Source organism: Saccopteryx leptura, chromosome 3 (assembly GCF_036850995.1).
Source record: "Saccopteryx leptura isolate mSacLep1 chromosome 3, mSacLep1_pri_phased_curated, whole genome shotgun sequence".
NCBI classification, from domain to species: Eukaryota; Metazoa; Chordata; class Mammalia; order Chiroptera; family Emballonuridae; genus Saccopteryx; species Saccopteryx leptura.
In genome coordinates, this window is record NC_089505.1 from 121,061,033 (window position 1) to 121,133,121 (window position 72,089).

General features: G+C 40.9%; 1 protein-coding gene across 1 annotated transcript; it reads right to left on the reverse strand.

Annotated features, from left to right (window-relative positions):
* Positions 1 to 21,454: 21,454 nt before the first annotated feature.
* On the reverse strand, positions 21,455 to 48,721 carry LOC136400108 (cytochrome P450 4A11-like). The gene is made up of 12 exons (XM_066376205.1): positions 48,425 to 48,721; positions 43,584 to 43,725; positions 42,723 to 42,767; positions 29,480 to 29,607; positions 28,394 to 28,518; positions 27,869 to 28,023; positions 27,312 to 27,418; positions 27,036 to 27,226; positions 26,799 to 26,932; positions 25,461 to 25,525; positions 25,248 to 25,324; positions 21,455 to 21,721 (listed from the first exon to the last, which is right to left on the reverse strand). Exons 1-12 carry the CDS (start codon positions 48,617 to 48,619, stop codon positions 21,553 to 21,555), a joined length of 1,533 nt encoding a protein of 510 aa, XP_066232302.1. The 5' UTR covers positions 48,620 to 48,721; the 3' UTR covers positions 21,455 to 21,552.
* Between the last annotated feature and the right edge of the window lie 23,368 nt (positions 48,722 to 72,089).

Here is a 72,089-nt window from a genome sequence, read left to right on the forward strand (position 1 = left end):
ACGGCGCCATTTCCGTGACGTCACTCCCTCTATCACCTTCTATCTAGTTTTCTTTGTGCCCTTCCCCCTCCCCCTTCTCCTCTCCTTTCCTCCCCCCCCCAGTAACCACCACACTCTTATCCATGTCTCTTAGTCTCGTTTTTATGTCCCACCTATGTATAGAATCATGCAGTTCTTGTTTTTTTTTCTGATTTACTTATTTCACTCCGTATAATGTTATCAAGATCCAACCATTTTGTTGTAAATGATCCAATGTCATCATTTCTTATGTCTGAGTAGTATTCCATAGTGTATATGTGCCACATCTTCTTTATCTGGTCATCTATTGAAGAGCTTTTTGGTTGTTTGCATGTCTTGGCCACTGTAAACAATGCTGCAATGAACATGGGGCTACATGTGTCTTTACGTATTAAATTAATATCTTATTTGAGGAAATGAGTGAGGAAATAAAATGAAGTCACTATAGTTAAGCTACTAAATTAACTAAAATCAGGTTGTTATAAGGTATGAAGAAGTGATTCTACTCCTGCTTTAGCTTTCCTGGGAACTTAAAATGTTAAATTCTGTATATCTATACATATCTACGTCTATGTCTATGTCTATGTCTATGTCTAGATCTAGGTCTATGTCAACCTCTACATCTGTGGCTGTGGCTGTATCTATCTATCTATCTATCTATCTATCTATCTATCTATCTATCTATCTATCTATCATCTATTTCTCCTATTGATAACCCTCTGATTACCCTCAGAAGGACTAAGGAAAGAATGTTCATATATCCAGACCACCTGCAATCCATTACTCAGACCATTGGACATCTGAAAAAGTATCATCTCAGAACAATCCAGAGGCTAAGAATGAAGGATGTTTCTTCCCCCAAAATGTACTTTTTACTATAAGAATGCTTATATTTTCTTTCTTCTTTGAGACACTCTGTGTATAGCCTAGTTACTGTCCTGATTTGCAAGCCCTAAGACCCTTGAATAAATCTTTGTCATTTATTTCTAATCAAAGCCTCCTAATTCATTTATGCTCCATCAACAATGTATATTCTTTTTTTTTTTTTTCTTTTCATTTTTCTGAAGCTGGAAACGGGGAGAGACAGTCAGACAGACTCCCGCATGCGCCCGACCGGGATCCACCCGGCACGCCCACCAGGGGCGACGCTCTGCCCACCAGGGGGCGATGCTCTGCCCATCCTGGGGGTCGCCATGTTGCGACCAGAGCCACTCCAGCGCCTGAGGCAGAGGCCACAGAGCCATCCCCAGCGCCCGGGCCATCTTTGCTCCAATGGAGCCTTGGCTGCGGGAGGGGAAGAGAGAGACAGAGAGGAAAGCGCGGCGGAGGGGTGGAGAAGCAAATGGGCGCTTCTCCTATGTGCCCTGGCCCGGAATTGAACCTGGGTCCTCCGCACGCTAGGCCGACGCTCTACTGCTGAGCCAACCGGCCAGGGCAATGTATATTCTTGATCAGATGACTTCATTATACTCTTAAATTCAACTATTTTGAGTTGGTACATTTCTATTAAAAAGAGAAAGACAAGTTATAAAATTGAGTTAATATTATTTACAACTGTCTATGAAAGAAAGATTTTTAATAGAATTTATATTTTATACTATTCTCTGTTGTGGTATGAAATACCACAAATGTGAAACTCTACATATGCCCCAACATTTCCTTCTTCCTTTTACTTTAAGGCTAGTGACTGCACTGCTGGTGCCAACCTCTCTCACCCTTTAAGAAATGGGAGGGAAAGAAAGAGACCTTAACTTCTTTCACTCTCAAGTACCCATGTGAGTAACATCCTAGCTCCCCTCTATTTTATAGCCGAAATTTTTCAGAGTGGTTAGTACTTTCTCCAAATTCTTAGTTAACTGCCATCACACTCATTTCTCAACCCACTTTATTTTGGCTTCTATAGCTGTCATTTCCACAGCGCCTCTTACGGTTACAACTGACTTTGAAAACACTGATTCCAATGAGCACATTTTAAACTTGATCTTTGTCTTAGGAGCCCCTGACAGTTATGCTTTTTTTTTTTTTTTCCTTCATTTTTTCGAAGCTGGAAACGGGGAGGCAGTCAGACAGACTCCCGCATGCGCCCGACCGGGATCCACCCAGCATGCCCACCAGGGGGCGATGTTCTGCCCCTCTGGGGTGTCGCTCTGTTGCATCCAGAGCCATTCTGGCGCCTGGGGCAGAGGCCACAGAGCCATCCCCAGCGCCTGGGCCATCTTTGCTCCAATGGAGCCTCAGCTGCGGAGGGGAAGAGAGAGACAGAGAGGAAGGAGAGGGGGAGGGGTGGAGAAGCAGATGGGCGCTTCTCCTGTGTGCCCTGGCCGGGAATCGAACCCGGGACTCCTGCACACCAGGCCAACGCTCTACCGCTGAGCTAACCGGCCAGGGCGACAGTCATGTTTTACTTTGAGTGTTTCAGTGTTCTTCGCTTGTATTCCACCACACTTGGTGCTCCTGGTTTCTCTCATACTTCTCTGCTTATTTCTTTTCCTCTCTATCCAGTTTTTAAAAATGGGAATTACTCAAAGTAATAGAGCAACACAATAAGACACAGTCAGAGGTTTCTATGATTCAGTGGTTGTGTCATCCAAAGAACTAAGGAGATCAGTACTTCTGGGGTGACTCACAGGTGACAAGGAGGAAAGGAGAAAGGACCTTGGAATTCTCAGTCTGAAGAGAGGGGCTAGGGCAAGCTACTTTTCTTATTTGGATTTAATTTCCATATTCATATGACAGAACAAGTTCTAGGTAATTCATACGGATCATTTCGACTGTAGCATTTATATCTGTAGTACTGTAGTACTATATCTTTTAGCTTCTCTGTCTTCACCAGATTGTGAACTGTCCCAGGGCAAGGCTTACCCTCAGTCTTTCTTTGTTCCTGGCATCACCCTGCACTGTACAGGAGGCAGCAGTGAGAGGGGGGCCTGGCTCTGTGCCTCCTTCCTGCACATTTCCATTCTTTTACCTCCAGGTAGTTGAGGAAGAAAATGAAGGAACCATGTGTTCTTGGATGTTTGCATGGAACCTGCTATGTAAACTTCACTTGTCCTTCAACATACTACAACTTTCTTGCCAAATACCCTCATCACTAATTGTATAAACTGTAAGAGTCTGAGAAACTGTCAAATCACTTCTAGCTGAGGAATGGAGGTAAGCAAGAGGTGGGAAGGTCTAGGGAGAAAGGACTGAAAACTGTAGCACAAAATGGAACATTTGAGAGGCCAGTAGTTGGTCCAGATGTCATCATCACTGGATTCTGTCTGAACCATTAACCTGCCAAATAAAACCTGGCATCAGACCTAGGGTAGGTACTTGAGAAGTGGGGGTCCTCGACAGGGAGGAAAATAGGAAGTTGTAACAGAGATTGGGTTTACTGTTCACGGCTATAAATCTAACACCGAACATGTGCTTATCTTAGCATAAATAAATAAATGAATAAGTAAATGGTGGACGAGGCCTTTAAACAAGGCTGGAAGTGGTAGATAGCAGCTTGGGAAGCTGGGTCTGTTGGATCCTACTTCACCACCTAATAGGTGTTAAAAAAACTCATTGCTATCTAACTACTTGACTACATTTACTATTATCTATGCTTCTGAGTTTATTATGTCTCTTGAGTCCAGAGCTGGCTGGTCATGGTAAGCACAGAGGCAATGAGTGGGAAGTTCTATGGCAGGGGTCCCCAAACTTTTTACACTGGGGGCCAGTTCACTGTCCCTCAGACAGTTGGAGGGCTGGACTATAAAAAAAAACTATGAACAAATCCCTATGCACACTGCACATATCTTATTTTAAAGTAAAAAAACAAAACAGGAACAAATACAATATTTAAAATAAAGAACAAGTAAATTTAAATCAACAAACTGACTAGTATTTCAATGGGAACTATGCTCCTCTCACTGACCATCAATGAAAGAGGTGCCCCATCCAGAAGTGTGGCGGGGGCCGGATAAATGGCCTCAGGGGGCCGCATGCGGCCCGCGGGCCGTAGTTTGGGGACCCCTGTTCTATGGGGAGATTACAGGGGACTGTGCAGGGAGCCTGGGAGGAGGAGAAGAGCCTAGAGAAGGCAAATGATTTGTGTCTGGAAACCAAAGTAACCAGGCCCAGTGCCCAGGGCCCTTGGGGAAAGTGGCTTGGGTCAGACAAGAATCTGGGGCTACATTACCAGATACTCAATGTCTTTCTTCAAGACTGTTTCCTGGAAGATACATGGATTAATTGAATGGATGAGGACAATGAAAGGGAACTTTGCAAAAAGGAAAAACAGGGCCCCCACTTGCACAGACTTCAGCATGACTGGCAGACCGTACAATTCTGCAATGCACAATTTATGCAACTAAATGCAGCATACCTCACAATCTTCAATGTGTAGAAGAGAATGTGGGATTTCTCATGTGAGGTAGAGCAGTACCTATCTACAAGCAAGAAGCAAGTCAGTTCACATCTCTGAGCCTCAGTAATTGCCCACTCTGCATGAGGCATCTATGAATTTATTCACATAATACCTGATATATAGGAGATATACAATATATATCACTCCCTTTCCATTTTCTTTAATAATAAATAGAATGTAGAAACAAGCATCAAATCTGGACATTAGCCAGACAGGCAGGTTAAGACCAGCTGGGAAAAACAAATAAAATTGTCCAATATTGTTTGCCAGACTTGACTCCCTAAATTGAGCAAGATTTGGGGCTGGTTCTTCATGAGATGCTTTGTATGTTCTCTCCCCTCTTTTCTTGTCTTTCTTTTTTTTAAAAATTTTCTTTATGCACACCATTCATTCAACTCACACTTTATTAAGTATGTACTATTTCCAAGGCCCTGTGCTAAGCTGAGCTCCACGGTGGCCTGGAGATACCACAGATGTGATCCGTGCACTTGTAAACCCACAGCCCAGAGTGAGTCAGGAGTCCTGGGTGTGAATCCTAATTCCATTGCTAACTAACCATGTGATGGAGCTGCCTTTTTTCAGCTATAGAGTGGGATTTATGATAGTGTTCATCTTGTAGAATTTTATGAGGATTAAATGAAATGAAATAATTTTTATGTCAGGAAATGCCCTGTGCCCTGATGATAGTGCTGGGCACACACTGTATGGATTTATCAAAATTCATAGAACTGTACACCTGGAAAGGGTGGATTTTGTTGTATGTACAACACACCTCAGTAAAGCTGATTAAAAAAGTTGTTTGTGTTAAAAATCCAAACAAACCTTAATTTCCCTGGAGGGTTCCCCCCTTTTAAAAACATTTTTAAAATTAAATTTACCCTGGCTCATTATCTCAGTTGGTTATGAGCGTTGTCCTGAAACAAGGTTGTAGGTTCTATCCCTGGTCAGGGCACACACGGGAAGCAGCCAATGAATGCACAGCTGAGTGGAACAAACAACAGGTTAATGCCAGGACATTAGCCAGACAGGCAGGTTAAGGCCAGCTGGGAAAAACAAATAAAATGGTGCATTTATTTTCCCCCTCCCCTCTCTCTCCTTTCCTCTCTCTGTTTTTCTAAAAAAGTCAATAAATAAGTTAAAAAAAATTTAAACCTTGACCAGATAGCTTGGTTGGTTAGAACGTCAGCCCGAAGCACAGAAGTTACCTGTTTGATTCCCAGATCACGGCACATAGAGGAGCAGCTCGATGTTCCTCTCTCTCTCTCCCTGCCTCTCTCTCAAAACAAACAAACAAACAAACAAACAAACAAACAAACAAGAAAATTAAATTTAATGGAGTGAGATTTATCAATAGGAGTACATAGATTTCAGGTGAGCATTTCTATAGCATTTGAACTGTTGATTTTGTTGTGTGTCCATCACCCAAAGTCAAATTATTTTTCTTCATTGGATATTTGTGTCTTTTTACTTTCTTCCCCACATCTTCCTCCCCCTGGTAACCACTTCATTGTGTGTGTGTGTGTGTGTGTGTGTGTGTGTGTGTGTGTGATAGAAACAGAGAGGGACAGAGAGAGGGACAGATAGGGACAGACAGAAAGGGAGAGAGATGAGAAGCATCAATTCTTCGTTATGGCACCTTAGTTGTTCACTGATTGCTTTTTCATATGTGCTTTGACCAGGGAGAGGGTTGCACAGCAGACCAAATCACCCCTTGCTCAAGCCAGCAACCTTGGGCTCAAACTGGTGAGCCTTGCTCAAACCAGATGAACCCACGCTCAAACCAGCAACCTCAGGGTTTCAAACCTGGGTCCTCCGCGTCTCAGTCCAATGCTTTAGCCACTGCACCACAGCCGGGTCAGGAAACCACTTCATTTTTATCTATGTCCATGAGTCTCATTTTTATATCCTACCTATGTATGAAATCATATAGTTCTTAATTTATTCTTTTTAAAAAAATTATTCTGATTTACTCATTTCACTTAGTATAATGTTCTCAAGGCTAATCCATGTTGTCATAAATGGCAACCTGTCATTATTTCTTATGGCTGAGTAGTATTTTATTGTATATAGGTATTAGATCTTCTTGATCCAATCCTCTATCTAGGGACCCTTTGGTTCTTTCCATGTCTTGGCCACTGTGAATAATGCTGCAATGAACATGGGGGTGCATGTGTCTTTTCATACAAGTGTTTTCGAGTTTTGGAGTAGATAACACACTAGAGGGATTGCTGGGTCATATGGTAGTTCTATTCTTAATTTTTTAAGGAACTACTATATTTTCCATAATGGTGTACCAGTTTACATTCCCACCAGCAGTGAATGAGGGTTCCTTATCCTCCACAGCCTCTCTAATACTTGTTATTACCTGTCTTGTTGATTATAGCCAATCTAACAGGTGTGAGGTGGTCTCTCATTGTGGTTTTGATTTGCATTCCTCTAATAGCCTGTGAAGATGAACATCTTTTCATATATAAAAAAAGAATTTTTATGTCAGGATTAGTGCAATGCCAGACCACATTAAATCCTCAGAGAATGCCAATTTCAACATTGCTAATTTTTTTTTGTCATGGATACAAGCAAGTATAACACAAAGCAGACCATGGGTAAGGTACTACAGGGCTGCACAGGCAGAGGAGACAAATTTCTGTCCATGGAGGATGGAGAGGTTCCTGGGGTGAGGTATTCAGAATGGCCAGATGTCAAGGAACAGTCACTACCGGCTAGAGGGTGTACATGGAGCAAGGAATGATGTAAGTAAGACACCAAGATGATGCCACACCCCAGGAGGTCATCTAATTTTAAATGTTCAGACACACAAGTTGCCACAGGCACAGTTAGCATCAATCTAGGCTGAGGATATGGGCAGCTTGCCATCCATTGGCTCCTAAGGGGCTGCGAGGGGCCAGGAAATGTAAACCACATTGGGGGTGTGGGTCCTCCTTGTGTAAGAATTCCCAATCCCCATGGACTCCAGTGTTCACTGACTGCCAGTGTCCTGCGAGGGCCATGCACTCACACTCAGGAAAGCCCAAAGCATGTGTCCCCATCAGGTGCTTATAGTTCATTCATGCGTCTTCCCAGTACACATGTTATTTATCAACCAAAGTTCATTTTGCCACAGTCATGTTGTCTAGTAACACAGTGACACCCTTCAGATATCAGTTGTCCAGAGAACAGAGTTGGAGCTGGTAGACCAAGGTTTGTTCCCCATGTGACAGAGGATAAGGTGTGGTTAGTCCTTTACCCATAGGAGGAAGTATCTTAGGGCTTGTTCAGAGCACATTCTTCAATGTAGTTGGAGTATTTGGGAGTAGGATGTGTCAGGAGATGCAGGGTGGAGGCTTGGTGGAGGCTTGGTGGCCAATGTTGGAGAAAAGTAGGCTTGAAGGGGACAGAACTACTTGTGGAGGGCTCACCTGGTACAGATTTTATCAATTTTATTTCACACATTTTATCAATTAAGGGCCTTAAATCCCACAAAACCTCAACTAATAACACGCATGCTTTGCATGAGTTTACTAAAGTAGAGGCAATGCTAAATATTATCATCCCCATTTTGTAGATGAGCAGAGTAAGATTCAGAGAGCCTAAAGAACTTGTCCAAATTCATATATCTAAAAAATAAGAGAATTCATATTCAAACTCAGGTCTGTCAATTTCTGAAGATTGCTGCAGGCCGTGAAGTCAACTTCCCTGATTTACACCCACCTCCTTACAAGCTGTGCGGTCTTTCGCAAGCCAACTCAATCTGTGTACCTCAGGCTTCTCTTTCTTATAAAGGGGCTTCATAGAGCTGTTGTAAGACTGGATAAGTAAGATGTAGGGTGCTCAGAAGAAGGCCTGGTGCTTAATAAGTGCTTAATAAAGATGGCCTACCCTTGCTTACAAATGACAAAGCTCAGATCTTATTCTGAATCCCATGGGAATGTCACAAAGCTCTCATAAAATAGGAAAAAATGGATAAATACATGTTACATCCCTATACCAAAATCTATGCCATTGCTAAAAATAATGTGAGATGTTAAATGGATTAGTTTGAAAACAAAGGCAAGATACGTTAAATGAAAAAAGACAAAAAAACAAAGTTGGAAAAGTACAATACTTATCATATAGTCTCTTTTAACATACACACCTCTGAGTGAGTAGGTGTGGTTAGAAAACCCCTCCAAGAGCACACACACCCTCCGAATGATCTCTCCAACCTCATCTCAGGCCTCTGTCCCACCAGGGGGCAGCTCTTGGAGACAGCACACTTTTTCTTACCCAGGGCTTGCTGTTCCCTATACCTGAATGCTCTTTCCTTACTTTTCACACAGCCAGCTCCTTATCATCCTTCAGATTTCACCTTCAAAATTGTATCCAACGAGAGGCCATCAGGATCACTCTTATCCAAGCAGGTCCTCCCTGCTTTTATAGCAACACAGTGTTTATTTCCTTCTTAGCACTCACTGTTGTCTGAAGCATTTTACTTAATGTTTACTTGTTTCTTGTTAGTCTTCCCCATAGAATGAAAGGGGAAGACTATATCTGTTTCATTCCCTTGCGACTTCTAGACAATGCCAGGTACATTGTAATTCCTCAATGAAAATATGTCAAATGACTTAACAGAAATTGAAGTGGTTTCTTTCTTGGACATCAAGCTGGTATCATCTTTGTAATGAAAAGGTTTAAATGGTGAAAAGAAAACTCTTTTTGGATGCAGTGTAGTAGAGGGTGGTGGCCAGCATGAGATGAAAGTAGGTTGTCCAGTTTGAGGTTGTTGAGCTAACCTAGGTGCAGTAACAGAGTGACTTGGACTTAAAGCCATGGCTCTGGGGCTGGAGAGAGGACTGAGCTCAGAGACGAATAGGGCTAGTTTACGAGCTGGGAGGGAGTCTGGGAGGAGTGAGGGATGCTCCTGGAACCTGTCTGTGCAGGCTCAGAGACATAGGTATGGCTGGTAATGTTGGGGTCCTGAGTGGCCTGGCCTTCTGTCATTATTACAGATGCAGCAGACAGGGAGCCTGGATACATGGTGTCCTGAGCCCACCACTTCCCCTAGGTTCAGCCACTCTGTTTCAGACAGTTCTTTGGTGTCCTGATCATATATGAGCCTGAAAATGCCGAGAGGGGTGAGCATTCTTGGGAGAAGGTGAGACTTCCTGAGAGCAAAGAGTTCAGGGCATCAGGTGGGGAGGAGTGCTGGGGCTGCACCTTATGTCAGGGCAGCTGAGGTTCACATTGTTTATCAACAAGCCTCCTTTGGGAATTAATCTGGATTGCTTGACCCAATCTTTCCATCTCCTACAGAGTCTAAGGCCTCAGATGTGTATGACTGTTTCCTCCAGTGGACTGACAAGTGGTTACCTTCTTTGCCCTTGGTGCTGGGTGACCAGGACCCTTCCCTGTGCTGTGCCCACTTAGTCAGTTACCAATCCACCAGATCATGTTGTCCCATGTGCCATTCCTGAGCTCATACGGTTAGTGAAGAGACAGGGGAGGCGGCAGAAGACCTCCTAGGTGGCCAGGGAAGTGGGGATCGGGTACTTTCTCCTGCTTTGTATGCCCCCCCCCACTCCCCACCTATGGCAAACAGGGTAAGAGATCTGGAAAATCTATGAATATGAGAAGCAGTCTCTTGGAAGAAGGGGCACTAGAGTTGGTCCTGGGAGATACTCTAGGTGGTATTGGCCAAGGCAAAGACTTGAGGAAAGGTATGGTGGTGGGTGGAAGGCTGGTGTCACCAGAGGCTGTGTGGTTGGAAGGCAGAGCAGGTTTGGGATATGGGTTGGGTAGGGAGAACATGGTGGGTTTGGTGGGATGGGGACTGCTTGGCTCCAGGCTGCAAGATGGGGCAGGATAGTATGCGCTGAGTAGTCCTCCCTCTCTCATTCCTTCCCTAGGGAAAGGGCTGCTGGTTCTCAGGGACCCAAGTGGTTTCAGCAGTCCTAACTGCTCATACCTGGCTTCCATTATGATGTGCTGAAGCTCTATGTGACTGTGTTTGCTTACACCACACATGCCATGCTGGTAAGCTCCCCACATCAAGCTCTTGGAGGCTGTGACTGCTGGCCAGCCCTTCCCCACTCCAATTTTCCCTATGGTAGGCTATTGAGGAGAATTGATGTTTCCCAGAGGTCCTTCTTGCCTACAGCAGTGCCAAGTCCTGCTCTGCGTGACACCTGTTGCGTGCTGGATGCTGCCTAAGTGTGGGGCTCCAAGTGGTCAGCATCCTTGGCCCTTATGTCCACCAGGAGTGCCAGCTGTTCTTCTCAGACCTTTGGGGCACCCAGTGAGGCTCTACTGTTGTAGATTTGAGAATAAGAGGAAAGCCATTTGTGTCTAAAATGTACACGTATTACTTTCTGTCAACTACAACTGCCTAAGACGCCACTATTAACTCATCTCTCAAAGGGAGCCAGGGGTCAGGGTCAGTCTCGGCATTCAGGGCTGAATAATCTTTAGAGGTTGTTCAGGAAAGCTTTGCTCTTGCAAGAAACTCCTCCCCCAGCATTACTGCAGGCTTGACTTACACCCAGACTGTACTGAAGAACTCACCACTCTCGGCCCTTCTCTTCCCTTATGTGTAGGTGGTGAAAGGGAGAAAGTGTGTGTGTGCTATTCGTGGCCTGCTTCCTGGTTCGGCTCTCTGTGCTAAAGCCCTACCTAATCTCCTCACCCACATTTTAGCAGGATGGAGGGCAGGCCAGGGACAGCGTGCCTAGTGGGAACAACAGGATGTGGGTCCTGAAGGACAGAGATGGGCCAAGCACCCTGCTGGTCCCTCCCATTACTTACCTTATCAGGACCACAGGACAAGTGGAAAGAAAAGGCTTGTGAGGAAAAGAGCTTTGACATCTTTTGTGATGTAGGTAACATGGTGCTGGACACACACATGAAGTACGCCTTTGCAAAGGACACAGAGGCCTGGGCCACAGATCAGAGGGCACTTGGGTCTGACCATAGTCTCCACCTAGGCTAGCTCAGAGGGGAGAGCTGGCAGGACTCCTAGGCCCTGGTCTGAGAGGAGACAGAGTCTTGCCCTGACAGAGTCTTGCCCCAAGGAACTACTGCATGGAGGGAGCAGGCCTTGCCCTTGCTGGGAAAACAGATTCTGGTTTTGGTGGGGAGGCTTACTGGCAGAGAGAGGAGGGGAGATATAGCACTGCTGTGAGGGTTGGATTTCTTCCCCCCTTCTGCTCTGCAGGGACAGCAGCTACTACCTGAAGGTCAGGCTCTCACTCTGCTGATGCAGCAGTGCCTTCAGTCCTTCCAGCACCAAGACTTCATCTACTGGCTTAACCTGCATGGCTGCCACTTCCTGCAGCCTGTCAGGTGGCCCACAACCACACAGCTGGGCCTTTCCCACATGGCCCACCCACAGGAAATCCAGCTTCTAATCTAGCTCCTCTCAGACCCTGTGGGAACCTCCCATTGCAGGACTTCTGTTCTCCTGTGGGCAGATGTGGGACGACACGCTATACTCTCGGCTCAGACCAAGTCATCACCAGTGACAAAAGGCAGCCCTGCAAGACAAGAAAGAGCAGAACAAGATGCAGAACGGAGGGTCCTGGATTCCCTGGACATCCTCCTGAAAGCCCGGGTGAGAGCACTGTTGCCTGTCCCCTTCCTGAGAACTGGTTCCACAGGGGTCTTCAGACTATTCTCCTGGAGCAGGGATCATTGCACAGCAGCAAGGCCTGTTAAACATTTTCCTCTTCTTTCCTCAGCAAATATGACCTGTTCCTTGCCCCATGACACATGTCAGCAAGGCTCAGAGGCGGGAAGGTGTAGGGTGTGGCTGGCTGTGGCAATGGAGAGAGATGCAGTGGCGGGGTTCTGGGAAACATGGATAGGAGGCCTGAAGACCAATTCTAGTCTTCTGAGACTCTGAAGAACCTACACACTCTAGACTTTTAGAATCTTAGGTTTTATTCATTCAATCATTTATTTAATCTCTCTATAAACTCACGGAGCCCTACCCTGGGTTAGTTCCTGTGATAAGGATGCAGAAGATGAGGAAGACCTGGCACTGCCCTCCAGATGCTTACAGTCTAGTGGAGAAGACAGGAAGTGGTTGTTGACATCGTTCTCTTCCTCTGTCAGGGGCATTTTGTGTGTGTCAAATGAGCAGAATCAATAGCCCAGGCTGGGTACTGTCACAGGTCACTTGGCCAGAGACATCAGAGAAGGATTCCTGGAGCAGGAGGTTTCCAGGCTGAGTTTGGGAGCTCAGATAGAAATCTGGGGGAAGGTCTTAACCTCCAGTCTGAAACCCCACTTTCATTATTTCCCTTTAGACATTCCTGTAACAGCTACCAATATGAGTACTTCTTGGTCCCTATCTCAAGTGTTTTTGCTGGTTCCATTACGACTACCCTACCCAGGATGAAAATGAGATCAAACAGCCATCTGGGCTGAGGTGTACAAAGTCTATGACACTACCACCAGTGACATCTTGGCTGCATGTCCCCACATCTGGAGCACCAGCATCATTGTCGGGAGGAGGTCTTTTGGATCACTGGGTACATTGTCTTCTTCCAGTGGTGAGTGAGGCTGATGGTGAGCCTGGTATGTCCTGTGCAGCTTCAGGAAAGACTGTGCACATGCTGTCTGGTGTCATCACAGATGACGAAGAACATCCTGGGAACCAGGTGAGGGTAGAGGTAGCTGTGCTGTTACCTCCAGTGTGAGGATGCACCTCTGAGCCCAGTCTCGACAACAGAGCCTTTTCAGATGTGAGTAATGTAGAGAAGGTTGTCAACAGGAAGCTGATTTCTTGTATGTAGATGTTGTGACAGAATTTGACTATCCTTCTGAGTTCCTGGATAGAGCAGGGAATGCTGGGACAGAAAGGTAGAAATTAAAGATGAACAGAGTTGAAAAAGCCAAAGGAACTGATCCATTCCCACCTGCCTTTTAGATGGTCATGTGCAGCCTCCAGACCCCACCAATGAAGGAAAAAATGCTGTTTCCAAACTTCCTTCAGGAACTTGGAAATATGTCTCTTATTTCCAACTGAACTCATTAACACACACCATTGACGCTGCCTTTTCTTTGCAGCAGGCTCTCTGGGATCCTCGCATATGACCGCCCGCTCTTCCCATTCCTCCTGCCTTCTTCCCTCTTGTCAGTACCTGGGCTGGGCACAGGGCAGGGGTGAAGAGAATGCTCCTTTGATGGGAGGAAGTTTGGATTCATTTGAGGCAGATACACATAATTCCAGTACCTACAATTTGGAGGATGAAGTCTCTATTACTTATTGTTATTGGATAAATGTTGGAAATTGTCCAGGGTGTCCAGCCATATGTCAGATGCTGTCAGGGATGTGTGTGGGAAGAGTAAAAGGAGGAGCCAATCTTCTGCTTTTGGAAGTTAGAGGGACTAACTCATATAACTAAAAAGCTAGAGAAAACAGAAAATGAAAAACTCCACATTGCAAGCAGAGAAATCAGAAGGAGCTTAAGGTAGCTTTCTAAGGAGAGGTGGATCTATAGCAAAGGAGAGAGCTCTGGGCATTCTAGGATGGGTAACAACTTGAACATACCTTGGAGGCAGAGAGTTCAAATATTTATTTTATTTTCACTTCATTCTATCTAGATCTTGATGCAACTTAAAGATACTTGATCAATAAAATAGTAAAACAAACAAAATACATGATATGGGGGAAAAGAAACTTAGGAGCTATTTAATAAAGTGTATCACAGTAGTTATAGGTGGACCTCACATTAGGATCTGAGCTTCCTAGCGGCAACAGGAAAAAGAGAAATATACCTAAGCTTGTTAGTGTTCATGCATGTATTAATTCATTCAACCAATGCATATTAACTCCTGTTCCTTTCCATTGCAGCTCCATAGGGGAACCCAAGCAGAACCTAAAGATGGATGTCTTTGTGTGGCTTCTGAGTGCCTCTGAGAGACATAGGAGTAAATTTGCCTTGGATGGCTGGGCACACACACAGCTCTCTAGGGTCCTGTGCCTTTCCTTCCTAGCAGAGAAGATGAGGGAGGGGTGGAGAAAAATGGAGTCAGAACCTCTGGGTCTGAGTGGCCACCCCACATCCAGGCAGACTGAACACTTGGAACACTGTGTTCCTCTGACTCTTCAGTGTGTAGTGGTGGCGATGGTGGTGGGGGAAGGAGGGGCTGGAGCCTGCCTTCCCGCAGGACCCCATTGCTCCATCTCCAGGAAAGACTGGTTGTGTTGCTGGCAGGGATGATCTGGGCAAGATGACCTACTTGACCATGTGCATCAAGGAGAGCCTCCGCCTCTACCCACCTGTGCCCCAGGTGTACCGTGAGCTCAGCAAGCCTGTCACCTTTGTGGATGGCCGCTCTCTACCTGCAGGTGAGAGAGGATGGATTTGAGGTGGAACTGATTTCCTGAGGATGCTTCTCTGACACTCTCTGTGCCTTTGGCTGAATCTTGGACCAATGGCAAAGAACTCAGACTTCATGTTTGCTCGGGGTCCAATCCTGGCTCTATAACATGAGTAAATCTTTCTGCCTCTGAGCCTCTTGTTCCTCTTCTGTAAAATGGGGCCGAGGAGAGTTCCCACATTACAAGGGTTCAGTTGTCAGGGCTGTCGTGTATCACTATGCAGGTGGTGCCCGGAACATGATCACAAAGCCTCATTCACTTAAACTTTAATGCTGTGCATTGCACAGCCTGCACAACTGTGTGTGCGGCTCTGTAAAGGGTGTTCCCCTGTGTATCTGGCACATGGCATGCATCCAGTGAGAGAAAGGCAGCTGTTATTGTCGATAGCATAATTCAGTGGTTCTCAAACTTTTTGAAGTTGGGGCACATTTAAAATCTTACAAATAATTGTAGGTGCACTATATAGAAATTTCTAAGAAATGTGTTATAATAAGTCAAATATTAAAGAAAAAATATAAAGTCCAAATGTGCTTTTATGGTAATTAAACAAAATAAATATGACAAAATTAAATTTATTCTGACATTAAAAACATTTTTATGTTACATTTTTTGAGTTATGCTTTTTAGAATTTATAAAAAAGAGGGGTTAAAAATAAAAGAAAATGACAAAAAAGTTATCTTTATATATATAGATACATTCTTAGTAAGATTTAGTAAATTTGGCAGGTCCTGGCATGAATGTGTTAAGTTTTTTCATTCTTGTGTTTATGAAAAACATGAGCCTGATGTGTCCTAGTGATTTCTTCAGTGTTTGGGCATGTATTTGAAAGGCAACCTCTCATTTTCTTGTCAATACATTGAAGAATTTCTCTTTTTATTCTTAATTGTGTTGAGTGCAGAAAACCCCCATCATACATATTATCTTAACTTTACACCAAACAAAGGATAGAAGAAACTTGCCTCCAGTCTTTCCAGGGAACATGGGGGGTAGTGTAAACAATCCAGCACCACAGCTTAACAGCCTATTGCAACCTAATCAGGCAAGTGAGGTGGGGGATTGGGCAGACTGTTAGCTTACAGCCAATTCCCTACACCTCTGTCCCTCAAAAATCTAAACTCCAAAAACCCTGTTGGTTTTTTGGTCCCCAACAGGCACATATTTCTCTGGAATGCCATAGGGCACACTTGAATATCTTCTAGGGTGCACCAGTGCGCCCTGGCACACACTTTGAGAACCACTGGCATAATGTACGAATAAACTGCTTTGAGAGTCTGTCAATTATTAATAAAAGCAGAATGTGTGTGATGGTCTTTGCCCGTCCTACCTGGTGGTGGGGTGGGGCTGATCTCTTTTGTCCCATTCCATAAATGACTGTGTTGGTGCTGTGCCCAGTGTTGGGGATATAGGAATAGGTGTGAAGATGATCAAAAGCACTTTGATGTGTTGAGAACTTTCTGATGTGTTGAACTTTCTGTTGCTAGCCATGCTGAGGCAGAGGTATTTGAGCAAGGCTTGTTTCTTCAGGTTTTTGAGCCCCTGTGTTTCTCTCCTGAGAATGGGGCAAGATGCCACCCCTTTGCAGTCATGCCCTTCTCTGCCGGGCTCAGGTAAGGAGAAGCCCAACACTTCCAGGTCCTCAGGACTTGGTAAGTGAGGGTGGAGGAAGTCACGGACGATACATCACTTTGTGCAACCCTGTGAAGAGGGGGACCTTGCTGGGTTTTTGGTGACCCTTATGCAGGGAAAGTTTCAGGAACCTACTTGCCTTTAGCATATTCATCTCCCTTTCAGATGGTGGGGTGGGTGAGTCATTCCAAGAGAGACCCCAAGCCAGAACCTTCAATGTGAATCTACTTAGTGTAAGACCCTACCATGCTTCCAAGATCTGATTCTTTTTTATTTTTTTATTTTTTATTAAATTTAATACAGTGACATTGATAAATCAGGGTACATATGTTGAGAGAAAATATCTCTAGATTATTTTGACATTTGATTGTGCTGTATACCCCTCCCGCAAAGTTAAATTGTCTTCTGTCACCTTCTATCTGGTTTTCTTTGTGCCCCTCCCCTTCCCTAACCCCTCTCTCCTTCTTCACCCCATCCCCCCTCCCCCAACCACCTGCCCCTGTTGCCATCACATTCTTGTTCATGTCTCTGAGTCTCATTTTTATGTCCCTTCTATGTATGGATTCATCTTAGTTTTTTTTCTGATTTACTTATTTCACTCCGTATAATGTTGTCAAGGTCCATCCATGTTATTGTAAATGATCCGATGTCATCATTTCTTATGGCTGAGTAGTATTCCATAGTATATATGTACCAAAGTTTTTTAATCCACTCGTCATCTGACGGACACTTGGGCTGTTTCCAGATCTTCGCTATTGTGAACAATGCTGCCACAAACATGCGGGTGCATTTCTCCTTTTCGAGCCGTTCTATGGTGTCTTTGGGGTATATTCCTAAAAGTGGGATAGCTGGGTCAAAAGGCAGTTCGATTTTCAGTTTTTTGAGGAATCTCCATACTGTTTTCCACAGTGTCTGCACCAGTCTGCATTCCCACCAGCAGTGCAGGAGGGTTCCCTTTTCTCCACATCCTCGCCAGCACTTATTCTGTGTTGTTTAGTTGATGAGCGCCATTCTGACTGGTGTGAGGTGATATCTCATTGTGGTTTTAATTTGCATTTCTCTAATGATTAGTGATGTTGAGCATTTTTTCATATGCTGGTTGGCCATCTGTATGTCCTCTTTGGAGAAGTGTCTATTCATCTCTTTTGCCCATTTTTGGATTGGGTTGTTTGTCTTTCTGGTGTTGAGTTTTACAAGTTCTTTATAAATTTTGGTTATTAACCCCTTATCAGACGTATTGTCAAATATGTTCTCCCATTGTGTAGTTTGTCTTTTTATTCTGTTCTTGTTGTCTTTAGCTGTGCAAAAGCTTTTTAGTTTGATATAGTCCCATTTGTTTATCCTGTCTTTTATTTCACTTCCCCGTGGAGATAAATCAGCAAATATATTGCTCCGAGAGATGTCGGAGAGCTTACTGCCTATGTTTTCTTCTAAGATGCTTATGGTTTCACGGCCTACATTCAAGTCTTTTATCCATTTTGAGTTTATTTTTGTGAGTGGTGTAAGCTGGTGATCTAGTTTCATTTTTTTGCAGGTAGCTGTCCAATTTTCCCAACACCATTTGTTAAAGAGGCTGTCTTTACTCCATTGTATTTCCTTACCTCCTTTGTCAAATATCAGTTGTCCATAGAACTGTGGGTTTATTTCTGGGTTCTCTGTTCTGTTCCATTGATCTATATGCCTGTTCTTATGCCAGTACCAGGCTGTTTTGAGTACAATGGCCTTGTAGTATAACTTGATATTTGGAAGTGTGATACCTCCCACTTTATTCTTCTTTTTTAAGATTGCTGAGGCTATTCGTGTCCTTTTTTGGTTCCATATAAATTTTTGGAATATGTGTTCTATATCTTTGAAGTATGTCATTGGTATTTTAATTGGTATTGCATTGAATTTATAAATTGCTTTGGGTAATATAGACATTTTAATGATGTTTATTCTTCCTAACCATGAGCATGGTATATGCTTCCACTTGTTTGTATCTTCCTTGATTTCTTTTATCAATGTTTTGTAATTTTCTGAGTACAAGTCTTTAGTCTCCTTGGTTAAGTTTACTCCTAGGTACTTTATTTTTTTGGTTGTAATTGTGAAGGGGATTGTTTCCTTAATTTCTCTTTCTGACTGTTCATTGTTGGTGTATAAAAATGCTTCTGATTTCTGAGTGTTGATTTTATATCCTGCCACTTTGCTGAATTTATTTATCAGGTCCAGTAGTTTTTTGACTGAGACTTTAGGGTTTTCTATATACAATATCATATCATCTGCAAATAATGATAGTTTTAATTCTTCTTTTCCAACTTGAATGCCTTTTATTTCTTCTTCTTGTCTGATTGCTGTGGCTAGGACTTCCAGGACTATGTTAAATAAGAGTGGTGAAAGGGGCACCCCTGCCTTGTTCCTGATCTTAAGGGTATTGCTTTTAATTTTTTCCCATTGAGTATGATGTTGGCTGTGGGTTTCTCATAGATGGCTTTTATCATGTTGAGGTATGTTCCCTGTATTCCCACAAGATCTGATTCTTAAGCCCAGTTTGATCAATCATTCAGCCAAATATTCATTCAAAAATAGTACTTGATTTTTGTTGGCCAATGAAAGCACTGGATTTCATCACTTTAGACACCCCATAGCCTGGTGCCTCTTCATGCTGTGAACTGCAGGAACTACATAGGGCAGCAGTGTGCCATGAACAAGATGAAGGTAATCATGCCTTCTGCTTGCTCCACTTTGAATCCTTGCTGGACCCTTAGTGACCACCCATCCAGTTGCTCCTGTAGGTCCTGCACTCCAAGAATGGCATCTACCTTCACCTGAAGCCACTGGGCCCGGATTTTGAGAAGTAGCTCTGCCAAGTGTAGTGCCCCAGGAGGCCCAGGCTATGGCTCCTCCCTGGATACCACCCCTTCCAGGCTTGATTGTGAAGCAGCTGTGACTTCCCATCTTTGGGAGGCTTATACTAGAGAAGGGGTGTAGGTACCCTCATAGACATTCACTTTGAGGATGGTGCCATGGAAACATGATGTCTATAAATGCTTACTATGCATGTATTCTAGAGCTGACTTATTCATTTAACAAACATATGGTGAGCAACTCCTTACTTCTAGAATCTCCCTTTTCCTCTTATAATTTTCAGTTTGTCTAAAGTATAGCAGAATCTTACATCCCAGACTGAGTGATATGGTGAGTGCAATGGAAGCTGTGCTTGGAATTCATGGTTGTGAACAAGCCCTCACTCACGACACATGGTGGAGGAAGGACTTCCAGGCCTTATCACTTCACTAAGATAGGTCTTTGTTTGACTTTGTGTACATGTGTTTGAAAAATACACAAAGAAAATTTGCCTAAAGCAAAAATGTACAGAACAATGAATTTCTAAAGGAAATACCCAGGTGCACTGCCAAAGTCAAGGAATATAGAATACAATTTCACAGATATGTCCTCTGTCCTCCTGAGATGGATTTCTGTGGCACTCTTGCCATTATCATCATCTGTGTCACAATGACTTGGTGCTCTGGGTATGTGGGCTTTGGGTGGGGAAGGTGATAGAATGACATTAGAGGGAAACTTTTTGGAAGAGACTGTGCTTGTATCAGGCCTTGAGGTAGGGTGAGGTATGAGTTGCAAAGAAAGATTTTTGGGGAGGACTTCATGCTGGGGCCACATAATGATTCAGAGCTTCTTTCCCAGTATCTGCATCAGAGCATATACCTCAGGAGTTCAAGGTCTAAGCCCATTATGAGCTCCAATCTGGAAATTAGAAATGCATAGAAGGAGGACTCCTGACATTGTTGGAGAGAAAGAGAGGAGAATTCTAGTCCTGGGATGTGGGAGTGTTTTCATGTTGCCCAGGGGATGGACCATTTGGAGATACATCCTTCTTGCTATGGATGCTTCCCCTCTCAGAAGAAGGTCGTGGCCCTGAAGGTTGGCCATGGGCAGCTGATCACTCCTGCAAAGCTCTGTTAAATTCTTGAGCTCCTTGCCCACCTAAGGCTGTAATGTAGAAATGTTAGCCAGACTGTTCAGCATGCCACCAATGTCTACCGCTGTCCTGGCCCTGGACAGACTGCACAAGTGAAGATATGTGGTTTCAATAGCTGTCACCTGGGAGCTGAGCCCCATTATCATACCTACTATGGCCTATGGATGGTGAACAAGGTTAAGAAATGTCTTCTTTTGTGTCTTTGGACTGTTAGGACCACTTAACTGTTAAGGGAAGGAGCCTGCCAAGATACTCATCAGGGAGGAACTTGAGCTGAGCTCTGATTCTGGGCTTTTATGACCAAGATTCCATAGGCAGCATTGAATCTTCTGAGGACATGTGTTGGTGACAAACAGAGCTGAGAGCTCTGGAGCCAGAGGGAAAATGGAGGTTCCATGTGGGAGGGGAGGACAGAGGCTGGGGACCCAAGGACACCAGAGATAATTCCACTTCATCCTTCCAGTTCTGACACACTAGTTGCTTCCCTTTCTTATCCTAGGCACTGGTGTGCACATGTGTGCACACATGTGTGGCTAGAGTGTGGTGTGTGAGGGTACATATGGGTGTGGCTGCACAAAGTATCTTTATGCATGTGTCCTCTAAGGTGACAAGTTCTGGCACCACAGAGCAGATATTATCTCTCTTCCTTTTCTCTTATGTCTTCCTTCTTCTCTCTCTTTTCTCTCCATCAGTACTCTCCCAGAGGAAGACAGATGTTTCATGTGATATTGTGAACTTTATTCCAGGGAGGAAAAGAGGAGATTGTGGAAATGACAAATAGGCAAACATTTAACACACCAAAGGGATGCTGGAGAGACAATTACAGAGATTCTTTCCTAGAGCCCAGGGAGTGGGGGCCCTGTCAACACCTCAGTTGCGGTGCAGTGAAACCCATTTCAGACTTCTGATTCCAGAACCCCAAGAGAAAACATTTATAGTGTTTTAAGTTACTGAGGCTGTGGCAAATTATATAGCAGATAAAGGAAACCAATACAGGGAAAGACAAGCAGGCAGAAAGTGAAGAAAAGGACGAAGGGCAGATAAGTGGAGGAGATCAAATAGAATGGCAGATGGGAAGATGGAAGGCAGGAATTGATAAGAGAGACAGGGGATGGGAGTGGGTAACAGGAAGGCAGGAAGGAGTTCCTCAGAGCTTGTCCTTGTGTCATCAAGGGTTAGAGGAGCTTCCTGAGCTGCAGGTGAATCCCATTCTTAGACTTCAACACAATTTCTGGTATAGGGATGGGGACTCTGAAAGGATCCGCTACCAGCTCAAAGCGAAGCAGGGTCAAGGCCACGGCCACCTTCAGCTCGTTCATGGCAAATTGCTTCCCGATGCAGTTCCTGGACCAGGGATGGAAAACAACATGAGAAATGGTCTCAAAACCTGTATTGAGCTGGCCAGGCATTACCACTTCTATCCCACAAGATTTGCTTCACATTCTACCCATGAACTGTAACAAAGACTATCTCTTCCTGAACTAGCTTCTAACTCCTACTTCTGTTGTCAGGATGCATAAAACCCTATTAAGGGATGGTCAGTACTCTAAGCAACCAAGTCAAGTGAATCACTAAAATGTTAATTATTAGTGTGCTCACTCCTTTCACAAGCAGTTTTTGGTTTCACAATGTGGAGGCCAGGTCATGGCATGATATGGAGGGGGGTTCACACTGTCAGATCCTCACTATCTAGAACAGGGGTCTCAAACTCGCGGCCCGCGGGCTGCATGTGGCCCGCCGAACAATTTTGTGCAGCCCGCAGACTAATCCACGAAGTTCAAAATATTTTGGATAAAATTAAGTAAGCCTAGGGGCCTACTTGTATTTTTCATTTCTCTAACATCCTAGCTAGATATTAGCTTAGTTAACAGCAGTTGTGATGCGAACTACAGTTTCTGGTCGTTTTGTGACACTGAGTAAACTGCATGTACGATTGTGCTTGTTGTACTGATTTTTTTTTTGTTTTCAACTGCAGTGAGAAAAGTGTTGCATAACAGTTGCCTTTTGTAGACCTAGTGCGGCCCACCGAACGGCTGTGATCTTGCTCTGCGGCCCACAGTCTTTGAGACCCCTGATCTAGAAGGAGGCACTAGGCACTCGATCTTCAACATGTAGACAAGGTTCACAGAGAAGGAGAGATGGGATTGTGTAAGGAAAACAGAATAACAACAGGGAGTATCCTGGAACAACCAGGGGTTAGTGACCTTCAACCAGTTGTACCACTTGCCTCCCAATGAATGGTTCAGACTCCTGCTTCTTCCTCGCCCCTCAGTCTACCAGCTTCTACCGGAGCCCTCTTATTCTACAGAAGAAACATTCTCTCTGACATTCATCAGTCCCCTCATCTGGACTTTTCTGTCTCCCTGCTTCCCCTCCTTCTACACTGAAGCCATGGCCCAACTCAGTCTCTCCTATGCCCTAAATTACAGGTAGATCACGTCCAAATCAAAGACCTCTATGGATCGTTGCTTCACTCACATCTTACCTGTCCAGCTCCACTTCCTAACTCAGATCCTGTTGTTGAGATCACAGAGAATGCCCTCCCTCCATCTCTGCCTGCCACGTGTTCAAGGCTAAGTCCAATGACAGTCCGTCTTCACCCCCTCAGCTCTCTGTATCTATTTCTCACCAGACCTCTGAAAAGCCAAAGCCATTAGTGTTTTATTCAAGGATGCATCACCATCCAGTGCCCAGGACAGTGCAGAGCAGGACATCTTCAACAATCTGCTCAATGAGTGAATGGGTGAGTAAAAGAAAGAATAAATAATGTTTGTCTTGAGTAGAGGTATTTTTTTTTAATAATTTTATTTTTTTAATGGGGCGACATCAATAAATCAGGATACATATATTCAAAGATCAACAAGTCCAGGTTATCTTGTCTTTCAATTATGTTGCATACCCATCACCCAAAGTCAGATTGTCCTCTGTCACCTTCTATCTAGTTTTCTTTGTGCCCCTCCCCCTCCCCCTTTCCCTCTGCCTTTCCCCCCTCCCCCTGTAACCACCACACTCTTATCAATGTGAGTAGAGGTATTTTTGTTTGTTTGTTTTTTTACAGGGACAGAGAGAGATTCAGAGAGAGGGACAGATAGAGACAGACAGACAGGAACAGATGAGAAGCATCAATCATCAGTTTTTTGTTGCGACACCTTAGTTGTTCATTGATAGCTTTCCCATATGTGCCTTGACCGTGGGCCTTCAGCAGACCGAGAAACTCCTTGCTTGAGCCAGCGACCTTGGGTCCAAGCTGGTGAGCTTTTTGCTCAAGCCAGATGAGCCGGTGCTCAAGCTGGTGACCTCAGGGTCTCGAACCTGGGTCCTCCGCATCCCAACCCGATGCTCTGTCCACTGTGCCACCGCCTGGTCAGTCTGGTATTGTTTTTTTTTTATAATGTGAATTCCAGGGGACAAAGACAGTATCTTTTCCCATCTTGTAACGCAAGACTTGGCACATAGAGATAGCCTTAAGAAATACTTTTATGCTTGAATGAAATTAATTGAATTGAAAAAGTAAATTAAAATAAAAAAAATAAAAGTAAACATGATTTCTGACCTAGGAATTAAACTGCCTAGTGCTCTCCTCCCCTCTAGTGGCAGCCACATGACTTGCAGCCGAGGTCTATGAGGAAGAACTCAATCCTGGGAGAAACCAAATTTTAGAGTCAATCAGTCTCTGGAAGAACATTTTGTTTATGGCCTGTTCTGTGAAACCTGATTCACTGTTTAAAGAACTCACAACGTATGAATATGGAAAAAGCTTGTTCTAGTAAGCAAGTTCAAAGTTTATGGAAGTTACTATTTCATAAGAGGATTTCTGTAGCGTTTGTAGATTTTTAAACAGCACCTATTCAGTAGTATATACTTAACAGCTATTTTAAGTGTGCTATTGAGTTTAGACCCTGGGATGTTCAAATGTATGTGTCATATACAAAATCATGGGTCTTCTCTCAAAAACAGTGATTATCTTTCTTTTTATGCTGTTTGCCAATGTTGGACTATGTAGACTATGGGACTATGGTATATAAGTCCCACTTTGTACAGAGAATTCTGTATACTGGAAAAGTTGTCATGCTTATGTGGATATTTACATGTAGTCAAAGTTTAGTTGGGATAGATTGCAAACCTAGAAAGGCGCACATTAAAGTGAAAGTCTCTTAAAACGGCTACTGCACCGTTTATGCACTGTGCTTGAACAGTTAACACAAGGAAGGTGGCTGGAAATCCAAACAGATGTAAATATCACAGACACCATGAGCGGCAGATCAGTGAAGGAGAAAAGGCAGTGGCTGGACTGTCCTGAAGGAAGATGGAAGAACCTCCTTTTAATGTTACTGATAATTGAGGAAATCAATCTGAAGTTTAATTCTTATGACAAACTTTAACTCCGAGAAGTTGTATTTCTGAAGAGAAAAAAAAAAACACCAGAAAACTGAACTTCAGAACAAGGACTGACACTGAATTATAGCTGGCCATTAAAAAAGCTGCCATTGAAGGATTTTTCAAACCAATGTGTGTCTCTGTTTCTACAGTTTATCCCAATAAAAGTTGGACTACATATTAATATTCACATAATCATGAGAACCTTTCCAGTTGGAAAAATTCTTTACCTGAAGTGGGATTTATATACCACAGTCTAACTATCTACATACTACAATGTTAGAAAAAGACAGAAAAATAAGGACAATTAATTGCTTTAGAGAGAAAATCAGTGTGTAAAATGTCTGTGCTGTGCTCTGAAACACCATCTTTCTCTTGTATATATAAGCCTCCTCCCTAACACATCAACATACAAGGACATAACAGCAGACACCACAAATAAATTTAGGCTAGGCACCCAGTGGTGCCCCAACCCAAGTACAGGATGCCTCACCTTGACCCTGCTGAGAAGGGCAGGAAAGCATGGCTGTGTGTATCAGAACCCGGTGCAAAACGGGATGGGTTGAATACCTACAGAGAGAACCCCAGGGTCTAAACAGGTAGGTCACAGCCCTCTTTCCAATCCACCAGGACACAAGACTCCTGGGGGTTGAAGCAGGAGAAGGAGTAAGAGATCCACCCATCCTGCCTCCCACAGCCAACATACCTCTGGATCTGGCCACACCTTTGGATTGTGGTGAAGGGCATAAATGGAAAGTGTGACTATGACTCCTGTAGGGCAGGGAGAAGAGAGAAGAGCAATCACACACATGCCAGGAAGGGACAGGTGCATGCACACAAACCTAGGGAGCCACAAAGAGTCACTCCCAGTGGAATAATCTTACATGAGTAGGGATGAGTGGAAATGGTAAAGCACATGTTCACACAATACAAGTAGATAATCATGTCCCAGAACTGAGAAGCAAACAAGAATTGAAGACTTACTTTTTGAAGCAACTCAAGTTAAATCCACATTTATCAAGTGCCATCCATGAGCCCTTGATGATTGTGCATTAAGTAATTCAATATTCACAACAACCTTCCAAGGGGGCCCTCATATTCCCATTGTTCAGATGAGGCACCTGAGCTTCAGAGAGGTTGAGCAACTTGTCTATGATCACACAGCTAGGATGTGACAAGGTTGAGATTCAGACCAAATGTGAGGCAAGAAGTGGCCTCTAACCATGGCAGGGGTCTCAGATCTGGTCATCAGCTCTATCATCAGCCTGAGGGATCCACAGAGACTGGGCCATCTGACCCATGACAATGGATTTCCTGAGTTCCCTTATTTGCCTAGACATCAAATGATTTATGCACAGATAACCACAAATATGCAGGATGTTCAAATACATGGGGCAGTGTAGATAGATTTGCAGCTAGAGTCCTACAATCTGCAGTTGGGATTGGAGCATGAAGTGTTAGAATCAAAAGAAAGGGATGAGGAGAGGTAGAAGAAGATAAAAGGGGAATAAATGGTGATGGAAAAAGACTTGACTTGGAGTGATGAACACACAATACAATATAAAAGTGACATATTATAGAATTGTACAGCTGAAAGTCATATAACTTTGTTAACCAATGTCACCCCAGTTAATTCAATAAGAATTTTTTTAAAAAGAAAAAGACAATGGTAGGGAATTATCCTCCTAATCCAATTGTTACTTTTGTAGCTGTATTTTCATGGTAGAATTTTTTCATACTTAAAAAAAAATCATAGAACATCATGACATTGAATGAAACTACAGTAAAGGCAAAAAAAAAAAAAAAAAAAAAAAAAGAATTTTAAGTACATTGGAATGGTAATCCCGGAGAATGAGAGAAGTTTAGGATTCTATTCATGTGAGATATTAGAATTGAGATGAACCCTATTCAAGTGAATGTACAAAAAATGATTTATTCTCTGCACATTAAAGGAACTAATATTTAGTGACATTTTCTGTGGTCCAACTCTTTGCCATGTGTTTCTGCAGAGTGCCTAGGTTAGTGAGTGTGCTGAAATTCAGACCTCTAGGTAAGGAGCGCCCATCAGGGAAGGTGATGGGCTTGCTGAGCTCTCTGCTGAGACGTGGTGCAGGTGGATAGAGTCGCAGTGCTTCCTTGATGCACATGGTGGTGTAGGGCATCTGATTCAGGTGATCCCTGAAATGGACGAAGCACAACCTGAGTGTAGGCAGGGCCCAGGCAGACCAGGGCTTCTTGTCTAGCTGAGCGGGTGGGGCTCTCCCATCTCCTGAGCACTCACCAGGTGATGGAGGCGCCATCCCCCAGGAGGCTCTGGACCTCCTTGCGGCACCTCTCCTGATGCTCAGGGTGCATAGCCAGAGCATAGAGGATCCAGGAGATGCCAGTGGCAGTGGTGTCATGGCCTCCAAACATGAACGTGTCCACTTCAGCACGGAGGTCCTTGTTACACAAGGGGCTCCCATCCTTCATCTGGGGAAGACATAGTGAGAGTGCAGGGTTTGCCCCTTTCTCTGGATTTCTGGACAAAGCCTCAGGCCCTCCTACACCCACTCACTCTGGCAAAGAGGAGGATGTCCAGGAAATCCAAGTGCTTCTTTCTCCTGACCTTCTCCAGCTCTTCCTGCTCCTGCAGATGTGCCTTCCTCAGCTTGATCACTTGGTCTGTAAAGAACAGTGGCTCCCTGGCAGAGCTCAGAGCGCTGGGGGCCCAGAAACAGGAACCCAGAGTGGCCACACCTGCTCCCCAACCCTGCTCCAGTCTGGGTGCCAGTGAATCAGGATGAGAATGGCAGTAGGTGTGCACATCAGGGTTGAGAGTTCTAGCACCCTCTGATTGCAGGTCAGGCCTCCCCTCAATAGCACATCCATGGAGTAGGTTCTGCTTGAATGCTGCTTGGAGGGGTTGACATCACCAATGTGATAACACATGTAAACCCACAATGCCTTTTGCATTCTAATTCTCAGCTCCCAAGTTGTGCAGCAAGGAGTACCCAGTGTGGGTGTGTCAGCTCCTGAAGGTATCCAAGGCCAGGCTTATCCTGAAGGTCAGGACCATTCCTTTTGATATGAGCCTGATGACAGAGGGGAGTAGCCCAGGAGGTGGGGTCCAACCTGTGTGTTGATGGGCAACCTGGCAGGCCCGGTGGTTACGGCGGCCCTCAGGGGTCAACCAGTAGATGATGTCATTCTGGTAGAAGAAATTCCTCCATCGAGAACAAACCAGAGTTTTTATATCACCAATGGCTTGCATGTAGGGTTGGCAGCTCCTGAAAGGAGACGATAAAGAAAAGACTATGTTACTGGGAGGCCTGACATGGAGGTGGAGTAGGGCTCTATGTGGGAGTGTCCACATACATCAGGCACATGTGACACTGTGTCATCCATTGCTTTTCTCTTACAGCCCCTGAACCCTCAGTCCTTTATAAGTGATATGAACAATGAGGCTTCTCCTTGTGCCAGGATCAGGGATATGTGACTGAGTCAAGGTTGGTCTAGAATGGAATTTCTCCATGGTCAGGAGGTCTCAACAGACTTGCTTTTAGTTTAGTGAATATCCTAGCTGCCTGACCTGCCTCTTCAGGTAGTTTATATCAGATAGAAAACCAAAAGCCATGTAGCAGAAGGATTATTGCTGACCTGTCTGTCTGGATGCTGCTCTGCTGACTGAACGCACACTTCATGATGATGTCCAGGGTCATCGTGGAGATGTGTTCAAAGATCTCCAGAGGTGAGTCCTGGCTGATGAGCTTCTCCCATCTGTCCTGTGGTGGAAGGAGGACATTGACCCTGCTCTACTCCCTCAGAGGGCCTCTGTTGGCACAGCTAAGCTCTCTCTCTGTCTCTCCAAATAACCTACTTGGCATCCCTCACTTTCCAGAACAGAGATTATAGTATATTAAAAGTATAAAGCAAATGTTTGTAAAATGAAAATTAGTTTCTGAGAAACTTTGATTATATAATTAAACAAGTTCTCTCATAATGGTCTGAATTAATTTTGAATATTAAGAATAAGTTATTATAGTAACTATCTGTTGATAGACCAGGAAACAGTGTTACAATGGGGACAAAGAGGGTATCTGCTCTCTACTGAAGTTGTGCTAGACCTGAGGAAAAGGTGCACTCTACCTCTTGGTAGCTAATGTATGAATGCAAGAGGAATTCTAAATGACCAATACTGGGACTCTGAGGAAGGGACATCAAATGGTATCTGAGAATAACTGGTGAGGTCAGAGACCAGATGGAAGGATCTGGCTCTATGATTGCAGACATAATCTCCTCTTCCTTCTATGGAGTGGCTCAATTTCATGCTGAAGCCCTGAGCCCCAGGCCCGAGCCCATCTGAATGACATCCTGGGATGTCCACACTGCTAGTGAAGCTGGCACTGCCTAAGTATGCTAGTGGCAGTTTGTCTTGTTGTCCAGAGAAATTACCACTGCTCTAGTCCACTCTGTTGTAGATGTGGAGGTGAGAGGAGAGTGAATTGTGTTTTTTCATGGCCTTCCTTTCTCTTGGCAATGAGCAAAGTTGTGTGGATCCAGTCTGGTGCCTAATTACTTCCTCTCTCACCCACTTTTGGGAAGCTCTTTCACATTATAAGTCCTGCCACTTTATTCTGGTTGGTTGTGTCTGATGGGTGTCTGAAGGACACATGTGTTTTAGAGTGGACTATGTGAGTTCTGCAGGTCAGCATATGTGTGCAGGTGAGAGAGTGGGGGACTTACCAGCATCACTTGTACAGAGTCAGACATGATTTCCACGTAGGGCTTCAGGATATCAGAGTGGAAGGCTGGGGTCAGCATCTGTCGGTGCTGTGACCATGTCTGCCCATTCAACAGGAGCAAACCATATCCTGGACCACAGTTAAGTGTGTGTGGGACAAAGGGAGATAGAATCAGAAGGATGGCAATTTAGGGAGCTCAGAAAACAACCTAACAAACACAAAGAATATATTACCAAGGAAATTGAAAACTATAAAAACAAATCAAACAGAGATGAAAAACTCAATGCATGAACTGAAAAATGAGGTAACAAGCTTAGCTAATAGAGCAGGCCAGATAGAAGGTAGGATTAGTGAAATAGAAGATAAGCAACTTGCACAACAGAGAGAACAAGAGAGAGACTCAAAAATTAAAAAAAAATGAGTAAGCCCTACAGGAATTGTCTGACTCTATCAAAAAGACTAATATAAAAAATTATAGGTATATCAGAGGGAGAAGAGAGAGAAAATGAAATGGAGAACATATTCAATCAAATAATAGATGAGAACTTCCCAAGCCTGTGGAAAGAACTAAAGCCTCAAATTCAAGAAGCAAACAGAACAACGAGTTTTCTTAACCACAACGAACCTACTCCAAGGCACATCATAATGAAATTGGCACAAACCAACGACAAAGAAAAAATTCTCAAGGCAGCCAGGGAAAAAAAGAATACAACATATAAAAGAAGGCTTATTAGATTATCATTGGATTTCTCAGCAGAAACTCTACAAGCTAGAAGAGAGGGGACCCCAATATTTAAAGTCCTGAGAGAGAGGAACTTTCAGCCAAGAATACTATACCTATCAAAGCTATCCTTCAAGGGAGATGACGTCAGAATAATGGCGGGGTAGGAAGCGATTCCGATAAATCTCCCCCAAAACTCAACAAGATCTTCAACCAGAAACAGAAAAACCTATACTTGGAGCCTCCAGATGCTTCGCAATACACCCAAAGGTATGGTCGAGTGAAAAATTGGCTAAATATATAACCAAACCCCGAAGGAAATAGGGAGTAAGAAATGCTCCACCTTCCTCACTAACCTAAACAGGGCGGCTTTCTCTGGTAACTGTGAATATAGAAACTGAGGCGGGCAAAGGGGGTGAATAGATTCAGGCCACGGCACAAACGGCTGAACCAGGCTGTGGCACGGAGATCCAAGCCGAGGAAAAACTGATCCTGTGGCAACCTGGGCAATACAAGCTAACACTCGCGCCAAACCCAAACAAAGAAAGACAAGCGGGGCGGCCATTTTACCCGGTCTCCTGGTTGGTGCGCAGTTAGTGGGCGAGAGATTTCTTCCTAGGCCCCGAGAGTGGGTGCCCGTGTTGCCCCACGGAGAGGCAGGGTCAGAGGCCTTTCTGTGGGCCGAGGGCAGAGTCTCTGGGCAGCCCCAGCGCCCTGGGAAAGCCACGCACGGGAGGGAGTGAGAACTAATTCCAACGGTGGAAATTTTCCGTGCTGGAGCCGGTTTCACTCAGAGGGAAACGCGGCCGGCCTCATATCCGGGTTTGCGCGCGCAGATAGTGAATGAGAGATTCCTCCAAGTGCCTCGGCAGTGCGCGCCCGTGTTATCGCACAGAGGGGCAGAGTCAGGGGCCTTTGAGTGGGCCAAAGCGGAATCTTGGGCTGCCCCAGCGCCTTGCAAAAGCCGCACACGGGGACGGAGCAAGACTCAATTCCAACGCTGCAACTTTTCCCTGTGGTTGGGGGTTTCACTCAGAGCGTGAGACTGCTGGCCGGATATACTGGTCTGCGTGCGCAGCCAGTGAGTGAGAGTTTCCTCCAAGCGCCCCGGAAGTGGGCGCCCGCCTGTGTTACCAGACAGAGTGGCAGACAGAGCCAGAGGTCTTTGAGTGGGCGGAAAGCCCGCCTGATTATGCTAGCAGCTCTGACTGACTGAGCCTTACCCAGAGCCCTGTGCTGAGTGGAAATAGAGTGGGGAGTTGCCAGCTCTTTGAGCCTCTTACTATCCAGGCAGAGGCAGCAGCAACCCCATAGCTGGATTATCAGGCTACTAATTGAGGAAGGAAAGACTAGGAGAAAGGCTCCAGGAACACGGACTCTCTCACTGTTGGAGCCTATAAATGCTAATAGCCTTGACTGCCAACGAGACTAAAGCACAATACATGACGTTGCCATAGAGACTTATCAACTGCAAACCTCTACCTGAGCGTGCCAAAGGGGCAGAACCCGGGGTACAGAGTCACCGACCAGGAAGAGGGAGAGAAAAGAAAAAGCAAGAAGATAACCTCTCAAAATCAAGAATAATCTGCAGACTTTATAACCTATCCCATTTTATTATATTTGTTCGTTTGTTTCTCTTATCTTCATTCTTGATACTTTTTTTCCTCCTCCAATTTGGCCGATTAACTCTCTGCCGGTCTTACTCTCTCCTCTCCTTGAACTACACTACCCATAAGTGTTATATCTCCCATTATCTTTTCTCTTCTCTTCCTTTCTCTCTATGAGGGTTGCACTCCAAAACCCTTAACTCTCTCTCTCTCTCTCCTTTCTTTTTTCTTCTATTAGTGGTTCCCTCTTTTTTTCTCTCTCTCTCTTTCTTTTCTCCCTCTATATTAGTTTCTTCCTTTCTCCTTTACATCTCCTCTCATTCAAACCTCAATAACAAACAAATTATCTTATCTGGGACTCAAACTTATGTTTGTGGCATTTTGGGGGGGTTTTACTTCACCTTTTTAACTCACTAGCAGTGCTCCCATCCCTGGCTCTCCATTTTATCTAGTTCTTGTTCCACTAAATACAATAGTAATTTTTTAATTTGTCTCCCCATTTTTCCGTTTTCCTCTTATTCCTCTCATCATAACTCTTAGACAACCAACACCAAAAGCAAATCATTTTATTCTTGACCCAAATTTTTTCCTTATTTGCTTTTTGTGGGTCCATACGCTCTTTTTTTTTTCTTTTTCTCGTTTTTCCTTTTTTTTTTTCTTTTCTTTTTTTTTTTTTTTTTTTTGCCCCTTTATTACTTTTCCCCAATTCAGGCCCTCCATCACAGGCATTGTTTGTTATAATTCACAGTTCACCACAAGATTTTCTCAAGAAAGAGGGGAGAGGAGAGGAGAGGAAAAAAGGAGGGGGGGAATAATTTCCTTTTTTAAAAAATTTTTATTTTATTTTATTTTTCTTTATTTCATTATTAATTTTTTTTAAAAAAAACTATTTTCGATTTTTTATTTTTTTTATTATTTTTTTAACTTTTTATTCTTTATTAAATCTCATTAATACTATCAACAAAACCACCCTCAGATGCCATTAAGGAAGAGAAAATCGAATATCATGGATACAAAAGAAAGAGAGGTAACACAGCTAGATGAGGAAAAATCTATGGAGAAAAAATTTTATATATTGGAAACCTTGGAGCTAAATGACAGAGAATTCAAGATAGAAATCCTAAAAATCCTCCGAGATATACAAGAAAACACAGAAAGACAATTTAGGGAGCTCAGAAAACAACTCAATGAACACAAAGAATATATGTCCAAGGAAATTGAAACTATAAAAACAAATCAAACAGAGATGAAAAACTCAATTCACGAGCTGAAAAACGAAGTAACAAGCTTAGCTAATAGAACAGGTCAGATAGAAGAGAGGATTAGTGAAATAGAAGACAAGCAACTTGAGGCACAGCAGAGAGAAGAAGAAAGAGACTCAAAAATTAAAAATAATGAGATAGCCCTACAAGAATTATCTGACTCCATCAAAAAGAATAACATAAGAACAATAGGTATAACAGAGGGAGAAGAGAGAGAAAATGAAATGGAGAACATACTCAAACAAATAATAGATGAGAACTTCCCAAGCCTGTGGAAAGAACTAAAGCCTCAAGTTCAAGAAGCAAACAGAACTCCGAGTTTTCTTAACCCCAACAAACCTACTCCAAGGCATATCATAATGAAATTGACACAAACCAACAGCAAAGAAAAAATTCTCAAGGCAGCCAGGGAAAAGAAGAATACAACATATAAAGGAAGGCCCATTAGATTATCATCAGATTTCTCAGCAGAAACTCTACAAGCTAGAAGAGAGTGGACCCCAATATTTAAAGTCCTGAAAGAGAGGAACTTTCAGCCACAAATACTATACCCATCAAAGCTATCCTTCAAATATGAAGGAGAAATAAAAACATTCACAGATACAGAAAAGATGAGGGAATTTATCATCAGAAAACCCCCACTCCAGGAATTACTAAAGGGGGTTCTCCAATCAGATACAAAGAACAAAAAAAAACAGAGCCACAAGTAAAAGCTCCAAGAAGAACACAATAAAACCAAATTTAAACTGTGACAACAACAAAAAGAAAGAGGGGGAGAAGATGGAGATTAACAGTAGCAAAGGACGATGGAGTGCAAAAGTACTCACAAAATAGTTCGCTACAATGAACAGGGTAGGGACCCTTTTCATTACTCAAAGGTAACCACCATTGAAAAAACCACCACAGAAGCACATGAGATAAAAAAGATAGCAACAGAGGAAAGATGTATGGAATACAACCAAATAAAAACAAAAGATAGAAAAACGAAAGAGAAGGATCAAACAAGACACAAAACTAACAGAAAGCAAGATATAAAATGGCAATAGGGAACTCACAAGAATCAATAATTACACTAAATGTAAATGGATTAAACTCACCAATAAAAAGGCACAGAGTAGCAGAATGGATTAAAAAAGAAAATCCAACTCTATGCTGCCTACAGGAAACTCATCTAAGTAACAAGGATAAAAACAAATTCAAAGTGAAAGGCTGGAAAACAATACTCCAAGCAAATAATATCCAAAAAAAAGCAGGTGTAGCAATATTCATATCGGATAATGCTGATTACAAGACAGGAAAAGTACTCAGAGACAAAAATGGCCATTTCATAATGGCTAAGGGGACACTGAATCAAGAAGACATAACAATTCTTAATATATATGCACCAAACCAAGGAGCACCAAAATATATAAGACAGCCACTTATTGATCTTAAAACAAAAACTGACAAAAACACAATCATACTTGGAGACCTCAATACACCGCTGATGGCTCTAGATCGGTCATCCAAACAGAGAATCAACAAAGACATAGTGGCCTTAAACAAAACACTAGAGAACCTGGATATGATAGACATCTACAGGACATTTCATCCCAAAGTGACTGAGTATACATTTTTCTCCCGTGTACATGGATCATTCTCAAGAATTGACCATATGTTGGGCCACAAAAACAACATCAGCAAATTCAGAAAAATTGAAGTTATACCAAGCATATTTTCTGATCATAAAGCCTTGAAACTAGAATTCAACTGCAAAAAAGAGGAAAAAAATCCCACAAAAATGTGGAAACTAAACAACATACTTTTAAAAAATGAATGGGTCAAAGAAGAAATAAGTGCAGAGATCAAAAGATATATACAAACTAATGAAAATGACAATACGACATATCAGAATCTATGGGATGCAGCAAAAGCAGTAATAAGAGGGAAGTTCATATCACTTCAGGCATATATGAACAAACAAGAGAGAGCCCAAGTGAACCACTTAACTTCCCACCTTAAGGAACTAGAAAAAGAAGAACAAAGACAACCCAAAACTAGCCGAAGAAAGGAGATACTAAAAATCAGAGCAAAAATAAATGAATTAGAGAACAGAAAAACTATAGAAAAAATTAATAGAACAAGGAGCTGGTTCTTTGAAAAGATCAACAAAATTGACAAATCCTTGGCAAGACTTACCAAGGAAAAAAGAGAAAGAACTCATATAAACAAAATCCAAAATGAAAGAGGAGAAATCACCACAGATATCATAGATATACAAAGAATTATTGTAGAATACTATGCAAAACTTTATGCCACTAAATTCAACAACCTAGAAGAAATGGATAAATTCCTAGAACAATACAACCTTCCTAAACTGAGTCAAGAAGAAGCAGAAAGCCTAAACAGACCTATCAGTAAAGAAGAAATAGAAAAAACCATTAAAAACCTCCCCAAAAATAAAAGTCCAGGCCCTGACGGCTATACCAGCGAATTTTATCAAACATTCAAAGAAGACTTGGTTTCTATTCTACTCAAAGTCTTCCAAAAAATTGAAGACGAAGCAATACTTCCAAACACATTTTATGAGGCCAACATAACCCTCATACCAAAACCAGGCAAGGATGGCACAAAAAAAGAAAACTATAGACCAATATCTCTAATGAATACAGATGCTAAAATACTAAACAAAATACTAGAAAATCGAATACAACAACATATTAAAAAAATAATACATCATGATCAAGTGGGATTCATCCCAGAATCTCAAGGATGGTTCAACATACGTAAAACGGTTAACGTAATACACCATATCAACAAAACAAAGAACAAAAACCACATGATCTTATCAATAGATGCAGAATAGGCTTTCGATAAAATACAACACAATTTTATGTTTAAGACTCTCAACAAAATGGGTATAGAAGGAAAATATCTCAACATGATAAAGGCCATATATGATAAACCATCAGCTAACATCATATTAAATGGCACTAAACTGAAGGCTTTCCCCCTTAAATCAGGAACAAGAAAGGGTTGTCCACTCTCTCCACTCTTATTTAATGTGGTACTAGAAGTTCTAGCCAGAGCAATCAGACAAGACAAAGAAATAAAAGGCATCCATATCGGAAAAGAAGAAGTAAAGGTATCACTTTTTGCAGATGATATGATCCTATACATCGAAAACCCCAAAGAATCCACAAAAAGACTACTAGAAACAATAAGCCAATACAGTAAGGTCGCAGGATACAAAATTAACATACAGAAGTCAATAGCCTTTCTATATGCCAACAATGAAACAACTGAGAAGGAACTCAAAAGAATAATCCCCTTCACGATTGCAACAAAAAAAATAAAATACTTAGGAATAAACATAACAAAGAATGTAAAGGACTTATATAATGAAAACTATAAACCATTGTTAAGGGAAATCGAAAAAGATATAATGAGATGGAAGAATATACCTTGTTCTTGGCTAGGAAGAATAAATATAATCAAGATGGCTATATTACCCAAAGCAATATACAAATTTAATGCAATTCCCATCAAACTTCCAATGACGTTTTTTAAAGAAATAGAGCAAAAAATCATCAGATTTATATGTAACTATAAAAAACCCCGAATAGCCAAAGCAATCCTAAAGAAAAAGAATGAAGCTGGGGGCATTACAATACCTGACTTCAAACTATATTATAGGGCCACAACAATCCAAACAGCATGGTATTGGCAGAAAAATAGACACTCAGACCAATGGAACAGAATAGAAAGTCCAGAAATAAAACCACATATATATAGTCAAATACTTTTTGATAAAGGGGCCAACAACACACAATGGAGAAAAGAAAGCCTCTTCAGTAAATGGTGCTGGGAAAACTGGAAAGCCACATGCAAAAGAATGAAACTGGACTACAGTCTCTCCCCCTGTACAAAAATTAACTCAAAATGGATCAAAGATCTAAACATAAGACCTGAAACAATTAAGTACATAGAAGAAGACATAGGTACTCAACTCATGGACCTGGGTTTTAAAGAGCATTTTATGAATTTGACTCCACAGGCAAGAGAAGTGAAGGCAAAAATTAATGAATGGGACTACATCAGACTAAGAAGTTTTTGCTCAGCAAGAGAAACTGATAACAAAATAAACAGAAAGCCAACTAAATGGGAAATGATATTTTCAAACACAGCTCAGATAAGGGCCTAATATCCAAAATATACAAAGAACTCATAAAACTCAACAACAAACAAACAACCAATCCAATAAAAAAATGGGAAGAGGATATGAACAGACACTTCTCCCAGGAAGAAATACAAATGGCCAACAGATATATGAAAAGATGCTCATCTTCTTTAGCTATTAGAGAAATGCAAATCAAAACGGCAATGAGATACCACCTCACACCTGTTCGATTAGCTATTATTAGCAAGACAGGTAATAGCAAATGTTGGAGAGGCTGTGGAGAAAAAGGAACCCTCATACACTGTTGGTGGGAATGTAAAGTAGTACAACCATTATGGAAGAAAGTATGGTGGTTCCTCAAAAAACTGAAAATAGAACTACCTTATGACCCAGCAATCCCTCTACTGGGTATATACCCCAAAAACTCAGAAACATTGATACGTAAAGACACACGCAGCCCCATGTTTATTGCAGCATTGTTCACAGTGGCCAGGACATGGAAACAACCAAAAAGCCCATCAATAGATGACTGGATAAAGAAGATGTGGCACATATACACTATGGAATACTACTCAGCCCTAAGAAATGATGACATCGGAACATTTACAACAAAATGGTGGGATCTTGATAACATGATACGAAGAGAAATAAGTACATCAGAAAAAACCAGGAACTGTATTATTCCATATGTAGGTGGGACATAATAGTGAAACTAAGAGACATTGATAAGAGTGTGGTGGTTACAGGGGGGGAGGGGGGAATGGGAGAGGGAAAGGGGGTGGGGAGGGGCACAAAGAAAACAAGATAGAAGGCGACAGAGGACAATCTGACTTTGGGTGGTGGGTATGCAACATAATTGAACGACAAGATAACCTGGACTTGTTATCTTTGAATATATGTATCCTGATTTATTGATGTCACCCCATTAAAAAAAATAAAATTATTATAAAAAAAAAAAAAAAAGCTATCCTTCAAATACGAAGGAGAAATAAAAACATTCACAGATACAGAAAAGATGAGGGAATTTACCATCAGAAAACCCCCACTCCAGGAATTACTAAAGGTGATTTTCGAATCAGATTAAAAGAACAAAACAAAACAAAACCACAAGTAAAAGCTCCACCAAGAACACAATAAAACCAAATTTAAACTGTGACAAAAAAAACCAAAAAAAAAAAAAAAGGGGGGGGGAGAGGACAGAGATAAACAGTAGTAAAGGACGATGGAGTGCAGAGGCACTCATAAGATAGTGTACTACAATGAACATGGTAGGTACCCTTTTCATTACTTAATGGTAACCACCCTTGAGAAAACCACCACAGAAGCACATGACTTAAAAAAGATAGCAACAGAGGAAAGAAGTATGGAATACAACCAAATAAAAACAAATGATAGAAAAACAAAAGAGAATAATCAAACAAGAGACAAAACTAACAGAAAGCAATTTATAAAATGGCAATAGGGAACCCACAAGTGTCAATAATTACACTAAATGTAAATGGATTAAACTCACCAATAAAAAGACAGAGTAGCAGAATGGATTAAAAAAGAAAATCCAACTGTATGCTGCCTACAAGAAACATATCTAAGCAACAAGGATAAAAACAAATTCAAAGTGAAAGGCTGGAAAACAATACTCCAAGCAAATAACATCCAAAAAAAAAGCAGGAGTAACAATACTCATATCTAATAATGCTGACTATAAGACAGAAAAAGTACTCAGAGACAAAAATGGTCATTTCATAATGATTAAGGGGACACTGAATCAAGAAGACATAACAATTCTTAACATATATGCACCAAACCAAGGAGCACCAAAATATATAAGACAGCTACTTATTGACCTTAAAACAAAAACTGACAAAAATACAATCATACTTGGAGACCTCAATACATCGCTGATGGCTCTAGATCAGGGGTTTCCAAACTTTTTACACAGAGGGCCAGTTCACTGTCCCTCAGACCATTGGAAGGCCGTCACATTTACAGTACTCCTCTCACTGACCACCAATGAAAGAGGTGGCCCTTCCGGAAGTGCAGTGGGGGGCCGGATAAATGGCCTCAGGGGGCTGCATGCGGCCCGTGGGCCATAGTTTGGGGACGCCTGCTCTAGATCATTCATCAAACAGAAAATCAATAAAGATATATTGGCCTTAAACAAGACACTAGAGCACCTGGATATGATACACATCTACAGGATTCTTCATCCCAAAGCGCCAGAGTAAACATTTTTCTCTAGTGTACATGGAACATTTTCAAGAATTGACCATATGTTGGGCCACAAAAAAAAATCAGCAAATTCAGAAAAATTGAAATTGTACCAAGCATATTCTCTGATCATAAAGCCTTGAAACTAGAATTCAACTGCAAAAAAGAGAAGGAAAAAACCTCACAAAAATGTGAAAACTAAACAACATACATTTTTTTTTTTGTATTTTTCTGAAGCTGGAAACGGGGAGAGACAGTAAGACAGACTCCCGCATGCGCCCGACCAGGATCCATCCGGCACGCCCAGCAGGGGGCGACGCTCTGCCCACCAGGGGGCGATGCTCTGGCCCTCTGGGAGGTCACTCTGTTGCGACCAGAGCCACTCTAGCACCTGGGGCAGAGGCCAAGGAGCCATCCCCAGTGCCCGAACCATCTTTGCTCCAATGGAGCCTCACTGCGGGAGGGGAAGAGAGAGACAGAGAGGAAGGAGAGGGGGAGGGGTTGAGAAGCAGATGGGCACTTCTCCTGTGTGCCCTGGCCAGGAATCGAACCCGGGACTTCTGCACGCCAGGCCGATGCTCTACCACTGAGCCAACCGGCCAGGGCCAACAACATATTTTTTTAAAATGAATGAGTCAGGCCCTGGTCGGTTGGCTCAGCGGTAGAGCGTCGGCCTGGCGTGCGGGGGACCCGGGTTCGATTTCCGGCCAGGGCACATAGGAGAAGCGCCCATTTGCTTCTCCACCCCCCACCCCCTCCTTCCTCTCTGTCTCTCTCTTCCCCTCCTGCAGCCGAGGCTCCATTGGAGCAAAGATGGCCCGGGCACTGGGGATGGCTCCTTGGCCTCTGCCCCAGGTGCTAGAGTGGTTCTGGTCGTGGCAGAGCGATCCCCCGGAGGGGCAGAGCATCGCCCCCTGGTGGGCAGAGCGTCCACCCCTGGTGGGTGTGCTGGGTGGATCCCGGTCGGGCGCATGCGGGAGTCTATCTGACTGTCTCTTCCTGTTTCCAGCTTCAGAAGAATACAAAAAAAAAAAAAAAAAATGAATGGGTCAAAGAAGAAATAAGCACAGAGATCAAAAGATATATACAGACAAATGAAAATGGCAATACAACATATCAGAATCTTTGGGATGTGGCAGAAGCAGTAATAAAAGGGAAGTTCATATCACTTCAGGCCTATATGACCAAACAAGAGAGAGCCCAAGTAAACCACTTAACTTCACACCTTAAGGAACTAGAAAAAGAAGAACAAAGACAACCCAAAACCAGTCGAAGAAAGGAGATAATAAAAATCGGAGTAGAAATAAATGAAATAGAGATCAGAAAAACTATAGAAAACATTAATAAAACAAGGAGCTTGTTCTTTGAAAAGATCAACAAAATTGACAAACCCTTGGCAAGACTCACCAAGAAAAAAAGAGAAAGGACTCATATAAACAAAATACAAAATGAAAGAGGAGAAATCACCACAGATATCATAGATATACAAAGAATTATTGTAGAATACTATGAAAAAGTATATGCCACTAAATTCAACAATCTAGAAGAAATGGATAAATTCATAGAACAATACAACCTTCTCAGACTGAGTCAAGAAGAAGCAGAAAGCCTAAACAGACCAATTAACAGGGAAGAAATAGAAAAAACTATTAAAAACCTCCCCAAAAATAAAAGTCCGGGCCCAGATGGTTATACTAGTGAATTCTATCAAACATTCAAAGAAGACTTGGTTCCTATTCTACTCAAAGCCTTCCAAAAATGGAAAAAGCAATACTTTCAAACACATTTTATGAGGCCAACATAACCCTCATACTGAAACCTGACAAGGACGGCACAAATAAAACTACAGACCAATATCTCTAATAAATACAGATGCTAAAATACTAAACAAAATACTAGAAAATCGAAAACAACAACATATTAAAAAAATAATACATTATGATCAAGTGGGATTCATCCCAGAATCTCAAGGATGGTTCAACATACATAAAACCGTTAACGTAATACACCATATCAACAAAACAAAGAACAAAAACCACATGATCTTATCAATAGATGCAGAAAAGGCATTTGATAAAATACAACACAACTTTATGTTTAAGACACTCAACAATATGAATATAGCAAATGTTGGAGAGGCTGTGGAGGAAAAGAAACCCTCATTCACTGTTGGTGGGAATGTAAAGTAGTACAACCATTATGGAAGAAAGTATGGTGGTTCCTCAAAAAACTGAAAATAGAACTACCTTATGACCCGGCAATCCCTCTACTGGGTATATACCCCCAAAACTCAGAAATATTGATACTCAGAAACATAAGATACATGTAGCCCCATGTTCATTGCAGCATTGTTCACAGTGGCCAAGACATGGAAACAACCAAAAAGCCCTTCAATTGAAGACTGGATTAAGAAGATGTGGCACATATACACTATGGAATCCTACTCAGCCATAAGAAATGATGACATTGGATCATTTACAACAAAATGGTGGGATCTTGATAACATTATATGGAGTGAAATAAGTAAATCAGAAAAAACTAAGAACTGCATGATTTCATACACAGATGAGACATAAAAACGAGACTAAGAGACATGGACAAGAGTGTGGTGGTTACGGTGGGGAGGAGGGAGAGGGAAAGGGGGAGGGGAAGGGGCACAAAGAAAACTAGATAGAATGTGACGGAGGACAATCTGACTTTTGGTGATGGGTACGCAACATAATTGAATGACAAGATAACCTGGACATGTTTTCTTTGAACATATGTACCCTGATTTATTGATGTCACCCTATTAAAATTAATAAAAATTAAAAAATGATATATAAATTAAATAAAATATTATTCAGTCTTAAAAAAAGAATCAGAAGGATGACTAGGAACAATTAGAGAGGAACCAAGGGTATTTAGAAGAAGGCACTTCTTAGGCCAAGCAGGGGAAAGGTCAGTATATTTCAAGAATGTGAATTTCCAAAAGTGGCAGGTATATAGGATGTCATTATGACAGCTGTGGGATGAAGGCTGAAATAGAGGTGGGGGGCAGGTCATATAAGAACATAAATAAATGTCACTGTGGAAACATTGGAGAGCATGGGAAGTGATAGGAAGAAGCTGCCTACAAGGGGGCTCTCACCACCACCTGGATGATTTGGAGGTTTTATTAGAAGAGAAATGAGGTTTAATTCATAAATGAGGGTGGTGATATGGTGCTGGTTACCTGTAAGCCAATAAAATAGCTCTTGGTAAATCTACCTGGCCAGTGGATTTCAGTCCTTGTTAGATATACTCACCAATCCAGGGAGCCAGGAGTCTGTTCTCATTATAATCTTTAGGTTCTAAAAGGTAAGAAAGGACATTACAGAAACCTGGGGGGGAACAAAAAGCAGACAGCCTGCAGAAGGCAGCTGTGGTCCAAAGCATAGGCTGCCATCCCTTCCTGATGACTGTCAGCTGGCAGTTTGTCTCAAGTGACCTTTCACATGCCTTCCATCCCCAAGTCTCTCTGTCTCAATTGTCACTGTGAGCTCAGCAACGCAGACTCTATCTCAACAGCAGAACACCCACAGCACTGGGATGGTGAATCATCCAGAAATAGAGGCTCTATCCTCAGGGCAGAGAAAACACAGAACTCTGTGGTCTTCCTACAATTTTGGGTGCTTAGTCATCCCATGGTGCAGGGTAGGCAACATTTAGAGGTGCCAAACCTAAGTCAGGGTAAAAATTAAATTATCTGTCAGATCTTGGGAAATATCCAAAACAATTAATCAAAATCCAATTAAAAGAGAAAAGAAAGGAAGGAAGGAAGGTAAGAAAGAAGGAAGGAAAGAAAGAAGGAAGGAAGAAATGAAGGAAGGAAGGAAGAAAGTAAAGAAGAAAGGAAGGAAGGAAGGAAGGAAGGAAGGAAGGAAGGAAGGAAGGAAAGAAAAAGAAAGAAAAAGAAAGAAAAGGTGAAAATTTGCTATAGAGAACTGTTTAAGCATTCAATTTAAATAAATATTGTTGGCCTTAAGCTGGCTTGTGGGATGGGTGGGTTGGTAGAGGTTTCAGGTAATGATGGCTGAACTAAAAGTCTCTTCTGGAATTTCACAACCTAAAATCACATACCCGAGTGGGAAGAGCTGTTCTAGCCACAATGCAGATATCACTCTCACCTGATCTTCCCAGGATGACCTTCATGTAGTCAGGATCATAAACTATGACATTGACCTTGCTCCCCCATAGCCAGCGAGGACAGGCACATGGAAATTTCTCTACCCATTTCTGAAACTGTTGTAGTTCTTGGCCAGTTTGGAACTGTAAGCAAGGGAAAGACAAATCAATGAAACCTTTCTCTTTGGGTCTAGTGCTTGGAGTGGTGGTGAAGGGTAGGATGGCTGTGGGGAGATACTGCTGGATCTCTCAGCAGTGATTAGAAACTTGGGACTGCTTCTGATGAGCCCGGCTTGGATCTGATTTTTGCTCTTCTTCAAGACTTGATCTAAAGTCAGATTCTGGCTTCTGGTTGGGCCCTTATGTTGTGGACTGGTAATGGCAAAAAGCCATTATAGATTCGAGGCTTGGCAGGGGGCTAAGTTCTACCCCCTCCATCTCCATATTTGGCTTTGATGCTGAGTGTTTGCACCCACTCCACTTCCTTCCTTGGGTTGCAGGAAGCAATATACATGCCCTTCTTCTGACTCTTTGTTTCAGATGTTTGTAAATTTCACTAATGTATCCTGTGTAAATTTCACTAATGTATCCTGTTTTTGCCTTGGGAGAGTTCCTGTCTTAGCCTTTGATGTGCAACTTTGTATCAGGGTCCTTGATTTGCATAGGTCCATATAATAAAGCGAACTGGGGCTGTGAGGCACTCAGATACTGCCAGGCAGTTTGAAGAGTCCTCCCGGTCCCATCGGTTTTGTTTTGACAAGTGTGTTTCCTTAATTCCGCACCGTTATTTGGAGCTGCGCTGGTCCGCGGCACCCTTACTCAGAACTGCCTTTAGAATCTTACACATAATATGTGTTTAATAAATGTTCAGTTATGGACCAAATGGTGTACAGCCTTTTTCACAGACTTATATTACTTATTGGCTGAATTGTGTTTGTTTCAATTTGTATGTTGAAGAATTAAACCCTGTACCTCAGAATGTGACTTTTTTTTGAAGTCAGGGTTTGTATGGAAATAATTAACTTAGAATGAGGTCATTAGAATGGTCCCTAATGCAATACAACTGTCTTATAAAATGGAAGAAGTTTGGACACAGAAACAGCCAATCATAGAGGAAAGATGTTATAAAGACACGTATGGAGAAGACAGTGATTTACTAGCCAAGGAGAGAGGCCTGGGGCTGATGGTTCCTTCACAGCCTGTAGACAGAGCCAACCCTGACAACATCTTGATGGGTAATAATATGGTCACAGCTTTCTGAGTGTTTCTATTACCATATTTCAACTCAATGTTCTAATTGCTGGACCTTATGTTGTCAAACATACCTTTAGTATCTGTAATCTCTGTGTTCTTAGAGTTGCATAGATCATGGCTTATAGGAATTATGCTTTTTTAAAATGAAGTAATAAAAAGAACGAATGAGCACATATAAGAGTGAATGAGTGAGTCTTCATTAAAATTCTGTTTGCAAGTGACAGATATAATCTTGTGCTATTGTAAGATAAAGAAAAGGGACAAAGAGGAAGTGAAGGGCCTTGGGGTGTTTCACAGAGTCCTAGGGCAGGAGGCAGCTAGGGTGTGAAAGGGGCAGAACCAGGGACTGGAGAGCTGCTAGGACTGAGTCTCCATTCTTTCTCTCTGTACGTAATGCATTCACTCTCTTTCCAAATGTTTATTGGGGCTCTTCCTATCAATTTTCTAAAAGCTGGAAATAGAGACACAAATAAAGAGACAATAGCCCCTGTCCTCATGGAGCTGTGTCCATGTGGTGGAGGAGAGCAGTAGTACCCTTCCCAATGCTACCATTCTATCACATGTCCTGTCTGAATGGTCCTGTGAATCCTATTTGAGAACCTGATTGTAATATGGCTAAGTGTTCACCTGCTACAATCAACTATGGCTGGGGTTGAATAGGGCACTTAGGGCTCACCCTTTGTGTGGAAAGAGATCGTGAAGTAGGTGAGCTAGAAGACATCCCAAAATGTGTCCACTGTGAGTGACCACATACATATATATGTATACATGGGTAGATGTGTATATGGATTCATACATTTAGTTATTTGATAACAATGTATTGAGAACTTACTTTGGGTCAGTTGTCATCCTACTTGCTGGAAATTCAACAGGGAACAACAAAAGTTCCTGCCATCTGTTGCTTATGTTTGAGTGAGGGTGCAGGTAGGCAAGTCCTCAGTGCCCCCTGGCCTCCAGGTTTTGGCCACTCCATGCTGGATGTGCTGCACTGGAGTTGTCCTCACCTGACTGATTTGAAAACTGCAGCCACAAGGAAACATCCCCAAAGGGAGACAACAGAGAGTAGGTGGACAGGTGACAATGTGGCCACACAGAGAACTGTCAGATGTTGGCTCTGCTGATGTGGCAGGTACAACTGCTAAGTTTTGGAGGGAAGATATGGGGGAAATGGGGATGTTTGGGTTATTTGAATCCCAAAGTCGTTCCTCTTTCCATAGTCCCTGTTAGATTCCATCCCTATTTAATACAGTGAAATAGTACCTTCAACATGGTTATCATTCATAGGCATCAATATTATTTTAAATTTATACAAATTGGAGTGAGTATAATGGTGGCCCTTGGTCTATGCCAAACACAATTCTTACTTTATACTAACTCACCTGAGTCCTATGATTATTATCATCATCGCCAACTTACAGATGAGGAAACTGAGTGATAGACTGGGTATTTAAAGCGTGTGTCGTAGCTGGGAAGTCAATGTAGGTAGCCTGGCAACAGAGCTCAGATGTTTACCATCCCTCATTGTCACTGGTCATCAGGCCTGAAGACTAGCTTCAATCTTGATTCAACATGTGGCATTCAATTTCCAACTCAGCCAATAACAGATTATTATTATTATTTTTTAACAGAGACAGAGAGAGAGAGATAGGGACAGACAGAAATGGAAATGGAGATGAGAAGCATCAATCATTAGTTTTCGTTGTGGTACTTTAGTTGTTCATTGATTGCTTTCTCATATGTGCCTTGACCAGGGGGCTAGAGCAGACCAAGTAACCCCTTGTTTGAGGCAGTGACCTTGGGTCCAAGCTGGTGAGCTTTGCTCAAACCAGATGAGCCTGTGCTCAAGCTGACTACCTCGGGGTCTCGAACCTGGGTCCCCTGCATCCCAGTCCGACACTCTATCCACTGCACCATCGCCTGGTCAGGCAACAGATTATTGAATGAATTGAAATCTCAGGCCATACTATAAAAGCAAGGATATTTGGCTGCAGAGTCTCTCAGGTCACAGAAGTTAAGAGTTTATTCCCACCATGAGTAATTGAGTTATGTAAATAGCATTACCCACTTACTGAATGTACATATCATCTAATGCCATCAGTGCAATGGGAAAGCAACTGGAGGTATTTTTAGTGGTTCCTTCTGTGCAATCCTAGCTCAGAAGGTGACAAGTACATCAATAAAAGTCACAATTTCTCCAAAGCTCTGGTTGTCTCTCTCTGGCTGATATGAGCAGTTCCCATTTTTGGCTTCACTTTGCCTCCTTCTCAGAAAAAGAGAAACCTCAGCTTTCTGCACATCTCACCTCCTAAGGTTTGTTCCATCTGCAAGCCCTTGGTGAGCCCCTGTCCATGCAGTCCATCACCTTGCTCTGCACCTTTCCCCTCTGGGACTAGTGCTGACAGAACTGGCTGGGTGGCACTGTCTCACCTAACCTGCAAACTGCTCCTTTCTCTGTCAGTCTGCACACCTAAATCAAGCATTTCTTTGTGTCAGGATCTCTGCTAGGTATGAGAGGTCAGATAGGGGGATGACATCCTCAGCCCACAGAGCTCACAAGGCAGGGGATTGAAGAATGAAAACTGGGAGGTAAAGAGATTCTCTTTAATGGTGCCACTCTAATGTCAGTACTCCTTGAGACCATCCTGGAAACTTTCTCTCTCATATGTGCCAGTAACATGTCAGGGCTTTAGCAGTGCAATCAGCAATCTGAAAAATCCCATAGACTTGGGCCAACCAAGGTGCTTGTTCCCCTAGACCTGATAATACCCCCAAGTCATCCCATGGATGAGCATCTCTTCCTGTGACCTGACAGCTTCTTTAAATTCCTGTCTATCAATTCCACACACTGTGAACATCCACAGGCAGGGATCCATGAGACTGATGTCTGTATTCCCAAGCTACCACAGGGCCAGGCAAAGAGTATGAAATTGAGTAGATATGGACAGGGAATCATCTAGAAGTCTTTTTGTGAGCCTGGAGCAAGCTGACTAATGAAGTGACAACCTTGTCTTCAAAGTGCTGGGCTGCCAACATAGCATGCAGATCTCACTCAGGAAGGCGCATATGACAGACTGAGAACACCAGCACATGGGGTGAGGAGTTTACTGCACAACCTGGGGAGTAAACTGGGTTCTCCCCTCACATTACAGCTCCATGCTGCTCACACAGGCTTTATCCTACAGACTTGCTGACCATGACATACTGTATTTTCCCATGTATAAGACACACCTTAATTTTGGGGTCAGAAATTTGAAGTAAATGTATTACATAAAGTTATTGAACTCAAGTTTTATTTATCATAAAATTTATACAACTCCTCATCACTGTCAAAACTCCCATCCATAAGCTTGTCCTCATCTGTGTCTGATGACAAATTGCTGTCTTCAAAAATGAGTACAAAAACAAGGCAAAAAAGTGGGAAATGCAAGTAAAATATCTACAACCACTGTATAAGAGCACCCAGTTTTTAGCCCCTAATTTTTTTGAAAAAATGTCTGTCTTATACATGGGGAAATACAGTACTCTGTGACCCTCCCCCCCCCTGCCTGCCCTCCTTGACTTCCAACTCCCCTGTCCTGTTCCCTTTTACCTCCTGATGGTGTCCAAACAGCCAGTGGGAAGGAGGGGATGGGAACTCCTGAAGGGCTCTGAGCAGCCACTGCCGGCGCAGGTAGAGCTGGGCTGCCTTGAACAGTAGCAGAACCAGACCGAGCAGGGAGACCACTTGCAGGAGCCCAGAGATACTGCCCAGGGGTCTTGTGAGGCTGAGCACAGACACACTCATGGTGCAGCAGCTTCTGGAGTGCTGACTGTCTCTGATCACCTCAGGCCAGTCTGGAATTTTTGTCCCACCCACCTGTGGGGAGGGTGAAAGGTGAGGGCAGAGCTTAGGGCTTAGCCACCAGAGTTGATTAACTTGAAGGGTCTACCTTGGGGAACAGGAAGCGAAACTTTTCAGCTGACAGTGACAATGGTTGTGTACATTTCAACTTTGTACTCATCATTTTCCTAACAAACATTTAAAGAGCACATATTATGTGCCAGCCAATATGCTATGTGCCAGTACATAGCTGCAAGCCTAAGAGAAAACCCTGAGTTCTAGAAAACACACCCCAGCTAACCAAATGTTCAATAGGTGTGGCTATTTTATTATTCCACTTCAGAGATGAAAACTAGTTACTGATAGGTAAAGTGATCAGTGAAAAACAGCCACTGACAGTTTGAGTTGGAGTTAAAATCTTTCTCTGTTGTCTCCAAAACTGCCTGTTTACCTGCCTTTGAAAACTTCCGCAGAGTTTGTCTGAGTGTCTATTCAGTTGTGACCCAATGTGCATGTGCTAGTGGACAGAGAACTGACCTTGGACTCAAGAGGCTCATCGACCATATCTATGTTCTGGTTTTCTGAAATTGGTTCTCTAATACGATTATTAGGAAAGGTCCTAATGACTCTATTACTGATGGTAAAGATGGTATGGTTGTCCAGGACATGATGTTGCAATAGAGACATACAAAATACCCCAAATAGATACTAGTCAAATACCTACAAAAGGAAAGGTTCTAGTTACCATGCTTTTGATACCTTAGAATATTTAGTCAAACATAAGAGTATAATAAGATTGGCTGGTTACTCCTAGCTATACTGGAGAAGTGATGGGGGTAAATGAGGTTTGGGATTCAAATTCTCAGCCTACTCTATGTTTAAATAACCTGAAAACTTCTATACCTACCCTCAAAGAGACCTTTATGTCAGTAGCCACAGACCTCAGTTAAGTTTGAGATTTCTGAAAACTAAACCCAGAGTCTCATCTTTCCAGTATCTGGATAACAAGAAAAATTAATTTCCCAGTCTTTCTGGTGTCTTCTGCTAAAGTGGAACATTGATTGAGAAGCAATGAGAGCCTAAATATTAGAATGGGACATGTGGGAAGATCCGAGTGAAGCTGAAACATCAAACACCTACATTCTGTTGAGTCATCTCTGGTAAATGCTGAGTATATATCTATTGCAATTATGCATTCCAGAAACAGAGAAAGAACCTCAGTGCAGGTTTGAGTATACAGCACCAGTAGGTCGCAGTAACTTGCAGGGCTGAGATGAGTTTCTCCAGGAGGCTCTGTATGATATAAATCAATTTCTAATAAGTGGAATGTTTATTTTATTGCCATAATTTTTTTTGTATTTTTTTGAAGCTGGAAACGGGGAGAGACAGTCAGACAGACTCCCGCATGCACCCGACCGGGATCCACCCAGCACGCCCACCAGGGGCGATGCTCTGCCCACCAGGGGGCAATGCTCTGTCCCTCCGGGGCATCGCTCTGCCATGACCAGAGCCACTCTAGCGCCTGGGGCAGAGGCCAAGGAGCCATCCCCAGTGCCCGGGCTATCTTTGCTCCAAAGGAGCCTTGGCTGCGGGAGGGGAAGAGAGAGAGAGAGAGAAAGGAGGGGGGGTGGAGAAGCAAATGGGCACTTCTTCTATGTGCCCTGGCTGGGAATCGAACCTGGGTTCCCCGCACGCCAGGCTGACGCTCTACCACTGAGCCAACCGGCCAGGGCCTTATTGCCATAATTCACCAATTCAATGATGAAGAGATGGAAATGAGAGTACAGTGAGTCCTCATCTATCATAGGGTTTAAGTTCCAGAAACCCCTGCGGTAGGCAAATCCTTATATTTATTTTATTATTTATATATATTTTAAGGCTTTTTTTTAATTTAATATTCTTTTAATACATTTTAATTAATATTTTTATATTGTTTTTAACATTTTAGGCTATAAAATGCTTATTTTACTACAAAAATAATTAAAATAATAAGTATATAAAAATACCTATACACTGGAATGGCTCTCGATGCAACAGAGCGACGCCCCAGAGGGGCAGAGCATCGCCCCCTGGTGGGCATGCTGGGTGGATCCCGGTTGGGTGCATGCGGGTGTCTGTCTGACTGCCTCCCCGTTTCCAGATTCAGAAAAATGAAAAAAAAAACCCTATATACTGCAAAATCCTGCGATATAGCGAAAAATCCACGATACAAAATTAGATACATACAATTTAAAAATCTGTGATACATTAAGACCACGAAAAGTAAACTGTGATATCACAAGGGATGACTATACCACCACCTTTATTACATCTACTGTTACTATTAACAAATATTTTGCTCTTGTCCCTGCAACCTTATGTTCTATTTGCATAGAGGTTTTAGTTTCATGGGAGAAAAATTTCCACTGGGAGACAGAATAATGACTACATTAAACTAGAAAGTAAGACTGCCACTGGGCCACTTTGGACTCCTCAGGCCTATGAATCCAAAAACAGTTATTGTACTGGATTGATCCTGATTACCAAGGAGAAATTACCAATGGATATAAGAAAGAAATGTCTATAATATAGGAGGTATCTAAGGCATCTCTTAGAACTACCATGCCTTTTCATTAAACTAAATAGAAAATACTACAACCAATTCAGGTAGGACTAACAAACACAGTTCTTCAAGAATGAAGGCTTGGGGCAAGCCACCAAGCAAAGAACCATGTCTAGTTGAGGTACTTGCTGAGGGCAAAGACAATATAGAATGGGTGGTGGAAGAAGATGGTTATAAGTGCTAGCCATGGGGGATAGCAGAGAATAATTGTGGCATGAAAGATACTCCTGATCTCTCCTCTTAAAATTTCAACAAATTGAACAACTATAATGCAGTGAAGGAACTGCAGCTGGACTTGCAGGTATCCTGAAAGTTCTGCACAACAAATGGACTAAAGATGGGACAGGTTGAAATGGGGTGGCAAAAGATATAATGTACTCGTGGTCAGTTCTGGAGAGAAAAGAAGACTGAGTAGTGGTCTTTTTTTTTTTATTCTGAGACAAGGGTGAGGAAGGAAGTTCATGCTATCTGGCTTTTGTCACTGGAGATATTGAGAGGGAAACCTGGAGTGACTGGATCTCCTTCTGCTGAGAGGAACAGAGAGATTGATGGGCAGAGGAGGAGATACTAAACCAAAGCAGTGGCAGAGCTTAGGGTCATAGCCAGTGTTCCCATGGTCTGCCTGCAGCCTTCACTCAGAACAGAGAAAAACAGAGTGTGGTCCCTCAGCCTCCCAGATACCTTGCAGGTAAAAAAAAATGACAGAGAAAAACCCCATAGCTAAATCTCCAGAGATGCTCTGACTTCTAAAGAACATAGGTGTTCCATGACTGGTCCCCCGGTGATTTGAAACAAAGGGCAGGAGTTTTCTGAGGCTTGAGAGTGCCATTGCTAGAGCCATAAAGCCATAAAGCCATAAAGCCCTCACAACACACTCCACCAACCAACATGTCTGCAGCACCACCCATATCATTGTGATAGCAACATCTCAGCTCAGGTCAGCCTAGGAATTTCAGAGAGCTTATAGTACAGTGACACCTATTGAAAGAAAACAGTAACCTCTCAAAACTAAATTTTTTTTCTTTTTTTTAACTGTTTTTTCTCTTTTTCTTTGTTCTTTTGTCTTTTTTCCTTCTTTCTCTTTTTAATTTCATTGTCTTTATTTTTTTGATACTTTTTTTGTGGTTTTTCTTTTATACTTGTCATCATTTTAAATTTATTTACATTTTTCATTGTATTTTTCAATTTTTAATATTTATTTTTGTAGTTGTTTATTGTTAGAGTTTTTAATAATGCCACTTTCAAATGCCATCACAGAAAAAGAAATCAAATACCATGGCTATTCAAGACAGAAACAACATTCAGGAAGAAAATAAAAAATTTCCAGAAAACAATCTCAGTCACATGGAAACCTGAGAATTAAATGATAGTAAATTCAAAATTGAAGTTCTGAAAATACTCAATGAGCTGCAAGACAACACTGATAAGCCATAGAATGAGCTCAAAAAACAAATTAAGCCCTGGCCGGTTGGCTCAGCGGTAGACCGTTGGCCTGGTGTGCGGGGGACCTGGATTTGATTCCCAGCCAGGGCACATAGGAGAAGCGCCCATTTGCTTCTCCACCCCCGCCCCCCCTCCTTCCTCTCTGTCTCTCTCTTCCCCTCCCGCAGCCAAGGCTCCATTGAAGCAAAGATGGCCCAGGCGCTGGGGATGCCTCCTTGGCCTCTGCCCCAGGTGCTAGAGTGGCTGTGGTCGCGGCAGAGTGACGCCCCGGAGGGGCAGAGCATCGCCCCCTGGTGGACAGAGTGTCGCCCCTGATGGGCGTGCCAGGTGCATCCCGGTCGGGCGCATGCAGGAGTCTGTCTGACTGTCTCTCCTCGTTTCCAGCTTCAGAAAAATACAAAAAAAACCCAAAACCCCCCACAAATTAATGAAAAAATGAGTATTTTACCAAGGATATTGAAACTTTAAAAACAGAGAGGAAGAAATCAATACATGAATTAAAAACTGAGGTATCAATTTAGCTAATAGAGCAGGCCATATAAAAAAGAGGATCAGTGACATCAAAGACAGGCAACTAAAGATGCTTCAGAGAGAAGATAGAGACTCACACATTAAAAAAAAATGAGAGAGCTCTACAAGAATTGTCTGACTCCGTCAGGAAGAGCAATATAAGAATAATAGATATATCAGAAGGAGAAGGGAATGGATGGTTTATTCAAACAAATAATTGATGAGAACTTCCCAAGCTGATGGAAAGAGCTAGAGCTTCAAATCCAAGAAGCAAACAGAATGCCAAGTTACCTCAACCCAAACATAGTATTTTTTGCAATGCAAATTGTAATAAACTACCAAAAATCAATGACAAAGAAAGACTCCTCAAGGCAACTAACAAAAAGAAGAACATAACTTATAAATGGAAGGCCCATTAGTTTACCACTGAACTTCTCAGTAAAAACTCTACAAGCCAGAAAAGAGTGAACCCAAACATTTAAAGTCCTAAAAGAGAAGAATTGCCAGACAAGAATACTATGTCCATCAAAGTTATCCTTCACATATGAAAGAGAAATAAAAACTTTTACAAACATATAAAAACTGAAGAAATTTATAATCAGAAAACATCCACTTTAGGTCTTACTCAAGGTGGTTATTCAACCAGATACAAAGAACAAAACAAATTAAAATTACAAATAAAAGCTCCAACAAGGTCACAATGAAATCATAAATAATCTGTGACAGCTATAACATAAGAGGGGAGAGGATAAAGATACACAGTAGTAAAGGAGAATGAAATGCAGAAGTACTTGTAAGACAAAGGACTCTGTACATATAATGATTTCTTCTCTTAATAACCTAATGATAACCACCCACCCACACATACACAAAGCCACTACTAAAATACACAGTTAAAAAAAGAGAGGTGAAAGAAGAATGGTACACCACCAAACAAAAACATATGACAGAAACAAAAAAGAGAAGAACCAAAGGAGACACAGAGTGATTGGAATACAAAACAAAAAATGGCTATAGAAAATCCTCAAGCAAAAATAATTTCCTTAAATATAAATGGACTGAACTCACCAATAAAGAGGCACAGAGTAGCAGATTGGATCAAAAAGCAAAACCGAACCATATACTGTCTTCAAGAGACAAACCTAAGCTGCAAGGACCAAAGTGGACTCAAAGTGAAGGGTTGGAAAACAATTCTCCAAGTAAATAATATCCAAAGAAAAGAGGTGGAGCCATACTCATATCTGACAATGCTGACTTCAAGACAACAAAGATAACCAGAGACAAAGATAGAAATTTCATAATGATAAAAAGACATTGTATCAAGACAATACAATTACTTCTTAATATATATGCACTGAACAAGGGAGCACCAAGATATATAAAACATCTACTAACTGACCTGAAAATAGAAACAGACAAAAACACAATCATACTTGGATATCCTAACACACCATTGATGGCTTTAGATAGATCATCCAAACAGAATATCAATAAAGAAATATTGGCCTTAAATGACACACTAAACCAAATTGACATAATAAACATTTACAGGACAATTCATCCCAGAATATCAGATTATACATTCTTTTCCATTGTGCATAGAGCATACTCAAGGTTAAACCATATAGGGTCACAAAACTAACATCAACAAATTCAGGAAGATAGGAATTATACCAAGCATAGGTTCTGACAATAAGGCTTTGAAGTTAGAATTCAACTGAAAAAAAAAAAAAAAAAAAAAAGAAAAGTAAAAAATTCCCACAAAAATGTGGAAATTAAACAACATACTTCTAAAATAAGACTGGGTCAAAAAAGAAATAAAAGCAGAGATCAAAATAGATAGACAAACAAAAAATGACACCATGACATATCAAAATTCCTGGGATGCAGTGAAAGCAATTATAAGAAGGAAGTTTATATTATTATAAGCTTATATCAAGAAACAAGAGAGATACCAAGTAAATAACCTAACATCACATCTTAAGAAATTAGAAAAATAAGAACAAAGACACCCTAAAGTAAACACAAGAAAAGAAATAGTTAAATTAGAGCAGAACTAAATGAAATAGAGAAAAAAAATTATAGAAATAATACAACAAAGAGTTAATTCTTTGAAAAAATCAATAAAATCAACCAACCACTGATTAGACTCACTAAGGAAAAAAGAGAAAAGACTCATATAAACAAAATTCAAAATGAAAGAAGAGAAATGTCCATAGACATCATACATATACAAAGAATTATAGTAGAATACTATGAAAGATTATGTCACTATATTCAACAACCTAGAGAAAATAGATAAAATTCTAGAACTATATAGTCTTCCTAGACTGAGGCATGATGAAGTGAAAAACCTAAATAGACCAATAAGCAGACAGACCACACCTAGGGAACACAAAGGCCACAACCATTGGACTCCAGTGGCCAAAACCTTCTTATACACAGACAAAATGAGAAGGCAGAGAAATGTAGCACTAATAAATCAAGAGAAATCCTCAGAGAAGGAATTGAATGAGTCAGATATAACCAAATTACCAGATGCAGAGTTTAAAATAACAATTGTTAGGATGCTCAAAGATCTTAGAACAAAAAAAAATGGCCATTATGAACACCTAAATCAAGACATAGCAAATATAAAAAAGGACATTGAAATAATAAAAAAGAATCAGTCAGAAATGACAGATACAATATCAGAAATGAAGACCACAATGGAAGGAATTAAAAGCAGGATGGATGAAGCTGAGGATCGAATCAGTGAGTTAGAGGACAAGATAAATGAAGGCATGGAAGCAGAGCAGAAAAAAGAAAAGAGACTCAAAAAGTCTGAGAGAACTCTAAGAGAGCTCTGTGACAACATGAAGAGAAATAACATCCACATCATAGAGGTTCCTGAAGAAGAAGAAAAAACAGGAGTAACGTCAGAGAAATGGCGTCGGGAAGAGCGCGACCAACAAATCTCCCCAAAATTTCAACAAGTTCATCAACCAGAGACAGAAAAATCTATACTTGGAGCATCTGGGAGTTCCACACACTGAAAACGAAGGTAGAATCAAGCGAGAAATTGACTAAATATATAATCAACCCTGAAGAAAATAAGACAGACAAAGGAACACTCTGCCTTCCTCACTAACCTGAGCGAAGGCTGCTTTCACTTGGAACTGAGAGGCGGGGGGGGGGGGCTAAGGGTGTGGAGGAAGCTAGGCTGTGGCACAGACATTAGTTCAAGCCAAGGAAAGAGTGTGCCTGTGGTGAATCAGCCCAAGAGGCGAGCAAATGCCTGTGCCGCAAGCAAACGCCTGTGCTGCGAGCAGCAGCTGCCAGAGGCACACAAGGAGTGCGCCAAAGCGAACTTCTCTATGCCTGAGCTTCTCTGGGTGGGTGGGGCGCCTCACCCAGCCATTCAAGCTAACAATCAAGCATCAGGGAAGGGGCACGCAGGCAAGTTTCAGTCCTTTCTGGAGCAGATTGGTGGATCCAATCGCTGAAATTAGCTTAACCCACAGTCTGCTCACCTCCCAACTGACCTATGTGGCTCTAAATGACAAGATCTCTCTTATTTCAGTGATCTAAGACAAGAGTATTGATATTTTTTAGTGCCTCTTACTAAAGAAGTGGGGGCAACTTCTGATTGGCAGAGCTTTCATACTCAGGGATATATGCTAAAAAGAGGGACTTGGCAGATGTTAAGACCTCCTGTACTGCAGGCAGCGACTAGGGCATCTTCTTCCAAGCCAAAACAGGTTACAAAGTGTGGAAAGCCTGGGGAGAGTGGTCCCACAGAGTGCTAGGCATGTGAACAGGCCTGGAGGCTCATAGAAAGTCACCTTGAGAGCAACTGGCTCCCAGCCCCACCTGATTATGCTGGCGGCTCTGATTGCCAGAGCCTTACCCAGAGCCCTGCGTTGAGTGGGGATTTGCCAGCTCTTTGAGCCTCTTACTCCCCAGGCAGAGGCAGCGGCAGCCTCATAGCTGGATCATCAGGCTGCTAATTCAGGAAGGAGAGACTAGGAGAGAGGCTCTGGGAAAACAGACTGCCTTATTGTCAGAGCCTGCAAACGCTAACAAGCCTTGACTACCAATGAGACTGAAGCCTAATATATGACATCACTGTAGAGTCTCATCAACTGCAAATCTCTACCTAAGCATGCCACAGGGGCAGAGCCTGGGGTACAGAGTCACCAACCAGGAAGAGGGAGAGGAAAGAAAAAGGAAGTTAATCTCTCAAAATCAAGAAAAATCCACAGACTTTATAACTTGTTCCACTATTTTTTTTTGTTTCTTTCATCTTCTTGCCTTTATAATGATTATTTTTATTTCCTCCACCTTGGTCCTTTTATTCTCTGCCCTTCTTATTCTTTCCCCTTCTTGAACTACATTACCCATAAGTGTTACATTTTATTAATTTTCTTCTTCCTTACTCTCCATGAGGGTTACACTCCAAAACCCTCTCTCTCTCTTTTTGTTTTTTTTCTTCTTTTCCTTTTCCCCCTTTTCTTATTTCTCCCTCTCTATTAGTTTCTTCTTTTCTCCTTTTACTTATTCTCTCATTCAATCCTCAATCATGAACAAATTATTTAATTTGGGACTCAAGTTTTTTTGTGTGGCATTTTGAGAGCTTTTTACTTTGCTTTTTAACTCATTAGCATTCCTCCCAAACCAGGATCTCCATTCTACTTAGTTTTTGCTCCACTTAATACAAGTTATTTTTTTCCTTTTTCCTGTTTCCCTCTTATCCTTCTCATTATATCTCTTAGTCGACCATCACTTAAAAGCAAATCATTTTATACTTGACCCAAATTTTTTCCTTTTTTGCATTTTGTGGGTCCCTATTTCCTTTTTTTCCCCCTTGAACACTTCCCCCCAACTCAGCCCCTCTATTATAGGCAGTTTTTGTTCCATTTAGCATAATATAATTCACAGTTCATCATGATATTTTCCTAAGGAGAAGGAAAGAGGAGGGGAAGGGAAGAAAAAAAGGAGGGGAAATAATAAATTATATTTTAAAAAAATTTTTTCCATTTTTTTACTTTTTATTTTTTTTACTTTTTATTCTTTATTATTCTCATTAGTGCTATCAACAAGACCACCCTCAGATGCCATTAAGAAAAAGGAAATCAAATATCATGGATACAAAAGATAGAGAAGTAGCACAGATGTGTAAAAATCTATGGAGAAAAAATTGAATATATTGGAAACCTTGGAGCTAAATGACAGAGAATTTAAAATAGAAATTTTAAAAATATCAGAGATACACAAGAAAACAATGAAAGGCAATTTAGGGAGCTCAGAAAACAACTCAACGAACACAAAGAATATATTACCAAGGAAATTGAAACTATAAAAACAAATCAAACAGAGATGAAAAACTCAATTCATGAACTGAAAAACGAGGTAACAAGCTTAGCTAATAGAACAGGCCAGATAGAAGGTAGGATTAGTGACATAGAAGACAAGCAACTTCAGGCACAACAGAGAGAAGAAGAGAGAGACTCAAAAATTTAAAAAAATGAGAAAGCTTTATAGGAGTTGTCTGATTCCATCAAAAAGAATAACATAAGAATAATAGGTATATCAGAGGGGAAGAGAGAGAAAATGGAATGGAGAACATATTCAAACAAATAATAAACGAGAACTTCCCAAGCCTGTGGAAAGAACTAAAGCCTCAAATTCAAGAAGCAAACAGAACACCGAGTTTTCTTAACCACAACAAACTTACTCCAAGGCACATCATAATGAAATTGGCACAAACCAACAAAAAAGAAAAAATTCTCAAGGCAGCCAGGAAAAAGAATAATACAACATATAAAGGAAGGCCTATTAGATTATCATCAGATTTCTCAGCAGAAACTACAAGCTAGAAGAGAGTGGACCCCAATATTTAAAGTCTTGAAAGAGAGAAATTTTCAGCCAAGAATACTATACCCATCAAAGCTATCCTTCAAATATGAAGGAGAAATAAAAACATTCACAGATACAGAAAAGATGAGGGAATTTATCATCAGAAAACCTCCACTCCAGGAAATACTAAAGGGGGTTTTCCAACCAGATAAACAAAACAAAACAAAAGCACAAGTAAAAGCTCCACCAAGAACATTATAAAACCAAATTTAAACTGTGACAACAAAAACAAAAAAATGGGGAGAGGACGGAAATTAACAGTAGCAAAGGACGATGAAGTGCAGAAACATTCATAAGATAGGGTACTACAATGAATATGGTAGGTACCCTTTTCATTACTTAATGGTAACAAGCCTTGAGAAAACCACCACAGAAGCACATGACTTAAAAAAGATAGCAACAGAGGAAAGAAGTATGGAATACAAACAAACAAATTCAAATGATAGAAAAACAAAAGAGAAGAATCAAGGAAGAGACAAAACTAACAGAAAGCAATTTATAAAATGGCAATAGAGAACCCACAAGTGTCAATAATTACACTAAATGTAAATGGATTAAACTCACCAATAAAAAGACAGAGTAGCAGAATGGATTAAAAAAGAAAATCCAACTGTATGCGGCCTACAAGAAACACATCTAAGCAAAAAGGATAAAAACAAATTCAAAGTGAAAGGTGGGAAAACAATACTCCAAGCAAATAACATCCAAAAAAAAGCAGGTGCAGCAATACTTATATCTAATAATGCTGACTACAAGAAAGCAAAAGTACTCAGAGACAAAAATGGTCATTTCATAATGATTAAGGGGACACTGAATCAAGAAGACATAACAATTCTTAATATATATGCACCAAACCAAGGAGCACCAAAATATATAAGACAGCTACTTATTGACCTTAAAACAAAAACTGACAAAAATACAATCATACTTGGAGACCTCAATACACCGCTGATGGCTTTAGATCATTCATTGAAACAGAAAATCAATAATATATATTGGCCTTAAACAAAACACTAGAGCACCTGGATATGATAGATATTTACAGGACACTTTATCCCAGAGTGACAGGGTATATATTTTTCTCTAGTGTACATGGAACATTCTCAAGAATTGACCATATGTTGGGCCACAAAAATAACATCAGCAAATTCAGAAAAATCGAAGTTGTACCAAGCATATTTTCTGATCATAAAGCCTTGAAACTACAATTCAACTGCAAAAAAGAGGGGAAAAAACCCCACAAAAATGTGGAAACTAAACAACATATTTTTAAAAAATGAATGAGTCAAAGAAGAGATAAGTGCAGAGATCAAAGACATATACAGACAAATGAAAATGAAAATACGACATATCAGAATCTCTGGAATGCAGCAGAAGCAGTAATAAGAAGAAATTTCATATCACTTCAGGCCTATATGAACAAACAAGAGAGAGCCCAAGTGAACCACTTAACTTCACACCTTAAGGAACTAGAAAAAGAAGAACAAAGACAACCCAAAACCAGTCAAAGAAAGGAGATAATAAAAATCAGAGCAGAAATAAATGAACTAAAGAACAGAAAAACTATAGAAAAAATTAATAAAACAAAGAGCTGGTTCTTTGAAAAGATCAACAAAATTGACAAGCCCTTGGCAAGACTCACCAAGGAAAAAAGAGAAAGGACTCATATAAACAAAATCCAAAATGAAAGAGGAGAAATCACCACAGACATCATAGATATACCAAGAATTATTGTAGAATGCTATGAAAAACTATATGCCACTAAATTCAAAAATCTAGAGGAAATGGATAAATTCCTAGAAAAATACAACCTTCCTAGACTGAGTCATGAAGAAGCAGAAAGCCTAAACGGACCAATTAGCAAGGAGGAAATAGAAAAAAGTATTAAAAACCTCCCCAAAAATAAAAGCCCAGGCCCAGACGGTTATACTAGTGAATTCTATCAAACATTCAAAGAAGACTTGGTTCCTATTCTACTCAAAGTCTTCCAAAAAACTGAAGAAGAAGCAATACTTCCAAACACATTTTATGAGGCCAACATAACCCTCATACCGAAACCTGGCAAGGACGGCACACGCACACACAAAAAACTACTGACCAATATCTCTAATAAATACAGATGCTAAAATACTAAGCAAAATACTGGCAAATCGAATACAACAACATATTAAAAAAATAATACATCATGATCACGTGGGATTCATCCCAGAATCTCAAGGATGGTTCAACATATGTAAAATGGTTAACGTAATACACCATATCAACAAAACAAAGAACAAAAACCACATGATCTTATCAATAGATGCAGAAAAGGCATTCAATAAAATACAACACAACTTCATTTGTAAGACACTCAACAAAATGGGTATAGAAGGTAAATATCTCAACATGATAAAGGCCATATATGATAAACCATCAGCCAACATCATATTAAATGGCATAAAACTGAGGACTTTCCACCTAAAATCAGGAACAAGACAGGGTTGTCTACTCTCTTCACTCTTATTTAACATAGTGCTAGAAGTTCTGGCCAGAACAATCAGACAAGAGAAAGAAATAAAAGGCATCCATACCCAAAAAGAAGAAGAAAATGTATCACTTTTTGCAGATGATATGATCCTATACATTGAAAACCCCAAAGACTTCACAAAAAGATTACTAGAAACAATAAACCAATATAGTAAGGTCGCAGGATACAAAATTAATATACAAAGTCCATAGCCTTTCTATATGCCAACAATGAAATATTAGAAAACGAACTCAAAAAAAAAATCCCCTTCATGATTGCAACAACAAAAAAAATACCTAGGAATAAACATAACAAAGAATGTAAAGGACTTATATAATGAAAACTATAAACCATTGCTAAGAGAAATCGAGAAAGATATAATGAGATGGAAGAATATACCTTGTTCTTGGTTAGGAAGAATAAATATAATCAAGATGGCTATATTACCCAAAGCAATATAGAAATTTAATGCAATTCCCATCAAAATTCCAATGACATTTTTTAAAGAAATAGAGCAAAAAATCATCAGATTTATATGGAACTATAAAAAACCCCGAATAGCCAAAGCAATCCTAAAGAAAAAGAATGAAGCTGGAGGCATTACAATACCTGACTTCAAACTATATTATAGGGCCACGACAATCCAAACAGCATGGTATTGGCAGAAAAATAGACACTCAGACCAATGGAACAGAATAGAAAGTCCAGAAATAAAACCACATATATATAGTCAAATAATTTTTGATAAAGGGGCCAAGAACACACAATGGAGAAAAGAAAGCCTCTTCAATAAATGGTGCTGGGAAAACTGGAAAGCCACATGTGAAAGAATGAAACTGGACTACAGTTTGTCCCCCTGTACTAAAATTGACTCAAAATGGATCAAAGATCTAAACATAAGACCTGAAACAATTAAGTACATAGAAGAAGACATAGGTACTAAACTCATGGACCTGTTTTTTTTTTTGTTTGTTTTTTTTTTGTTTTTTGTTTTAGACTTTATTTATTCATTATAGAGAGGGGAGAGAGAGAGAGAGAGAGAAGGGGGGAGGAGCAGGAAACATCAACTCCCATATGTGCCTTGACCAGGCAAGCCCAGGGTTTTGAACCGGCAACCTCAGCGTTTCCAGGTTGACACTTTATCCACTGCGCCACCAAAGGTCAGGCGGACCTGGGTTTTAAAGAGCATTTTATGAATTTGACTCCAATGGCAAGAGAAGTGAAGGCAAAAATTAATGAATGGGACTACATCAGACTAAGAAGTTTTTGCTCAGCAAGAGAAACTGATAACAAAATAAACAGAAAGCCAACTAAATGGGAAATGATGTTTTCAAACAACAGCTCAGATAAGGGCCTAATATCCAAAATATACAAAGAACTCATAAAACTCAACAACAAACAAACAAACAATCCAATAAAAAAATGAGAAGAGGACATGAACAGACACTTCTCCCAGGAGGAAGTACAAATGGCCAACAGATATATGAAAAGATGCTGATCTTCTTTAGTTATTAGAGAAATGCAAATCAAAACTGCAATGAGATACCATGTCACACCTGTTAGATTAGCTATTATTAACAAGACAGGTAATAGCAAATGTTGGAGAGGCTGTGGAGAAAAAGGAACCCTCATCCACTGTTGGTGAGAATGTAAAGTAGTACAACCATTATGGAAGAAAGTATGGTGGTTCCTCAAAAAAACTGAAAATAGAACTACCTTATGACCCAGCAATCTCTCTACTGGGTATATACCCCAAAACCTCAGAAACATTGATACGTAAAAACACATGCAACCCCATGTTTATTGCAGCATTGTTCACAGTGGCCAGGACATGGAAACAACCAAAAAAGCCCATCAATAGATGACTGGATAAAGAAGATGTGGCACATATACACTATGGAATACTACTCAGCCATAAGAAATGATGACATCGGATCATTTACAGCAAAATGGTGGGATCTTGATAACATTATACGAAGTGAAATAAGTAAATCAGAAAAAAACAGGAACTGCATTATTCCGTATGTAGGTGGGACATAAAAGTGAGACTAAGAGACATTGATAAGAGTGTGGTGGTTATGGGGGGAGGGGGGAAAGGGAGAGGGAAAGGGGGAGGGGGAGGGGCACAAAGAAAACTAGATAGAAGGTGACAGAGGACAATCTGACTTTGGGTGATGGGTATGCAACATAATTGAAAGACAAGATAACCTGGACTTGTTGATCTTTGAATATATGTATCCTGATTTATTGATGTTGCCCCATTAAAAAAATAAAATTATAATAAAAAAAGAAAAGATTGCTGAGGCTATTCGTGTTCTCTTTTGGTTCCATATAAATTTTTGGAATATTTGGTCTATATCTTTGAAGTATGTCATTGGTATTTTAATTGGTATTGCATTGAATTTATAGATTGCTTTGGGTAATTTAGACATTTTAATGATGTTTTTTCTTCCTAACCATGAGTACGGTATATGCTTCCACTTGTTTGTATCTTCTTGATTTTTTTTTATCAATGCTTTGTAGTTTTCTGAGTACAAGTCTGTAATCTCCTTGGTTAAATTCACTCCTAGGTACTTTATTTTTTTGGTCGTAATTGTGAAGGGCATTGTTTCCTTAATTTCTCTTTCTGACTGTTCATTGTTGGTGTGTAAAAATGCCTCTGATTTCTGAGTATTAATTTTATATCCTGCCACCTTGCTGAATTTGTTTATCAGGTCCAGTAGTTTTTTGACTGACACTTAGGGTTTTCTATATACAATATCATATCATCTGCAAATAATGATAGTTTTACTTTTCTTTTCCAACTTGAATGCCTTTTATTTCTTCTTCTTGTCTGATTTCTGTGGCTTGGACTTCCAGGACCATGTTAAATAAGAGTGGTGAAAGGGGGCATCTCTTCCTTGTTCCTGATCTTAAGGGTATTGCTTTTAATTTTTTCCCATTGAGTATGATGTAGGCTGTGGGTTTCTCATAGATGGCTTTTATCATGTTGAAGTATGTTTTCTGTATTCCCACTTTGCTGAGAGTTTTGATCATGAATGGGTGCTGGATTTTATCAAGTGCTTTTTCTGAATCTATTGAAATTATCATGTGGTTTTTATCCTTCCTTTTGTTTATGTGATGAATCACATTGATTGATTTGCGAATATTGTACCAGCCTTGCCTCCCCAGAATAAATCCGACTTGATGATGATGTATGATTCTTTTCATATATTGCTGGATCTGGTTTGCTAATATTTTGTTGAGGATTTTAGCATCTATATTCATCAGAGATATTGGCCTATAATTTTCTTTCTTTGTGTTGTCTTTACCTGGTTTTGGAATCAGAATTATGCTCGCCTCATAAAAGCAGCTTGGAAGTCTTCCTTCCTCTTGAATTTTTTGAAATACCTTGAGAAAGATAGGAGTTAGTTCTTCTTTGAATATTTGGTAGAATTCACTTGTGAAGCCATCGGGCCCAGGACTTTTCTTTGTTGGGAGTTTTTTTGATAACTGTTTTGATCTAATTTGTTGTAATTGGTCTGTTTAGGTTTTCTGATTATTCCAGATTAATTTTTGAAAGATTATGTTTCAAGGAATTTGTCCATTTCATCTAGGTCAGCAGTAGTCAACCTGGTCCATACTGCCCACTACTGGCATTCCAGCTTTCATGGTGAGCAGTAGCAAAGCAACCAAAGTATAAATAAAAAGATAGATTTAACTATAGTAAGTTGTTTTATACAGATTTATTCTGCCAAACTTAGCAAAAATCTGACACAAAGTACTTGGTAAGTAATTATTATAATATGCTTTAACTTGCTGTAACTCTGCTTTATAAATTTTATAATGTAAAGTTACTTCCCTACTTTATAAATCACCATTACTGTAGAACTAGTGGGCGGGTAGAAAATTTTACTACTAACAGAGATACAAAAGTGGGTGGTAGGTATAAAAAGGAGTTGACTGCCCCTGATCTAGATTGTTTAGTTTTTTGGCATACAGTTCTTCATAGTATTTTCTTACAATATTTTGTATTTCTGTTGTGTCAGTTGTTATTTCTTTACTCTCATTTCTAGTTTTATTTATTTGAGTCCTCTCTATTTTTTTCTTGGTGAGTCTGGTTCATCGATCCTGTTTACCTTTTCAAAGAACCAGCTCCTAGTTTCATTGATCCTCTGTATTGTTTCTTTAGCCTCTATGTCATTTATTTTTGCTCTGATCTTTATTATTTTCTTTCTTCTACTACCTCTGGGCTTTACTTGCTGTTCTTTTTCTAATTCTTTTAGATGCAGGATCGAGTTGATTATTTGAGCTTTTTCTAGCTTCTGAAAGTGTGCCTGTAATGCTATGAACTTTCTTCTCAGTACTGCTTTTGCTGTGTCTCATAAATTTTGCATTGATATATGCTCATTATCATTCATTTCTAGGAATTTTTTTATTTCTTCTTTGATCTCATTCTTAATCCATTCATTATTTAACACCCTGCTATTTAGTTTCCATGTGTTTGAGAATTTTTGAGCATTTCTGCTGTGATTCATTTCTAGTTTCATGCCGTTGTGATCGGAGAAAGTGCTTGATATGATTTCAGTCTTCTTAAATTTGTTGAGAGCACTTTTGTGGCCTAACATGTGATCTATCCTAGAGAATGTACCATGAGCACTTGAAAAGTATGTATATTCTACTGCTTTAGGGTGAAAAGTTCTGAAGATATCTATTAAATCGAGTTGATCTAGTGTTTCCAATAAGTCTGCTGTTTCTTTGTTAATTTTCTTTCTTGAGGATCTATCTAGTGATGTTAGTGGGGTATTGAAATCCCTACTATTATAGTATTGCTGTTGATCTCACCCTTTAAATCCATCAAAGTCTGTTTTATATATTTGGTTGCTCCTATATTAGGTGCATAGGTATTTATAATAGTTATAACTTCCTGTTGGATTACTCCCTTTATCATTATGTAGTGGCCTTCTTTATCTCTTACTATATCCTTTGTTTTAAAGTCCAATTTTTTTGATATAAGTATTGCTACCCCAGCTTTTTTTTATTTCCATTTGCATGAAATGTTTTTTTCCATCCTTTTACCTTCAATCTATGTTTGTCTTTTGTTCTAAGGTGTGTCTCTTGTAGACAACATATGTATGGATCCTGTTTTCTTATCCACGCAGCTACCCTATGTCTTTTGATTGGATCATTTAATCCATTTACATTTAAGGTTATTATTGATATGTAGTTGTTTATTGCCGTTTTCTTCTTTAAAGGTGTATTCCTTTTTTGCTATATTCTTTTCCCACTTTGATCTGTTTACAACAGGCCCCTTAACATTTCCTGCAGCATTGGTTTGGTTGTAATGAATTCCTTGAGTTGTTTTTTGTCTGGGAAGCTTTTTATTTCTCCTTCAATTTTAAACGATAGCCTTGCTGGATAAAGTAGTCTTGGTTGTAGGTTCTTGTTCTGCATTACTTTGAATATTTTTTGCCATTCCCTTCTGGCCTCAAGCCCTTGTAGGTGATAACTTTTTTTTTTCTTGCAGCTTTTAATATTTTCTCTTTATTGCTTAGCTTTGGTATTTTAATTATGATGTGTCTTGGTGTAGGTTTCTTTGGGTTTCTCTTTAATGAAGTCCTCTGTGCTTCTTGGAGTTGTGAGAGTTTCTCTTGCATTAATTTAGGGAAGTTTTCAGCTGTGATATGATTGAACAACATCTCTATTCCTTGTTCTTTTTCTTCTTCTTCAGGAACCCCTATGATGCGGATGTTATTTCTCTTCATGTTGTCACAGAGCTCTCTAAGAGTTTCCTCAGACTTTTTGAGTCTCTTTTCTCTTTTCTTCTCTGCTTTTATGCCTTCATTCCAGTTGTCTTCTAATTCGCTGATTCAATCCTCTGCTCTATCTATCCTGTTTTTAATTCCTTCCATTGTGGTCTTTATTTCTGATATTGTATTTGTCATCTCTGACTGATTCTTTTTTATACTTGCTATTTCTTTATTTAGTTGTTTATAGTGACCATCCATTGTTGTTCTAAGATTTTTAAGCATCCTTACAATCATTATTTTGAACTGCGCATCTGGAAGTTTGATTATTTCCATATCACTCAGTTCATCTCCTGAAGGTGTCACTTGTGGTTTCATTTGGATTGCACTTTTTTGTCTTCTCATGGTGTTTTATTTGTAGAGTTGTTTGAGTCTAGGCTTGGTGTTGTCTGCCTCCAGTTTTCAGTTGTGTTATTTCTAGGTCTTCTTGGGTTGGTATCAGCTGTTATCTGTAATCCACTTTCGGATTTGGGCAGCTTTGAAGTCTTGATTTGTTTGTTTTCTTAACAGGTGATAGTCTTGTTTACTGATATCAGCAGGGGGCTTCATTGAAACTGTATCCAGAAATGCGATGGGTGTAACCTGAGACTCTGAAAGCTTCTTTAGCCAGCTAATCTTACTGGGGGCAGGGTGTTTTCTCAGCTTCAGTAGGGGGAGGTGTATCTCAGATCTCCATGGAGACCTGAGTTACTGCCCCTCCTCCCCACTTCTTGTTTTCAGCTGTGTCTTGTTGTGCTGATTGGAGCTGGATAGATGTCCGGAGATCTCTGATCTGGAAGCAATTCAGCTCTGTTTTGTAAAAGGTTCAGTCGCTCCCCCAGCTATGGCTGCCTCCAGCATGGATGAGTTAGCTTTTTTAGTTCATTTCCTGCATTCCTTAGCCCCTCACAGTCTGTCCCTCTCCCTGTCCTTTCCACTTGGGAGATAAGCTGGTCTTTTCAACACACCTTGCTCCCTGGTCGCCAGGTAAGTGGCTGTGAGCAGTAGTTTCTGCTTTTTTCCCTATGTGAGATCCTCTCTGGGCTCTCAGCCTCACCCCCCCCCCCCCGCTTTGTTCCTGTAAGCAGAGGAGATTCAGGAGCTCCCTACCAGGATTATTGTGGCTTCTTCTTTGCTCCTTGGTTTTTGAGAGCTGTTCTTGCTGTTTAGAGTTGGTTTTTCATGCTGATTTTTCCTAAATTGATTTGTATTCCAGTTTGGTGGTGAGAGCTGGGCATCTGTGCATCTGCCTACTCTGCTGCCATCTTCCTCTCCTCCTTCATTATTATTTTTTTTATTAAAGTTTTGTCTGTGAGCCAGATGCAGCTATCAAAAGAGCCACATCTGGCTCATGAGGCATAGGTTCCCAACACCTGGATTAAATGATCCAATCAAAAGACATAGGGTCAATATGTGGATAAGAAAACAGGACCCATACATATGCTGTCTACAAGAGACACACCTTAAAACAAAAAATGCACATTCACTGAAGGTAAAAGGATGGAAAAAAATATTTCATGCAAATAGAAATGAAAAAAAAGCTGGGGTAGCAATACATATATAAGACAAAGTGGACTTTTAAACAAAGGCTACAGTAAGAGAAAAAGAAGGGCACTACATAATGATAAAGGGAGCCATCCAACAGAAAGATATGCCCTTCACAATTATGACCAAAAAAATAAAGTACCTAGGAATAAACTTAACCAAGGAGACTAGAGACTTGTACTCGGAAAATTACAAAGCATTGATAGAAGAAATCAAGGAAGATACAAACAAGTGGAAGCATATACCGTACTCATGTTTAGGAAGAATAAACATCATTAAAATGTCTATATTACCCAAAGCAATCTATAAATTCAATGCAATACCAATTAAAATACCAATGACATACTTCAAAGATATAGACCACATATTCTAAAAATTTATATGGAACCAAAAGAGAACATGAATAGCCTCAGAAATCTTAAAAAAGAAGAATAAAGCGGGAGGTATCACATTTCCTGATATCAAGATATACTACAAGGCCATTGTACTCAAAACAGCCTGGTACTGGCATAAGAACAGGCATATAGATCAATGGAAAAGAACAGAGAACCCAGAAATAAACCCACACCTTTATGGACAGTTGATATTTGACAAAGAAGGTAAAAGCATACAATGAAGTAAAGACAGCCCCTTTAACAAATGGTGTTGGGAACATTGCACAGCTACCTGCAAAAAAATGAAACTAGACCACCAATATACACCATTCACAAAAATAAACTCAAAATAGATAAAAGACTTAAATGTATGTAAGCCATGAAACCATAAGCATCTTAGAAGAAAACATAGGCAGTAAGCTCTCTGACATCTCTTGCAACATTATATTTGCTGATTTATCTCCACGGGGAAGTGAAATAAAAGACAGGATAAAGAAATGAGACTATATCAAACTCAAAAGCTTTTGCACAGCTAAAGACAATAAGAACAGAATAAAAAGCCAAACTACATAATGGGAGAATATATTTGACAGTACATCTGATAAGGGGTTAGTAACCAAAATTTATAAAAAACTTGTAAAACTCAACATCAGGAAGACAAACAATCCAATCCAAAAATGGGCAAAAGAGATGAATAGACACTTCTCCAAAGAGGACATACAGATGGCCAATCGGCATGTGAAAAAATGCTCAACATCACTAATCATTAGAGTAATGCAAATTAAAACCACAATGAGATATCACCTCACACCAGTCAGAATGGCACTCATCAACAAAACAACACAGAATAAGTGCTGTTCAGGATGTGGAGAAAAGTGAACATTCCTGCAGTGCTGGTGGAAATGCAGGCTGGTGCAGTCACTGTGGAAAACATTATGGAGATTCCTCCAAAAATTAAAAATTGAACTGCCTTTTGATCCAGCTATCCCACTTTTAGGAATATACCCTAAGAACACCATAGCACTGTTTCAAAAGGAGAAATGCATTCCCATGTTTATGGCAGCATTGTTCACAATAGTGAAGATCTGGAAACAGCCCAAGTGTCCGTCAGTGGATGAGTGGATTAAAAAGCTTTGGTACATATATACTATGGAATCCTACTCAGCCATAAGAGATGATGACATCGGATCATTTACAACAACATGGATGGACCTTGATAACATTATACTGAGTGAAATAAGTAAATCAGAAAAAAACTAAGAACTATATGATTCCATACATAGATGGGACATAAAAATGAGACTCAGAAACATGGACAAGAGTGTGTTGATTACGGGGGTGGGGAGAGGAGAGGGATGCGTAGGGTGTGAGGGGTACAAAGAAAACGAGATAGAAGGTGACAGAAGACAATTTGACTTTGTGATGGGTATGCAACATAATCAAATGTCAAAATAACCTAGAGATGTTTTCTCTGAAATATGTACCCTGATTTATCAATGTCACCTCATTAAAATTAATAATAAAAGAAGAAAAGCAAATGACAAGTCAATGTTGTTCAATTATGCAAATGAGATGCAAAACCAACTTTTATTTTATTTGTGAAAATGCACTATACAAAAGGCTGAAAGTACTAGAGAATCTGCACGTTCCCTGATCCCCTGATATTTGTGAGCAGTGTAGGTCAGATCTTCTAGCTAGTCACTCTGCCTTGCTAGAAAAACCTTTTTCTCCATGGCCTGTGGGATAATGTCAATACCTTGCTGCAAAACCGTCAGGGGTTTTAAACAGGTATGGCCTATAAAATGTCCTCTTGCTCATTATGGAATGCATGGCTTATCAGAAGTTACACCCTACCCTTACTTTCATCTTTGTCTTTCACCATTTATTTATCATTTTACTCCTTATCTACACTGAACTTCTCACCATTCCCTAAACACCATGCCTTCATGCCCTTTGCCTTTGCTTTTTGTTTCTTCCTTCCTTTTTCCTTTCTTTCTCTTTCTTTCTTTCTTTCTTTCTTTCTTTCTTTCTTTCTTTCTTTCTTTCTTTCTTTCTTTCTTTCTTTCTTTCTTTCTTTCTTTCTCTCTCCCTCTTTCTTTCTTTCTTTCTTTCTTTCTTTCTTTCTTTCTTTCTTTCTTTCTTTCTTTCTTCTTTTGTCTTTCTTTCTTCTTTTGTCTTTCTTTCTTCTTTTGTCTTTCTTTCTTTTGCCTTTCTTTCTTTCTTTCTTTCTTTCTTTCTCTCTTTCTTTCTTTCCAGATTGAAATGATCTGTTATGTAAACTTTCCCATATTAAAATACAATTGTCTACCTACCCTGTAGATAATTGTTTACTTTGGCACCTCTAAATGTTGCCTATCCTGAGTCATGGAAGGACTAAACCCCCGCAAATTGCACGAAGACCACAGGCTTCTGTGTTTTTTATGGCACTGAGGATAGAACCTATATTTCTGGGTGATACACCATCCTAGTCCTGTGTGTGTTCTGCTGCTGGAATACTGAGTCTACCTTGCTTAGTCCACTATGACTGTTAGGCCAGAGAGACTTGGGGATGAGAAGTATGTGAGAGGTCACTTGAGACAAACTGCCAGCTGGCAGTCATCAGAAAAGGATGGCAGTTCACGGTCTGAACCACCAATGCCTCCTGGGGGCTGCCTGCCTTGTTTGGTCCCTCCAGTTTCCTGTAATGCCCTTACTTACCTTTTAGGTCTAAAGTGTTATGGTTTCTACTGAAAAGGAAAACATTCTGAGATGTCTTAAATTAATTACAGCAGGCCAGAGGGTAAAAGGC

What these genes read in the sequence shown, in the direction of transcription:
- LOC136400108 (XM_066376205.1), bottom strand. Translation starts at nt 48,619, where the DNA reads ATGAGTGTGTCTGTGCTCAGCCTCACAAGACCCCTGGGCAGTATCTCT. An exon ending in ACTCTGTACAAGTGATGCTG is followed by an intron (nt 28,519 to 29,479) that starts GTAAGTCCCCCA and finishes CTTCCACCACAG; the next exon opens with GACAGATGGGAGAAGCTCAT. An exon ending in GATGGCGCCTCCATCACCTG is followed by an intron (nt 26,933 to 27,035) that starts GTGAGTGCTCAG and finishes CGTCCATTTCAG; the next exon opens with GGATCACCTGAATCAGATGC.